This window comes from Aplidium turbinatum, chromosome 11 (genome assembly GCF_918807975.1).
Source record: "Aplidium turbinatum chromosome 11, kaAplTurb1.1, whole genome shotgun sequence".
NCBI classification, from domain to species: Eukaryota; Metazoa; Chordata; class Ascidiacea; order Aplousobranchia; family Polyclinidae; genus Aplidium; species Aplidium turbinatum.
In genome coordinates, this window is record NC_137482.1 from 14073372 (window position 1) to 14145460 (window position 72089).

The 72089-nt window shown below is 38.3% G+C and overlaps 2 protein-coding genes across 2 annotated transcripts; both read right to left on the reverse strand.

Annotated features, from left to right (window-relative positions):
• Positions 1–22591: 22591 nt before the first annotated feature.
• Positions 22592–28058, reverse strand: LOC145779949 (protein DBF4 homolog A-like). The gene is made up of 10 exons (XM_082591640.1): positions 27870–28058; positions 27027–27102; positions 26522–26613; positions 25892–26003; positions 25592–25639; positions 25310–25379; positions 25069–25164; positions 24657–24735; positions 24244–24341; positions 22592–23800 (listed from the first exon to the last, which is right to left on the reverse strand). Exons 1-10 carry the CDS (start codon positions 27984–27986, stop codon positions 23116–23118), a joined length of 1473 nt encoding a protein of 490 aa, XP_082447766.1. The 5' UTR covers positions 27987–28058; the 3' UTR covers positions 22592–23115.
• A 7599-nt stretch (positions 28059–35657) lies between these two features.
• On the reverse strand, positions 35658–52558 carry LOC145779593 (exosome complex component RRP4-like). Its single transcript, XM_082591221.1, has 7 exons — positions 52400–52558; positions 40734–40871; positions 38845–39014; positions 36960–37109; positions 36599–36806; positions 36244–36401; positions 35658–35813 (listed from the first exon to the last, which is right to left on the reverse strand). Exons 2-7 carry the CDS (start codon positions 40864–40866, stop codon positions 35724–35726), a joined length of 909 nt encoding a protein of 302 aa, XP_082447347.1. The 5' UTR covers positions 40867–40871; positions 52400–52558; the 3' UTR covers positions 35658–35723.
• Positions 52559–72089: the final 19531 nt, after the last annotated feature.

Here is a 72089-nt window from a genome sequence, read left to right on the forward strand (position 1 = left end):
TTGTTTTAGTTTGCAAAGATTTAATGATTTTATTGCAAAAATTAAATTGCTCAGAATTGTAACAAGTTGGTGAAGTTTAAGTTATCACAAGATAAAGCTAGTACCTATTTTGTGCTACTGTTGAATTGATTCGTGTAGATGTATGATCGTGCTTTCCAACAATGGCAAAATTGTTAAAATCCGAGCAGAAACGAGAAAACTACAGCAAGTTTAGTGGAAGCACTATTTACCGATCACTGCAAACAGGGGGTGGCGTATACTGAATAAGGATCGATTCGCCTTTACAATGCATTGAAAAAAAGCTTCGCTGGGCGGTTAAGTTTGAACGACGATTGCTCGTTTGGTAGATAAAATATAAACCTGAAACTTTTCAGGTGAATAAAGCAAGACATACTCTTTCCATTTGCAGAATATTAATAATTTTATTGTAAAAATTAAATTGCTGAGAATTGGTGCAAGTTGGTGAAGTTTAAGTTATTACAAGATAAAGATAGTACTTGTTTTGGATTTGTAGCCAATTGATTGGGGTAGATGTATGATTGTGCTTTCCAACGATGGCAAATCTGTTAAAATCCGAGCAGAAACGAGAAAACTACAGCAAGTTTAGTAGAAGCACTATTTACCGATCACTGCAAACAGGGGGTGGCGTGTACTGAATAAGGATCGATTTGCCTTTACAATGCATTGAAAAAAAGTGTCGCCGAGCGTCTACGTTTGAACGACGATTGCCAGTTTTGTGGATAAGATATAAACCTGAAAGTTTTCATGTGCATAAAGCAAGACATATTCTTTTAGTTTGCAAAGATTTAATTATTTTATTGCAAAAATTAAATTGCTCAGAATCGGTACAAGTTGGTGAAGTTTAAGTTATCACAAAATAAAGCTAGTACCTATTTTGTGCTACTGTTTAATTGATTCGTGTAGATGTATGATTGTGCTTTCCAACAATGGCAAAATTGTTAAAATCCGAGCAGAAACGAGAAAACTACAGCAAGTTTAGTGGAAGCACTATTTAACGATCACTGCAAACAGGGGGTGGCTTATACTGAATAAGGATCGATTCGCCTTTACAATGCATTGGGATAAAGTGTCGCCGAGCGGCTACGTTTGAACGACGATTGCCCATTTTGTAGATAAGATATAAACCTGAAACTTTCCAGGTGCATAAAGCAAGACATACTCTTTGCAGTTGCGTTAGATTGGTAGGCTACTTTTATTGTAAAAGTTAAAATGCGAGCTGAAATTAGATAGCTACAACACATTTAGTTGCAAACGTTTCTTATTTTTATTTTTAAAGTTTAATTCGGTAAATTTTTAGCTGAATTGATGCAATTTGGTAAATTTTATGTCATTCTAGGTAGTTATATTTAACACTCGGCGTTGGTTTAATGTTTTTATTGTAAGAAGACAGTAAAATTGTCAAAAAATCCATATCCATTCCGCTTTATCACCTTCATTCCGCCGCTTTTCAGCATCCTTTTTTTCACCCTTTATGTAGTAGTTGCGTCCGTTTTGTGACGTCTTGTTGACAAGGGTGGCGGATTCTATACTTGCAACCAGTTGTCAATAAGGATGGGCAATTCAGAATAATTCACTATTCCAGAATACTAAACCGAATCCAGAACACCGAATCCTATTAACTTCCAGGCTCCAGCAATGCAAAAAGTAAAAATTTCAGACACAAAAGCTACACAATCAAAGTAAATGTTTGTTGCAATGCAACACATTAAGGCATTCTGAATGACTGCCAGCCAAACGGGAGTAGTGTTGCCAGATGATGGAAGCCGCTTGGCACCAAAAAGTAACTAAAATTTCACCACATATTTAAAACACCCTAAATAAAGCAATTTTGCCAAAAATACAAATAGCTTTTAAAACATAGGACACTGCCATCACACATACGCAAACCTCTTGAAAAACGTTTTCTATACGAGCAGGGATTATTTGCTAAAAAGTTTAAAAAAAATTGAAAAAACTTTCTTGAAAAAATTGAGTGGGGAAAATTTCACCAAAAAGTTATCTGGTTCCAAGGTCAAAAAGCTTGGCAATAAAGACCTCTGAATTTCACCAGAAATTTTTAATTTGATACTCTACAGTATTACTCCATCTGTCAACGCTGAACGGAGCGCAGCTTAGTTAACGTCAAGCCCGCGCAGTGGAAAAGCATTGCTCGGAAGATGCTGATGTGGCAGGTATGCTGAGATATTTCAGAGCCAACTCCTTTAGCAGGGGCATCTGCTCAATGTTGTTACGCCCGTCAGTCAAACTATTGCAGAGTCGCATACGCACGTGGATTGAAAAAAAGCATTGCACGATTGTGCATGTGTACAAAGCGTGAAGAAAATTGCGCGTTTAGTTTGTTTGATTGCTCATGCGAGCGAGTGACGGAGGGTTGCTTGCGCCGTGCGCGCACAACGCGTGCGAAATGTTTTTGAAAGTGCGGATGGTGTCAGCGGAAAGAAAAACGTGAGGAAACCACACTTTTTTTCAGTTCACTGTCTCAAGCTGACGGCTTGCACAAGACTTATGTATATCTTTAAAACCGAATCTTATTACCCGGTTTTATTGCCGGTTTGGATTCGGATAGTTTAGGATTCGGTATGCTGAATTGCCCATTCCTAGTTGTCAAACAGCGTTTCGTGCCTATCAATAGTGGTTAATCAGTGGAAGTCTCAGCGAAAATGTCTTAACTGAAGTTGTTAGATATTGCTATAGCCTATACTTGCAAGATATCAGCTAATTTACATTTACTTTACTGAAACAATAACTTTCTCATTTGCATGGGTATGGGAAGGTAAACACAAAAACCATCTCGGCTACCCAAATCATCCCTAAAAACTCTCTAATTAAACAGAAACAGTCACTGGATTGAAGAAATCACCAAATCAATTTAAGGCTATTCCGACATAGCCGAGTGGTGAGAGCACTGGTAAGATGTTCAATGGGATACAGTCACATGTTGTTGGTTTGACAAGGCTCAACCTCAACAACATGTGACTGTATCTTTGGCAAGACACTTAAAGGCATGGTGTCGACAGCAGAGTGGCGGCCCTTCGACTGTAGCCCTTGATTTCTCTCATGATTAACAGTATGCTACTCTAGAAAGAAATGTTACAATCTGCCAAGCTGTTACAATCTACAGACTTTATTAGGAATAGCACCTAAATGACCGGGCGCCACAGTGCTCCGCACCTAAATATCCAGACGCCACAGTGTGCGCGCCTATTAGGCCAGCGCCTAATTGTCAGCGCCTAAAAGACTTGCTCCCCTATTTCTTAGGGCTATGGCCTGCTGAAATGAGCCTAATCTTCATTAACAGTGAGCAGCTGATTAATGTTTTTTTATTCATTTCATACTTTCAATCTGATATGAAATTGGTATCATTGCCTATTGCAATATCACAACCATATTATGTTTAAATAAGTGTTTCAAAAACATGTATACAAATACTAAAAACAAAACAGGTTCTCAATGTAAAATCATCTAGTTCATAATTCTTTACATGATTCCAAAAATGCATTTATTTTTCTTCTAATTGCCTCTAGTTTTTGAGATATTTGACTAATAATTTTTGAAATCGTTACGCGAGAGCTTTTCTATGATTAAAATCACTCATTTTAGTAGCCTACCTTGTTTATCACTGTGATGCCATAATTACATTTGTCTAGTTCATTTGGTCATTATTGTAAAAAGTTTAAAACACAAGCAAGGGACAAGATGAACTGTGAAGAATAAAAGTGAGACATAAATGTTCAATGAAAAAGGCTGAGAATCGTGGTAGGCCTACAACACGTAGATAAACAAATTGAAAATCATGTGGTTATGAATGCAACTTTGATATTAAAAAGGCAGGCCTATTCGAATTGATACTTGTCAGTCAGGCAGTCAGTTTCTTTTTACCCTCTTTTTTCTTTTTAATCTGCTTTTTACCCAATTCAGTACGCACCCTTGATATATATAAAATAGTTATTACTGGATGATTGGCGAGTATTGTGTGAGTGGGATTCCGAAGGTCTGCGGAAGATATCACATTCTGTTTCTGGTAATAAATTTAAATGGACTCTGTGCATGTATTTTGCTATCTCTAGTTTATAAATTTTTTGTATATTTAACAGCTGTAGTTTATGGAAAAGTTGCAATGTGTGAGCTGTATAGTTGCTGAATGTCATGATTCTAACAACTCTTTTATGTAGCTTAAATAAGTGATCCAGTGCACTGTCACACTGTCACAGGCTCCACCCCAGCTGGATATGCAGTATTGAAGATGAGAATATATAAGACTGTAATACACAGTTTTCAGAGTATTAGTATCCACATAATTTCTAAGTTGAAGAATGGCCCAGGAGCGTCTAGTAAGTTTTTTACAAACATCTTGAATGTGACATTTCCAGTTGAGGGAGTCATCAATTAATACACCAAGATATTTAATACACTTTTTTCTTTGCAATTCATTTCCGTTTATCGTAACGTGCATCTTTATTCTTTACATTAAGCTTTTGTTTAGTTAGTATCACGTACTCAGTTTTGTTGTAGTTAATGGAGAGCTTGTTCATTTTCATCCAGTTGTCAATTTTGATCAATTCTGTATTGACATTTTGTTCTAGAGAAGAAAGATTTTTGTTGGACATAGTTAAATTGGTGTCATCAGCAAAAAGGCTCACTTGAAAAGACGAAATGGAAGGAAGATCATTTAAATAAATAATGAATAACAACGGTCCAAGTGTAGAACCCTGTGGAACACCACATGTTACACTTCGCAAACCTGATGCCATACCATTAATTATTGTGTATTGCTTTCTGTGTGTGAGATAACTTTCTAATAGTTGCAAAGGTAGTCCACGACTCCACGTATTCCATATCTTCATAATTTCTTGATCAGGATATCATGATTTACTGTATCAAATGCTTTTGCAAGGTCAAGAAATATTGAACAAGTTATGTTTTTTTATCTATAGTTGAAAATAAATTCGTTGTATATGTGAGAGACAGCAATTGAAGTAGAATGACCACTTGTACCAGTAACATATAATTCCAAGCCATTGCTTATGCCTACCCTTTTCTTAATTTCATTCTGAGCTATATGCGGCTAATGATATATAGGCTAGTAAAATATGCTTATGATATGTAGGATGCTGTCCTAACAATCTAGATACATTTGTGACAAGTATATATATATATATGTCGAAGAAGAAGTGTTACAGTCTGAGTGATTTCATCGAAGAGGTTTCTAAACTTATTACTTTGACATGAAGCTGGAAGATTAAGATAAGTTCTGAGTTCTTCATAAGGCATGCAAACATTGCACTAAAACTTATTTCTGGGCTTGAGGAAAGGGATGCAACCTAGTTCGTACTGTACCCTAAACAGTTTGTACCCTTCGAAAAAATTAAAAAAAGCCGAAGTCGCTGATCGCAGTTTCCTCAAACAAATAAAAACTCTTAGGATCATTACCGGAAATTTTAAAATGTTAGCGGAAACTCCGATCAACCCTAAACCCTTTTAAAATGTTTGCGGTAGCTGCAATCAGCGACTTCGACAAACTCTTAGGATCATTACTGGAAATTTTAAAATGTTTGCGGAAACTGCGGAAAAACGATTCTATTTTTTTCTCTCGATGTTTTCAGTTTGTTTGTTTGCGGAAACTCCAATCAGCGACTTCAGCTTTTTTTAAATTTTTTTCTCTCGATTGTTTCCTAACCCTAACCCTTTTAAAACGTTGGCAGAAACTGCGATCAGCGACTTCGGCAAGCTCTTAGGATCATTACCAGAAATTTTAAAATGTTTGCGGAAACTGCGGAAAAACAGAAACTGCGATCAGCGACTTCGTTTTTGTTTTTTCTCTCGAGCTTTTCAGTTTGTTTGTTTGCCGAAACTCCAATCAGCGACTTCGGCTATTTTTAATTTTTTCTTCTCGATCTTTTCCTAACCCTAAATCCTAACACTTTTAAAATGTTTGCTGAAACTGCGATCAGCGACTTCGGCAAACTCTTAGGATCATTACCAGAAATTTTAAAATCTTTGCAGAAAAACGGAAACTCTGATCAGCGTCTTCGCCGTTCGGCTTTGTTCTATTTTTTCTCTCGATCTTTTCAGGGGGAAAATTTTAAAATGTTTGCGGAAACTGTGATCAGCGACTTCGGCTTTATTCTTTTCTCTTGATCTTTTCAGGGTACGAACTAGGTTGCACCCTGAGGAAAGTTAATGCTATGATGCTTGGAGTGCCATGGCTTAAAGAGAGCTGAGGAACCATCACAATAATTGACTTCTGCACTGTAAACATGTTTGAATAAAATAGGACAATTGAAAATGTAGAAAAAATTCAAGGTCTTTGAGCATACCTGCCTTTGATTAAAAAAAATTGAGGTTTTCATTTTAACCAATTTGGAACTATTTCAGAGGGTGCCCGTTTAAAAATGTAAAAGCAGCAAATAAAGACCACCCTAATTTATATGTTTACATTACTATGGTATCAAGTCTGGCGGAATATATTTCATCATAACTACACATAAGCCACGCCTAATTATCCATAAGTTTGACTAAATCACTCATACATCTGGCCAAACCACTCATAAGTCGCGATGAATGACTCATTTTAAGTCTAGCGGAATTACCAATAAGTACTCATATGTCATGTTGATGAATGCAACCTAGTTCGTACCATGAACAGTTCGGACCGTCAGTTCGTACCGTACCTTGAAAAGATAGAAAAAATTAAAAAAAGCCGAAGTCGCTGATCCCAGTTTCCGCAATCATTTTAAAATTTTTCCCCTGAAAAGATCGAGAGAAAAAATAGCTCAAAGCCGAAGTCCGCTGATCACAGTGTCCGCAAACATTTTTCCGCAGTTTCCGCTAACCCTAGTTCTAACCATAGAGTAATCTATGCTCTAACCCTAACCCTCACTGATCGCAGTTTCCACAAACATTTTCCCGCAGTTTCCGCTAACCTTTACCCTAACTATAGAGTAATCTATGCTCTAACCCTCGCTGATCGCAGTTTCCACAAACATTTTTCCGCAGTTTTCGCTGAAACATCTAAAAACGGGAAAATATTTCGTTTGATTTAAAAATAGATCAATGACATCAAATGACATACTAATGCCATCATATTTTTTTCATTATGTATTATATGAATAACCAAAAATTTGTTAGTATAAAGTTTAATACAAATATAAATATGAGAGAGAAGCAATTCCACAATATCACAGACAAAAGGACTCCACATTGTACAACATTATTCAAAGAATATAACTGACTGATAGCCTAAGGCTTGTTTGAGAGCTTAATCCTGTACTTCAGTACTTGTAGACTGTAGAGGTTTTGAAACACTGACACAAGCCCGGTTACCGAGTTTTTGTCTGTGAATTATTTTATCCATCAGGTGCAGCTGAATAGAGAATAGTCCTTGAAATGCGTTGCTCCAGCCAGGGACCTCAGAATACCACCGTCATTCTGGCAGAATAATTTTTTGGCTTTCCGCCTAAAAAAGTTATCCGTGAATAAGTGCGAGGCATAAAATGCGACCAGACATACATTCGAAAAATGTTAAATAAAACATCTTGGAATAAAACTATAATCCGCAATACGTGCCACTTAAATTTTACATGCATCGGATTTAGTATTAAATTACCTTTCCAGGGATGTGCACCAATAGGTGCGCATTTGGAAGGAACTCCCAGCAGAACGCTTCAAAGATGCTGGAAGATATATTTACGATAAACATTAAAATAATACGATTTTTGCATAATAAACACCACTCAAACATCTTGGAATAAAACTATAATCCGCAATACGTGCCACTTAAATTTTACATGCATCGGATTCAGTATTAAATTACCTTTTCCGGGATGTGCACCAATAGGTGCGCATTTGGAAGGAACTCCCAGCAGAACGCTTCAAAGATGGAGGATATATTTACGATAAACATTAAAATAATACGATTTTTGCATAATAAACACCACTCAAACATCTTGGAATAAAACTATAATCCGCAACACGTGCCACTTAAATTTTACATGCATCGGATTCAGTATTAAATTACCTTTCCAGGGATGTGCACCAATAGGTGCGCATTTGGAAGGAACTCCCAGCAGAACGCTTCAAAGATGCTGGAGGATATATTTACGATAAACATTAAAATAATACGATTTTTGCATAATAAACACCACTCAAACATCTTGGAATAAAACTATAATCCGCAATACGTGCCACTTAAATTTTACATGCATCGGATTCAGTATTAAATTACCTATCCAGGGATGTGCACCAATAGGTGCGCATTTGGAAGGAACTCCCAGCAGAACGCTTTAAAGATGGAGGATATATTTACGATAAACATTAAAATAATACGATTTTTGCATAATAAACACCACTCAAACATCTTGGAACAAAACTATAATCCGCAATACGTGCCACTTAAATTTTACATGCATCGGATTCAGTATTAAATTACCTTTCCAGGGATGTGCACCAATAGGTGCGCATTTGGAAGGAACTCCCAGCAGAACGCTTCAAAGATGGAGGATATATTTACGATAAACATTAAAATAATACGATTTTTGCATAATAAACACCACTCAAACATTTTGAAATAAAACTATAATCCGCAATACGTGCCACTTAAATTTTACATGCATCGGATTCAGTATTAAATTACCTATCCAGGGATGTGCACCAATAGGTGCGCATTTGGAAGAAACTCCCAGCAGAACGCTTCAAAGATGGAGGATATATTTACGATAAACATTAAAATAATACAATTTTTGCATAATAAACACCACTCAAACATCTTGGAATAAAACTATAATCCGCAATACGTGCCACTTAAATTTTACATGCATCGGATTCAGTATTAAATTACCTTTCCAGGGATGTGCACCAATAGGTGCGCATTTGGAAGGAACTCCCAGCAGAATGCTTGCTTCAAAGATGTTGGAGGATATATTTACGATAAACATTAAAATAATACGATTTTTGCATAATAAACACCACTCAAACATCTTGGAATAAAACTATAATCCGCAACACGTGCCACTTAAATTTTACATGCATCGGATTCAGTATTAAATTACCTTTCCAGGGATGTGCACCAATAGGTGCGCATTTGGAAGGAACTCCCAGCAGAACGCTTCAAAGATGGAGGATATATTTACGATAAACATTAAAATAATACGATTTTTGCATAATAAACACCACTCAAACATCTTGGAATAAAACTATAATCCGCAACACGTGCCACTTAAATTTTACATGCATCGGATTTAGTATTAAATTACCTTTCCCGGGGATGTGCACCAATAGGTGCGCATTTGGAAGGAACTCCCAGCAGAACGCTTTAAAGATGGAGGATATATTTACGATAAACATTAAAATAGTACAATTTTTGCATAATAAACACCACTCAAACATCTTGGAATAAAACTATAATCCGCAACACGTGCCACTTAAATTTTACATACATCGGATTCAGTATTAAATTACCTTTCCCGGGATGTGCACCAATAGGTGGGCATTTGGAAGGAACTCCCAGCAGAACGCTTTAAAGATGCTGGAGGATATATTTACGATAAACATTAAAATAATACGATTTTTGCATAATAAACACCACTCAAACATCTTGGAATAAAACTATAATCCGCAACACGTGCCACTTAAATTTTACATGCATCGGATTCAGTATTAAATTACCTTTCCCGGGATGTGCACCAATAAGTGGGCATTTGGAAGGAACTCCCAGCAGAACGCTTTAAAGATGGAGAATATATTTACGATAAACAATAAAATAATACGATTTTTGCATAATAAACACCACTCAAACATCTTGGAATAAAACTATAATCCGCAACACGTGCCACTTAAATTTTACATACATTGGATTCAGTATTAAATTACCTTTCCCGGGATGTGCACCAATAGGTGCGCATTTGGAAGGAACTCCCAGCAGAACGCTTTAAAGATGGAGGATATATTTACGATAAACATTAAAATAATACAATTTTTGCATAATAAACACCACTCAAACATCTTGGAATAAAACTATAATCCGCAACACGTGCCACTTAAATTTTACATGCATCGGATTCAGTATTAAATTACCTTCCAAATGCGCACCTATTGGTGCACATCCCTGGAAAGGTAATTTAATACTGAATCCGATGCATGTAAAATTTAAGTGGCACGTGTTGCGGATTATAGTTTTATTCCAAGATGTTTGAGTGGTGTTTATTATGCAAAAATCGTATTATTTTAATGTTTATCGTAAATAAATCTTCCAGCATCTTTGAAGCGTTCTGCTGGGAGTTCCTTCCAAATGCGCACCTATTGGTGCACATCCTTGGATAGGTAATTTAATACTGAATCCGATGCATGTAAAATTTAAGTGGCACGTGTTGCGGATTATAGTTTTATTCCAAGATGTTTGAGTGGTGTTTATTATGCAAAAATCGTATTATTTTAATGTTTATCGTAAATATATCCTCCATCTTTGAAGCGTTCTGCTGGGAGTTTCTTCCAAATGCGCACCTATTGGTGCACATCCCTGGAAAGGTAATTTAATACTAAATCCGATGCATGTAAAATTTAAGTGGCACGTATTGCGGATTATAGTTTTATTCCAAGATGTTTGAGTGGTGTTTATTATGCAAAAATCGTATTATTTTAATGTTTATCGTAAATATATCCTCCAGCATCTTTGAAGCGTTCTGCTGGAAATTCCTTCCAAATGCGCACCTATTGGTGCACATCCCTGGATAGGTAATTTAATACTGAATCCGATGCATGTAAAATTTAAGTGGCACGTATTGCGGATTATAGTTTTATTCCAAGATGTTTGAGTGGTGTTTATTATGCAAAAATCGTATTATTTTAATGTTTATCGTAAATATATCCTCCAGCATCTTTGAAGCGTTCTGCTGGGAGTTCCTTCCAAATGCGTACTTATTGGTGCACATCCCTGGAAAGGTAATTTAATACTGAATCCGATGCATGTAAAATTTAAGTGGCACGTGTTGCGGATTATAGTTTTATTCCAAGATGTTTGAGTGGTGTTTATTATGCAAAAATCGTATTATTTTAATGTTTATCGTAAATACATCCTCCATCTTTGAAGCGTTCTGCTGGGAGTTCCTTCCAAATGCGCACCTATTGGTGCACATCCCTGGATAGGTAATTTAATACTGAATCCGATGCATGTAAAATTTAAGTAGCACGTACTGCGGATTATAGTTTTATTCCAAGATGTTTAAGTGGTGTTTATTATGCAAAAATCGTATTATTTTAATGTTTATCGTAAATATATCCTCCAGCATCTTTGAAGCGTTCTGCTGGGAGTTCCTTCCAAATGCGCACCTATTGGTGCACATCCCTGGAAAGGTAATTTAATACTGAATCCGATACATGTAAAATTTAAGTGGCACGTGTTGCGGATTATAGTTTTATTCCAAGATGTTTGAGTGGTGTTTATTATGCAAAAATCGTATTATTTTAATGTTTATCGTAAATATATCCTCCATCTTTGAAGCGTTCTGCTGGGAGTTCCTTCCAAATGCGCACCTATTGGTGCACATCCCTGGATAGGTAATTTAATACTAAATCCGATGCATGTAAAATTTAAGTGGCACGTATTGCGGATTATAGTTTTATTCCAAGATGTTTGAGTGGTGTTTATTATGCAAAAATCGTATTATTTTAATGTTTATCGTAAATATATCTTCCAGCATCTTTGAAGCGTTCTGCTGGGAGTTCCTTCCAAATGCGCACCTATTGGTGCACATCCCTGGAAAGGTAATTTAATACTAAATCCGATGCATGTAAAATTTAAGTGGCACGTATTGCGGATTATAGTTTTATTCCAAGATGTTTTATTTAACATTTTTCGAATGTATGTCTGGTCGCATTTTATGCCTCGCACTTATTCACGGATAACTTTTTTAGGCGGAAAGCCAAAAAAATATTCTGCCAGAATGACGGTGGTGTTTTTGAGAATTATGAATGTGATTCTTTGAGGTCGGTAGTGGTCTGTTTTTTGCAAGCAAGTGATGAATCCTCATGATGTGTAATTTTATTATAACAGATGGTATTCCTAACATATGAGTACAAGCAATAACGTGGTGGTTCTCAGTTTAAGAGACTTAGCTGAAGACCAATTGCTACCCTACTGACTGAGAGATGACTTTTAAGCTTATGATTTTCAAGCTAACTTAAATCTGTTTCTAGCTGTTTCAGTGGCAAGTGCTATTATTACTTCACTAGCTGGTACAAACAGGTTATTTTAAGCATAGATTGTAGTCATGGTCATCTCTTTTACATCAGCAATAAACATGTGTTGGGTTGGGTACCGTAGCCTACTGTTTCTCCAGTTCTGGTAAACTTTCTAATAATTTTGTAAACTTTTGATCAGCAATGTTGCCTTTCACCTATCAGGCTACATACGGTACCTTAGAAGTTTTACTCCAGTAGGCTATACTTTTTTTGCAGGTTCTCATAATGGTAAAGTGTTTTTTTTTGTACTGTAGTCAACTTATATTTAATTGCAAGGTTTTAGCTGTTTTTTTGGTTGAACTATCAATGTCGCTGTGCAACAATAGCAATATCAAGTGAATTTAAGCATTACAGTTAGGCTATGCACTACAAGATAAAAACAGTGCACTTTTTTCTTCTCTCGTCCTTTGCTTTTAAAAGAGAAAAAGAATACATCATAATCAGTCAAATAGTGTTTCAGATTAAAAGACCGGAGCCGGTCAAATAGCCACTGCCTTCAATGTACGTTATATCCCTAGCCTATCAGTTACTTTACACGATTTTATTAGGTTAATAATTTTTGCTTAATGTCTAAGTAAATATATACAACTAAGGATAGTGCTGTTATGCCAGTGTTTAGATACCATGGTGTTTACTTGCTGTATTCCAAAATTTAAAACTGGATATAAAACAACTAAACCAACCACCACTGAAAAAATCGCATTGTTCAAATTTCCAGCTGGTAAAATTCTACAACGAAAGTGGATTAGAGCAATTTCTCGTCAAGATTGGAATGCAACAGAAAAACATAGAGTGTGTGCAAAACATTTCAATAATGATGATTTCATTACCACTTCTCATGATACAAAAAAGAGTCGAAAGATTACTCGCAAGTCTGATAAACGAATGCCACCGATATCGTCCCCTGAACACATCGTCCCACCGATATCGTCCCAGGTCGATATCGTCCCCATGTCGATATCGTCCCTTGAGAACAGTGTTGCCAGAACCTCAACTTTTGCCTATTTAACAATGCACTCAATGTAGGTAAAAATCCAAAAAAATATCGTAAAAAAAATCGTAAAAAAAATCCGTCGGTTCCCCCACATGTCAAAATTGCCTAATTTTCGTCATATATCAACTTACGTACCTTTTTATTAGAACATATGATGCAATACCAATACTCCAACTTCGTTGTTTCTTTTACTAAACTGCGGTACATATTCCGTGATATTCCTGTTTTACAGATACGATGCTGCCATTTCTGACATGAGTCGCATTGGAGTGCTTCTTGTCGAGGACGAACAGAGTTAGAACAGACAGGGCAAATATCTGACATTTCGGCGAGTAGTTGTCGAACGATTGAAACCGATTTTAATAAAGTGTAGTAGGTAGATCCACAGCTTTTTATAAGGATGTCTTGCCCGTTTTTTTCAAGCTAAAATAATTAACACAGCTTCGTGTCTTTTTTCACACTAGGTGCCAGACAACCAGATGTAATTAAAATAGATCCACACAAAAGCATTGCGATCTCACCAGGGATTATTCTGCTTAGTTTGCCTGCAATTACACATTTTTCTCTATGATTTGGCACCTAATTCTTTGTTTTAGCTTGGAAAAGAGGTTGCTTTGTTGAACAATTCATAAACAGGACTACTATGTTTCTTTTTCGATAGTAGGACCAGGGGTGCGCAACCTTTTTGCTATTGCCGGCCGCATTCAAATTAATTCTGCAAAACACGGCTGCTAGAGAGTTTTAAACGGGATTTTTTAATTTGCGTTATTTAAGAGAAGAATTTATTCGTTAATATTTACTAAACTTATCATACTTATACGGTTATACCTAATAGTGCTATGAAATATCAAACACTTTTGAAATGAATTTATTCCGTCTGCGACATTGCAACTAGTGACTCCCTTGATTTTGCATATGAGAAGATAAAATTGCTAAGTTGGGAACCTCGCGAGATACAGTCGTACTTGAGACTCCAGGTTTCCGTCCAACAATCGCGTTCGGTAGGCTACGGTACTCCTTTTTCAGGTACTACTTGTGAAAAGGCAGACTCGCACACATAGCCTAAGACTAAGTGCTTCCGAAAAGAACAAAAGTTTCTCTTGCCAATTCTCGCAACATTGGATAATCAAGTGCACTTTTCACATTTTCGACACAGGTTTTCCTTGACTCGTCTAATTTTGCGTAATTGTGTGACATATGACGACGAAAATGCTGCTTTGCATTATCTCCTTAAACAGTTTTAACTACGGTACTTGACTGCATATTAGACACATCATAGCATGCGCTGCCGGCTCGATCATGAAATAATCCAACTTCCATTTGGAATTGAATACCCTTTTCTCCTCTGCTAGTGTTCTTTTTCTTTTTAAAGACTTAATGCAATGTAGGCTAATGTTACAAAGAAATTGTGTTGAGGAAAAGTTTTGTCTCTAAACGATTTTAACAATACAGCCTAGCCTGCAAAAACTTATGATGAAAATGTTTTTCAAGCTCTAAAATTTGAAATTTTATATAGGCCTATAATTACAAGGGTATCCAGTGGTTCTAGATATCCCTGTAGCCTATATTTAAAATACATTTCATTTTTTTAATAAAATAATTTTTTCATTTCAACAACAGGGCACGGCCGCCTATACATGCTTATGAAATTACGTGTTAACGGCGGCATAATTATTCATCGACGGCCGCAGGTTGAACACCGTTGGTATATAGACTACCATAGCTATATTCATAATTAAACCTTTAAAATAGCTGTGGTTTCAAGTGGACGGGGCGGCATTGCTCAACATTTTACTGGAATAGGCCTAAGTCAGACTTGGACAACTAGATAATTCTAGTTGTCTAATTCGATGAATGAAAGAGTAAAATGTTGGTGATGCTAATTCCAATTTAATCTGATAAAAACTTGTTTACTCTAGTTCTAGTTTTAATCTAATCTCCGGTTTTGCTAAAAATTTTACTTTGTCCAGCAGTGTTTTTTAGCAAAAGAAAGGGAACTACGCTCTTATCAACTTCATGCAAGTAAAATGCAATAAAACGATCAAGATTAAAGTGTCACTCTATCGCTTGAGCAGCGAAGTCTTTAAAAACTCGATTAATTCACCTACATCACAATGTGTAGCCTACTATGTCCACATAAAAATAATAATGTTTGTATTTATATAGCGCTGTATCCATCGCAGAATGCGTTGCTCCTCAACGCACAGAAGAATTAAAGCAGTGTTTGTTAAATTTTATTTACAGTTCGAAATTCAATACGTCTAGCTTTCATTGATGTAAATCCATAAATTATATCGTCAAAAGGTAAGGTCTCGACTAAATCACTTTCAATGAACAGTATTGCTAGCGCAGATAGCCTGCTCCTCCCATAGTCGATCTTAAGCAAGATTTCATCAACTTAGGTTTTAAAAAACTTCTTTCACAGCTTGCGATATAAAAGGCAACGGTGAGGTCACACATGAAGATGAAGGAATCCAGTCTATCTACCACAGACAGGTGGTAAAGGTGACAGTTACTCGATGACCTCACGGTCTCTTCTTGTCTCCACGCAAAAGTGAAATAAAATGAAAACTTATCTAAACTTAACTATACCGAAGCTAAATTGACAGAGCATTGTTATAGCGCACAAGTAACAGCAGACATTCTATTATGACTTCAACAGCATGAGTAGCCTATCATTATACAGTCACAAATACCACATAATGAGTCACAATCTAAAAAAGTTGCAAAGTAGTTTAGAGGCATAACTTGTGTAATTTTTTGGCTTCACTTGATCAGTGTTAACTTAGGTCGTTTAAGTCTGAGTCTCTTTGAAAATAAGTTAATGTGACTGTCTTTGTTCGTTTAAAACATTCTCACATTTTGCAGCCCTTCAGCAACATGCCGCCCCTGGATTTATCCACAAGATCCATTGGGTAGCTACGCCGCTGCTTCAAACTGTGGTTTCCGAATTTCACTGCGCTATGGGTGACCTTTTGAATTTGTCTGGGCAACGTAGTGTGACTATCAAAAAGCCAAACCATCAACTGCGTGACAATGTTTTTATTTGGAGAAGCACTTAATACCTGAAGGGCCATTTCACTGGCACCAATTTGCACATTTAAACAACAATAATAATTAATCGTCCATGCCAAAACTAATCTGCGTTTTATCTTACCTAAATGTAGACCAACACCAAGCAGAAGTAATTAGCTTGATTTTTCTGTAGACCTAGGCCTGGAGTTTAGGATTTTATTTTTAATTTTATATAAAACTGGTTTTGTTATAATTTGAAGAGAGAAATTTAGTGTATTTGAATGCTTGATTTGTTAATTTGGTGTAACTTTACAGAAAAGATTGTTTGTACACGGTATCAGGGATGTAGCCCAGCCTTAGGCTTAGTAGCTTAGACTAGGCTGAGCTGTTTTTAAGTCTTGATCATCATTCAAATCATACTTTTTTGTATTTGGCTTACCTATTACACGATAGCGTATTTTCAGACACACAATTAAACGAAAGTGAACAAATTTATATAGTTGGTGGTGCAGTAAATTCAGTAAGCCTATACTGTGCTCTCATCACAAACAAAATGGTTAACCCAGCCTCGCAAGCATCTGAAAAAAATCATAATAGCCTAAGTGATCAACTTTTATTTTGGAAATGTAGTCGAATAAAATCAGAGACTTTGAAAATGGTGCGGTATTGATTGTTTTGTTTTGTGTTTGTAAAACTAATGAATGTAGGCTACTCATGTTTACACATGAGCATTAACGCTCCAGCTGAAATCCAACAGCCCGCCGCTTATAAAGCTTTATCTGGCGGTGTAAATACTTGCAAATCTCGTTGAGACGATATCGGCATTAACGCTCGAGTTGAAATCCAACAGCCCGCCGCATTTAACGCTTTTTTCTGGTCGCGTAAATAATTGCGCATACCGATAAATGAGGGGACGATATCGGTGGGACGATATCGGCAAGGGACGATATCGGCGCCACCCCTGATAAACTGCAACGGATACGTTTTAAACCTATGGTTGTTCCACATGTTTTTCTGTGTCTTCGTAAGTATTTATCTACGCCTGGGATCCCATCTCAACCTGCATCTGCAAGACTTAACTTAGGAAATGCAGCAATAACAAAAATGAGTAAAGATCTGTTACAACAGGAAACATTTAATGATTTTGCAACATTCCAGCAGAAAATAAAGGATGAACCATTGATAAGTGGGTACATTACAATAAAGAAAGACAATTGTATGCAATTTCATTACATGATATGCTCAGGGAACTTCGTTGATGCTCCACAGTTGCTGGCATCAGTAATTATTACTGATAGTATGGAAATTAAAGCATGTAGCTGTATGTGCAGATAATCATGTTTGCAACAGGTAAGCTAAAATATGTTCTTATATTGATACATGTGCAGCATTTAAGAAATTGTTGTTTAGACAATTGACATTTTTGGTGTGCAAGAAATTAGCTTGCTTTGGCAGCTAATGACAGTTAGTTGTCGCTAATCTCACCATACTTTTTGTCTTTAATCTCAATGTAGAGTTTGAAATTTTTTGATGAAAATGATTTAACTTGGTAACATTTTTTCTTTACAAAAACCTTTGAGCAACTCACATTTGTTTCCGGCTTTGTGCAAAAGTGAGCTTGTTAGTGACACTGCATTTGTATATTGTATATATACATAAAAAACAATGAAAACTATTAATACTACAAAAAGTGCTCAATGCCAAGCAAAAAGGCAAAGCAGAGCGAATTAAATCACTATATATATATACATAATGTATATACAGTATGTGAAAAGATTTGGAGTTTTAAATAGCAAATGTGGAGTTAAAAAGTTTAATTGCATCTAGAATTTCTATCCTCTAGAGCAGGGGTCGGCAAACTGCGGCCCGCGGGCCAAATGCGGCCCGCGGACAAACTTTTTGCGGCCCTTGAACGATCTTACTTTTAGTGCATCAACTAAAGTTTCATCATTATCTACGCATGAATTTATTTTATATCATAACAAAAAGCGCTTTAACATGTCTCCCGACATTACTCGGTAACTCCCATGTACGCTACAAAATCTCTCAAAATTGAAAAATGAATTACGCAAAGAATAAACTTCGCACTCGCCTGTCAGATCGTCATTTGAATGACGTATTGCAAATATCATCAACAAAGTTGCCAGTTGATTTAAACACCTTGGCCATGACACAGAAACAACATCATCCTTCACATTGATAAATGATAAGTAAATAAAAACAATGCATTGCGTTTTAATACGTGTTTGATAATAAATATAAAACGGCAACAAACACGTCTCATTGTGCAATAGACACAGGAATAGGAGTTGCAGGTGCGCCATGATTTTAAGGATAATCTGACGATTGTTTATAGGTTGAAATTTATGCGGCCCGCACGTTACCGAAAGTTTGTAGATTTGGCCCAGTAGTACAGAAAGTTTGCCGACCCCTGCTTTAGAGCAAGGGTCTCAAACTCAAATTGCTCTGAGGGCCAAAAGAACACTTGTAAATCGACTTTAGGGCCGCACCACACAATAAATCAATTGTCTCTCCGTGAGCTCAGTGGTTACGCGCTCCAATTAAGATCAAGCGGCGCTAGTTCGGCTCTCGGGGTGTGCAATTGAGCAACACATTTCAGGACTGCTCTCCATTCAGCGACACCTAATGGATGGAATAATTCCCGACAACAACACTTCAACAATCGGAAAACTTCACTCTATCAATCTCGGCAACCGGGCCTGCGTCAAAAGCCTCTACAAGTCTACAAGTATGCGAAACTACCAGGAATAACCTATCAAGGCTTTGTTAGTCCGAGGGTAAAGATTCAAAACCAACCAATAAGCAAAATAACACAGTGAAAACGCAATAAAAAAGATACTGTGCAGTAGTAAGAACACACCAAGAACGTTAGATCGCAAGAAAAATTAGTAAGAACAAAGAGATGGAAAACACTGTACCAACGCAAAAAAAAAACGAAAAAGAAAAAACACGTAAATGAAACGACGGACTTGGAGAGCTAAAATCCTGCAATCAACTTTCAAAAACGCGGAAAAAACTAAACTGTTAAGAATTGACTTCAGCAAATGCCAAAGTTACCATTGCAATTATGACACAATGAGTGAATAAGCAATGTGATTGCGATGTAACAATACGAGTTTCCCGTACGCAAAAATGGCGCGACAGTAGTGTTAAAAAGTCGTCTGAAGTTTGATGGGCATTTTCAGGTTTTTTGAGCATTTTATCTTCCTATATAGAAAAATATGTACTGTGATTATGAATTATTTCAAAGTTTAAAAGGCATCGCGAGCCGCACCAAAAGTCCTCGAGGGCCGCATGCGGGCCGCGTGTTTGAGACCCTTGCTCTAGAGTGTGGTGTTCATATGGTATGATTCCAGTGTGGTTTGGCACTTTGGTTTTGTCAAAGCAGTGTGTTGCACTGCTTTTAATATTTGGTGCATACATAGCATCATCCGATGATAACAGTTATAAGCATAATTTTAATGCTCTTTTTCTCTGTGTGGGTTAGTTTGTTGTGTTATGGTAATTTATAAACTGTACTAACTACTGGTACTGGTGTATGTATATTGTATATTATATGATATCATATATATATTTTTAGGAAGCTTTTTGTAGACCTTTGTGATGGGAAGTTGTCACACTGCATTGATCACCCAACACGGAATGGAGAACGTTTGTTTATTTTATTCGACTTTACACACAACTTCAAAAACATGTAAGTTTATATCCCTATTAGTGTCTACTAAAGTATATTATATTATACACAAAATAATTCTGGTTATGTTTTGGTAGATTTAAGAAAAAGAGACCAAATGTGTATGGAGATGAAGGTAGTAGATGGTGAAAATCATGCAGCATTGGCATACTTGCAAGAAGCAACACAACTCTTAAAAGAATGGCAAGCATCTCATAGATCTGGACTTACAACCGAAACCTTCACAGCGTGCATACAAACTATGGGGGCACTCCCTGAATTAACTCGGCATTTGCAAGATAAACACAGTTTCCAGTATGTTCTGTCTGGCAAACTAATATCGGATCCTTTGCAATCATCAGTTTAAGCAGAGCCACAATAGTAGGTAGATTGCTTGACCCACGTGCTCCGTTGAATTCTGTTGTTTGTACTTTATATGCTTGTGATATTTGATGTATGTTCCTACTTGAAGTCTCTGGCCTGACCCGACTGGGATACGAATCCGGTGAATAGTTACAATAACTGTTTGTACCTTTTCGGAAATGTCAAAGCATTGTTATGTTCAGGCTATCCAGTATCCACACCACCTTACTATTTTTATTAAAGAAATGTAGCCTTTTTCTCCAAAAAGGTTGGATGTGTTAAATGTCATTATCAAATTAAAACGGTCTAGTTTTAGTGTAGTACCGGTATTTGAAGAAACTTTCCCTTTCACGCATTCACTGTTACATCATTATTGCTGCAAATTGTATTATATCCTTTGGAAGCCAACTTTGCTACCGCTTATTGGTAATATACTTATAATAATCTCTACAATGTGGTCTGACGAAGTGAGTTAAGTTGCCCTCAAAACATCAAAAAATAAATGTGGTGGATCAGCGTTATGTATTGACCTCTTAGAACATTAATTTAAGAGAACATTAACAAGTTTGCAGGGTTTCGAAAATCTACCCTACTAGTGTCCGGGGCAAAAACAAGTGAGCCATCCCGTACTTCAGAGATCCCTGTGCTCCAGCACACACCCCAAAAGTCACTTGATAGTGTAGTTTCATCTTTTCGTTTGTAAACAAAACCACGCAACATTGCATTTATTACAATTTAAAAAGCGTGTGAACGTCTTTGCCTGCATGTGTCAAGTTCTTGAACAATTTACAGCAGCCTAAAGGCTTAGATTAGGATACCTTCGGTAGGCCTACACTATTCCTTATTTCACTACTTTCAGAGCACTGATCTTTGAGTTTTTTTAGATGTTTCAGCCAACAGCGGTCAGCGGCCAAAACCGTAAGTTCATTTTTTTATTGGGCTATGAATCATGCGGGCTTCTCCTAATCGCTCTGTTGAACAGTCAAGACAACTTTGTAATTAAATAAATGGCAGTTTAAGTAGCTTTTGAGCAATACATTTTAAAGACAGCTTTTCAATTAGGCTAATGGCATCTGATAAATAATGAAATTAACTACCGTAGATAAGAGGAACTTTTACTTTATCAATTGGGGTGTCCGCAGGCCTACGTTAGTAATTCAAAGAAGATAGCCTAGCATAGGCTTACGTATTTGAAACTACGATGGCTTTTGTAGTGGGAGCATAAAAACCAACCAACGATGAGCGCAGTGTCACTGACTTCATCCGATGTTGGAATGGATTAGAAAATAAAAGTGAGTTGTGGAAACGTTTATTCCCGGATTGAGAGAAATCAATTCAGGCAGTTTCGCATAGGCTATGACCCAGAGAGGGCATGCCCCAAAAAATTGTGGCAATCTTTACCTTGTTTTGGTCGCTTTTTATGTTCCATGATTAAGCCATGCCTTTTTGCTTGAGACTCGCACTTCGTAGTCTATTCGACTAAATTCATCGGATCATCAAAACCGTAAAGCTGTAATTAATGTTGTCCCCCCCCCCCCCCCCAGTCAGCTCAGTGGTTACGCGCCCGGCTCAAGATCACGCGCGCTGGTTCGACTGGGGTGTGCGCTTGAGCAACGCATTTCAGGACTGCTCTCCATTCAGCGACACCTAATGAATGGAATAATTCACCGGCAACAATACTTTAACAATCGGAAAACTTCACTCTATCAATCTCGGTAACAGGCCCTGCGTCAAGAGCCTCTGCAAGAATGCGAAACTACCAGGAATAACCTATCAAGGCTTTGTCAGTCCGAGGATAAAGATTTAAAACCAGCAAAACCAATAATTGCCACATCTGCTTGTCATGTTTTTCACACTCACTGGATAGTAGCCTATTCAAACATCTGTAAGTCAGCAAGCAGTGGCCGAGTGGTTAGCGCGTTGGGCAGTCGAGAGCCTGCATGTTCGACTCCAGCCACCCGCACTTGCTGTTGTTTCTCTGGGCAAAAAACTTTACGATAATTGCCTCTAACCACTACCCAGTGATCGATTTCGAGTAATGGGTAGTACCAAATTTAAGTCATAAATAAAGTAGACAACCGGAAACGTACATTGCAGTCGGCTGCAGCGTGGGTCAGGTGTACGTCGGAAGGCGTACACCGATGCATAGCGCTCGTCCGCTTTCCCGCAATGCAGGATAAGATAACAAAAACAAACAAACAGCAAGCTCCTTTCGGGCTAGGAAAAGAGTTCCTTCTTCAAAAAAATATATGTATTTGAATTCTCTCCCCTACGACAGAAAACAGACGTAGCCTACGGGTAAAGTACGTCACAGCGTGGGTGGCTTTTAAAGTTGTAAATCTTGCTCACACTAACGTTAGAATAGAATTTAAGTGATCAAACTAAAAAGAAACAAAAAAATTATTACCACAGTCTGCTATGAACTGTAAAATTGCAACTAGATATAGAAAATGATACAATGAGTAAGCTAAATGTTTGCAGCATGCCATGCAATACAACAAAGGAGCGTCTCAACTACAATTGCAATACACTTAAAAGTAGCCTAATACCGCAAATAATATTTTCTTTAAATATTTACCCACGACCGCAGTAGGCAATACGCAATACAAGCTTTCTTTGACAAAACTAACCATTCAAATTCCAAACCAATTTATTTATTTTTGACATAGGCTACCAGTATTAAAATCTAGCCTACACCAAGCAAAGAGAGGCGACATTTACTGTCATAAATAAGAAAGAATATAATGTATTTGTATCAATACAGCCACGATATAAAGTAAAAAGTTACAAAAAATTAAAATCCTAAAAATTCCTCATCGAAAAGTTCTCGTCCGCTCGAACTTTCCAGCAAACTCAATATATCATCTGTTGACAAGGTGGCTGAATTGTCATCTTCATTGCTTTTATACGAGGACTCCATTTTTACCTTATGGGACAAACCAGAATACAGAAGCTTTTGCTTAGAACTTCGTAAACGAGAAAGGGGTGAATTCGCTGGGTCCTTTGCCTGAGAGATTTCGCAGCTTTGAACCCGTTTTCTTTTCCTTAAGTTTGTAGAAATGGAAGGCGGTGTAGCATAACTGGCATGGTATGCACTAGGTTTAGATGCTGATGATAAACGAGGACTTTCCAAACTTGTGTGAGCTCTTTCACATGAACGGATGAGAAGTGGGTGAGGGGGTTTTGGTTTTTCATCATAAAAGTCGTTGTTTTGCTCGCGTGCAAAGTTGGATTCTGGAAGCGGTGAGAAATTTTTCCCATGTTTTCTCGGACTCTTTCTCCTTGGTGGAGTAAATTGCTTAGTAACTGGAGAGCTAGAAAAGATCTTCTTTCTGCGTGGAGAATTTTGCTTCGTGATCTCTTCTTTAGTATTTTCTACTAGAGATGATTTCATGTTCGCAATTTTAACATAAGGTTTTCGTGAAAAATCCATAGATGTGCTTTGAATGGTGTTCGGACTTGCATGCCGCCTCAGTACTCTGCAAACGCATGTGATTTAAGGCATGACAGTCGACTTCGTCAAGTATCATTTTACACGTTTACGTTGACGTCACAGTATTTAGCTATAAATCATGACACAATCTTATACGGTAGTACGTTGGTAAGTTACGTTTTCACGTTAGTAATTTATGTAGTATTTTTTGATGTACAAGCTTTGCCTAATGATTAAGATAAAGATTAAAGGTAGGATAAACACGTCAAGCTTCGTGCCCATCTTCAAGCATGTCATCAAGTGTCTTGTCAAGACACAACCGCGCGCTCTCGGTGGGTATCGAACCGTTGTCCTTTCAAATGTCGAACGGAGGCTCTCACCACTCGGCCATGCAAACTGTGTTATGAATTTACTTCCGGATATGCGGGTTTCACGGAACGATGGTTGAAGCAAAAACACGTAAGAAAATGAGCATTACAAAACACTCACGAGTCCAAGGTCAAATGATGCTTGGTAAGGTATCCGTCTAAACTTTCAAAGTTGGAAGATTTTTCTCCGTAGCTGATATGCTCGACAGTTCTGCGGTGCTAAAAAAAAGGTTCTGGGTTACCATAAGTCACAAGCAACCACAAACTACCTTTCCACAAAAAATATACGTGAAGCAACTGTACAATAAAAAGTACAATACAATTATGTCTCGTAAAAAGTAAACACAACCCCTTAATACCTGCATCATTATACAAAGATAGTCGAAGTCTAATCTATAGTGCTACTGTATAAAAGTGAAGTTAAACAGATAGCCACACCTATCAATAATACTGGACAATACTCAATTACTCATTGTTTGAAAATATTAACATAGGCAAACGTAGTGATGAAAATTCGTAACGATGCAAAGTTACCTTTCTTTCATTTAAGTACGAACATTGACAGCATTCACAAAATCCCTTTCGAGTGTTCTTCTTTTTTCCTGTTGTTTTTCTGCAATTTGAGAATACTTGGAATTAAATTTGAAAAATCATTGCACTGCATTGTAGTACACCTTTTTTCACCAATAGGGCAGGACACTGGAGTGCTGAAAACATGAGGAACCAAATTTGATGAGAGACAGGGATGTTTGAAAAAACTTTGTTCATGGTGTCTGCTCTAATCAAATCTACATCTGGCAAAATCCTACGCCAAGTTTGCCTCGAAAAGCTCAACAAAAATATCAGAAAATCCTACATATTTCAACTGCATTTTTTCTCGTCAAATTGTGCACAATGCTAATCAGCAAAAATATGTGTCGAATAATTCCTTTCACTGGGAAATTACCTTGCAAAAGAATCAACGTTGATGATTGGGCATTCCCTGCCTTGACTTGCAATGTCAATGTGTGAAAAAGATGCAAATTCTTCATAAATTGGTTTCCTGAAATGAATATTCTTAGATGTGATAGAATTCTGAGATTACAGTAAATAGTTTTCTGCAACAAGAATCTATACGATACTACGTCATAAAGTGAAATAAAATGAATAAAAAAAAGAACCAAATAAAAACGTTGCATCGATCTTACGTATTACGATCTTCCACTTTAAGGCATGGACTTTTCAGTTTGATTTCAGCTGGTAAGGATACATTGTAACCTGAAAAATGGCACTTGTAAAGAAAACACAACAATTTATGAACCAAATAATTGGAGTAAATTGCCATAACTACGTTCATAAATAAAAACATGAAACGGCGGTTGACATAGAATTTGTTGATGCGTCAATTTTACTCGTGAATAAATTTAAAGAAAAACATTGTGAAAACAAAATTTGGTCTGCAAATAATCACATCTATATCACACACGTACTTGGTCGGTAAGCTGTAGCTGTTTTCTTGTTCAGCCATGGCATTACATCTGCAAAAGAAAGTAACCCGATTCATTTCGATGTAGGCTTCTCAAGAGAAATACAAATGGAGGTTAAACTAACCGAAGTAGGTTATGTAGCAATAAAACGCGAATTTCCATAAATAAAAAAAATCTCTTTATCAGCAATACCGTACCAGGTTCATGTGACCTTTACAGAAAAGTTAAGAACGACAAGACAAGCAGCAAACTGCACATGGTTTTTGCTATCACAGGAAAACATATCCAATAGAAACTACATACCACTAATTAATCGTATTTTGATTCCAAGACTTTTTGCAGTATCAATAATGCTGTTGACATTCTTAGGGGCTCTCAGTCTTGCTTGCTTGGCCAAATCTTTCCAGTTGTTACCCTGATGAAAAAGTTCACATGTGACCACAAAATACTTGCACTCTTGAAAGTACACTTACAACAAAATCACTGGATATTCCAAATATCAAAATTATCAGATAAAGTGAAAAAAGTAATCCAATTTCATATTTCTGTTCATTCAATATGAAAGCAAAATTACAGGTATGGTATATATATGCCAATTTAAAATAAAATAGAATAAAATGTCAATACATTGTTAAAAAATCTGTGATAATGACAACATTATCACTACAGTACTTTACCAAAAATGCAGTTTCCAACTGTCAGCGCAAACTAGCACACCCTGCATAGTGTATATGGCTTTTGCTATTGAAGTTTGTCACATAATAAAGTATAAGTCAAATGGCCATAAATCTCTTCATTATCTTAAGGACATTAGCCAATTAGCCATTTAAGTGAAGAAACTAATCCAGTTTGACTAAAAACAAGGTGTACTGGCTGTTTGACTTATAAATACTGTAGCACAACTAGCACATCACTGCATTAGCTTGTCGTCACCTTCAATGAGTTTTTATCCATCGCTTGGCTTGACTGTGTTGTTGTGTTGAATGGGCTTTCACAGCAAGGGCTTAAACCCTGTTTACTGTCCCCTTAAAAATGAGTTAAAAATAAGTGAAGAACTCATGTTAGCACTGTTTTTATAAATAGTGGCTAACTACCAGTATATCATCACAAAATCACAGAAAAAACATCTGGATGGTATCTTGACAATCGAAACAAATGAAGGACATCACTTTTTTTAACAGTTTTTAGCAACCTTTCTGGCACAGGCTGTTGAAAATATGATAGCATGAGCTGGAACCAATTTCATAACAATGTGAAAAACCATGCCATGCAATTAAGACTGCAGAACAAACATATCTGTCTGTTCCTATTGATCAAACTGCCTTATGCAGACTGATACATCACATACAATAGGCTAGGTGCCTTATGCTAAATTAGAAGCATTTATCTTAAAGAAAAAAATAATAATATTAGAATAGTTGCAGTTATAATCACCAACCTTTACGAGATTTTTCATAGTTGATTTCACTGGTTAATGCAAAATGAATGCCTTTGTCTAAAAAGTCTTCCACTTTCTAAAAAAAAGCGTAGCTCAATTAATTTCAGGATTTCTCAGCACAACATAAAATAAAGTGTTCTCATGTTATAAACACAGCATGTATGGTAAGTTTTATTTTATCTTAGGCCAAGTGAATAAATCAGCAAAGTATTAAAGTGGAGAGGAAAGCAAGGAAATTAACCTTAGTGTTCCCCTTCAATCAATCAAAATGTTCATTGTTCAGTAATTAGAGTGGTAAAAAAATCTGAGCACCAATGAATCCAATAAAATTTCTTAGTTTCTGTCTATTTTCAAGAAGGGTTGATAAAATTGTTGTTTTTATCTTATTATTTTGTATGAATTGTAAGAATACAATTTAGCCACATTGCGGATGCAACATAATAGTTGGAAGTACAACGGAAGCAACAAAGGTGCAGTCACAAAATCAACTACTCCAAGATTGTGCCAATAAATGTGTTAGGTTCCAGGACACAGTTGCATGATCTCGAGCATTGTTAAAGTTACATCCTTTCAAGCATCATGTGAGGCACTCAACTCAACCCTTTAGACATTAGACATAGTCATTACTGAAATGAGATATTATCATAAAACTAACATTTGTTGGCGAATGAAAAGTTACAAAGAAAATGTTAAGGTGGCTAGAATGTTTATAAGGAAAAAAAAAAGTTAATTAGCAAAAGAATAATGCAGTTAGATGAGGAGTGCGATGGAAACTGATGCTTGTAAACCAAAGCTAAAAATATATAGCCTGTGGTACCCAAAATTTGAAAAGTCACAACTTACCCCACCAAGTTCAATCAGCATTTGCTTAACCTTTAATTCCAATGTTTTTTCTACTTTTGGATCAATGAAAAAGTGCTTTCCTGTCAGAGGAAGATGAGCTTGCACAGGTGAGTTCATTTTGAACAGAATATACAATACTGTACACACTATAGCAGCCAGGTGAAGTTTTAATAATGGTGTTTGCTAGATCACCACCTAAATACCTGGTGAATTTTAATATTATTTAAAAATGTTGCAAAACAAGCCAAGCCTATATATAAATTTAAGTTGCCTTGGACTAAGGCAGTCGTTCTCAACCTTTTTTCTTGCATTGTCTATTTTTGTCACACAAAAATCTTGTGACCCACGATTTTTTAACCAATATAATCACTAGCCTACAAAAGCTGTTAAAAATCAAATTATTACACTATGATAACATTTCATTAATCAGAACACCATTACTGAACATTGTTGACTAATATACCGATTCTTTTAGATGTTGCAGAAAGCACACAAGGCATAGTATCTTCTACCGTACATCAAAATAATTTCAAGCTTTTGTTTTTAGCTTCTAATATAATTCACATAAGGGTATGACCCCCTCATATCACTCACAACCTGTTTTGATTGTGATGAAAGTGTTAAAAATATCCTTAAAAATATCCATATCTGAATTTAATGAGATAATTCTGTAATTAGGTCTAATCACGTCACAACTAGCATTGAAATGCCTTTTACCAATTTCAAATTGACATTGCCTATTTTGGGAAAGTAGACATAGGCTACCTCAATCCTATCCTCAAAACGTCTGTTTAAACATCCGTAAGATATTCCCTTTTAGCACTTGATAGATTAACGTCCAAGTCCCTTAAAGTTCCTAATTCTGCTTTGGCACAGCCCATTTAAGGTGTCAATAAATCCAAGTAAGCCTACACAGCTCACAGCACAGCTGTGTGTTTGTTCCTTGAAACTTACCTAAATGACTCAACTGATGAAATAAGATACTTGGGATATAAACATATTTATCATTAAAACAAGACGAAAATTTGTGATTTCTTACCTATTTAAGAACTCTTTTTATACATCGAAAATTCCTGCTAAAACATACCGTAACTCTTGGACAACCAAGGGATGTAAATTCAAGTGCTGGTGTTTAGCACTAACCTTAAAGTGTAACTTTCTTAATATACTTGTGTTTACAGTTTTCACATATGATATTCAAAACATTCTCCCTATACTTTTGCGGTTCAATTGTAAACCCCAGGTTGACAAAAATCAATCGTGCAGTAAGATATGTATCATCAATCAGCCAATGTTTTGTTTCGAGTTCTGTAAATCTGTGCGGTTTATGTTCAATCAAGGTTGCCAGGGCCTATAAATTTTTTTAGCCAAAATTAGGTTTCAAGCCAGCCAAAAAATTTCAAGAACAAGTTTTTTTTACAAGTACCGGTAATCTAAACAAGATTTAAAGCATATGTGTATTTCAAGCTCACTAGCTCACTTGAAAAGACCAAAACGCTTGAAAAAAGATTTCATTAATATTTGTGAGTTTTATCTGTCGTTTGCAGTTCGACTTCAGAGAACCAGTGATCAGTAAACTCACCCAATCGTGGTCTAAGAGAATGACTATTGATTCCTGACAACCAGTGGCGTATCGTGACCATTTTGACAGGGTGTTCAGTGACGGCAAAGCAACAGCGGGGGGTGTGGGGGGCCTCCCCCAGAAAATTTTTAAAATTAACATTGAATTTGGTGCGTTCAGAGAGCATTTTCAGCACAAATTCTGAACATGAACAGAACTGACAAAAATAATGTTGTCGGAATGGAGAAGAATGTGAGAGTGGGTTTCCGTTGAGACTGACAAATGGAGCGTAGATTCCATGTTGCAAAGGGGAAAAGGTGTTACAGTGATCTTTGCCAGGCTCAGTTTCAGCATCCAAAGCTTCAGGTAGTCTGCGTCTGCGATTTGGGCCATGTCATCTGTGAAGTGCTTCCTCTACCACATGCCAGTACTTGTCAGAATGGAGTAGTGTCAGAGCATCAGCATAGCCGTACTGGCGTGACGTAGTCTCTGGCATGTCACTAATGCAGATGTTAATAGTAGGAGTGATAAGTGTGATCCTTGCGGAACACCATTTCTTAAGCGGCTGGGCCGGCTGCACTGCTCATCACTCGTCTTCAGAAAAAAGGTCCGATTTTCCAGAATGTTGGCGAGAAATCGCACTACCGTTTTGTCTGGGATCATGCGGAGGAGTTTTAGGGTTAGCCTTTGATGCCACACAGTATCATAGGCAGCAGTGAGATCTACCAAGATAACTCCAGCTTTTTTGCCCTTCTCGAAACTTTCCTCAATATCCTCGGTCAGGACTGCTTGATGAGTCGTACAGCGTCCGTGCCGAAATCCAGCTTGTTCTTTTGGTAGCTGGGGATCAACAACTGGCTCGAGTCTAGTTAACAGGAGCCATACCAGGATCTTATATGGGACGCAGAGTAGTGATATTGGACGATAGCTCTTGGGATCATCAGCTGGCTTGTTTGGTTTAAGTAGTGCTACTACAGTTGCATTTCACCAGATTTTAGGTATGGCTTGGAGGGTCAGGCAAGCAGATTAGAAGCTTTTCAACCATGCCAAACATTTGGGACCACAGTGCCTTAAGAATTCTGGAGGGATATTATCGGACCCTTGTGCTTTCCAACTTTTAACTTGTTTAATGACAAATGAAAGTTCTCTTGTTGCTGAAGGGGGCTAACAAATGGCCATCTGCACTTGGGGCGTTCCAGAGCCACCTGCATTCCTGCTTCACTGCAAAGGTGTGCTTCTTATTTGCCACTTTAAATTTGCCATTGGTAGTGATAATCCGTGAGCTTGAAAAGCGAATTCAGAAAAGCTCGATCAAGCCATCGCGAATAGAGAACAATGCGACGATTCTGCATTACGCCCTTAAAGTTTGACGCCAACAAACACTACGATATGGTTGACTGGCAGGCTCTCAATCTCACCGAGCCTCCTGTAACAATAAACATGGGGGACAATAAACGGCGAGAAATGATTGCAGCTAAGGACACTCCAGAACTTTTATTTCCTCGATTTCCGTGTCACACACAGGTGGTGGAAAGGTGCGTCAAGTTGGTGACGGAAGCTTTAGCGGCGGTGTGCGGGGTTAATTCACGAGATGGATTTATACGCTCACGCATTGAATCACGACAAGAAATGCCCAAGTTCGAGTCGAAACGTGACTATTTCATCTAAAGCGAGGAAGCTTGATACATATTATCATTTCCATTGCATTGCAATAAATCTCTATGCTAACCTCAAATTCAAATACATTTGCATGTATTTTTGCGTTTTTAGTCGATAAGTAATGGCCTGGTTGCAGATGAAAAATTTGTTCGATTGAAATATACTTTTAGCACAGTCTTCTATATACCCAATGGCAATTTTTGGCTGCCCAAGCTAAGCAAAATAAGGAAAAAAGTTTTACACCCCCCTAAATTGATCCACCCTAATGTAGAAGGAAACAGTAAATTTTCAAGTGGCTGGTGGCAGATCAAGATATCGTCAGATCACTTTCTAATTTTGCACAACTGTTTTTAGTAGTAATAGGCAAGTTTTCCAACCCCAAGTTAATAAATTTTTATAAAAAGTCGTCACCGTAAAAAGTGTTTTCACTCCACCCTATTAAACACTGAGAATATGTCCTTATAATCTTTGTAATATATTGAGTTTAAATTTGGCCGTTGTTATTGCGTTCATAAACGTAGTTGCACTGATGAGAATTTAATATTCGAAAACGCGTTCTGCAATCCCGTTTTTTGCACTTTGCAAGGAAAAACCTTGAACATCACACAATTCAGGCGAAAGAGAAATTGAAAAAAGAAAACTAATCGGGAAAAAATTATGGTTTGCGAAAATGAGAGAACTTGTATACCTGGGACTGGTATATAAGTCCCCCCCACCCCCCTTGGTAACTCATGACAAAGACAGGACTCAATAGACATTAGGGTGGCTCGTTTTTGAACTTTTTTTTTTAATTCTCTCGGGGTAGTGGGGAAATGGTGCCAATGAGTGAGAAAACGCTCATGACAAAATTTGAGATTCGTAAAAAATTGTCTTCAGCCTCCTCATGGGGCTCAAAAATCGAAAAATGGGGTCAAAAACGCATTTTTTTTTCAAAAATATTTTTAGTTTGGGTAGATACAATATTGTTTAGATATATCTAATTAGCTAAGAAAAAAAATTGGAGTCATTTGAACTATTCCTTCAGCTTCCTCACAGCCTCTGAAAATTTCCATTTTGCTGAAAATTTTGCATTTTTGTGGGTGGTTACTGGTTACATGATAGGCCTACATAATTGCGTTAGACATTTTGCCAGCTATAAAACGTCATTGTATTTCTCTTTATAGACCTGCCCTGAGCTGTTGCGTCACTTTTTAACGAAATTGGGTTAATTTGGTAGGAAAAAGTGACGTCTTTTATTTGAATTTACGTCACTGACGAAGTTTGTAGTTATGTAACCACAAACAAAAATGCAAAATTTTCAGCAAAATGAAAATTTTCAGACGCTGTGAGGAAGCTGAAGGAATAGTTCAAATTACTTCAATTTTTTTTTTAGGTTATTTAGATATATCTAAACAATATTGTATCTACCCAAACTAAAAATATTTTTGAAAAAAAATGCGTTTTTGACCCCATTTTTCGATCTTTTAGCCCCATGAGGAGGCTGAAGACAATTTGTTACAAATCTCAAATTTTGTCATGATTGTTTTCTCACTCATTGGCACCATTTCCCTACTACCCCGAGAGAATTTAAAAAAAAGTTCAAAAACGAGCCACCCTAATGGACATGGCTCTTTCGCCTTAGTTGTGTGATGTTCTAGGGCTAGGCGTTACCACTTTGCAATGCCTGATGCAGATTTAGCCTACCTGTAAATTTCCATCACGCAGTGAAGCGGTGATCTGATCATGAAATTTTCAACGATTCGAGAAAAAGTTTTCTCTGCCTATAAAACGTTGAATGGTAGTTTTATCAAATATTTCTGGAAACTTCCTTGGTTTCGCGTTATCTGAATGACTTTTAAGTTAAGAAATAGCGTCAGTTTCAATTTGCTGTGAAGTAACAGCTATTCAATATCTTCGCAATTCACCTCTATGACGAAATCTTACCATGAGTTCACCCTTGTTGTTCTACAATCGTAAACATATTGTTGGAATTTGCCAATCATTAATTGCGTAATTACTTGCCTTTTCTTTTAATTTGAAAGTGCTTTTTTTTAAACAAGTTTTGCCATTTCATAGACTACATAACACATCATTTTATTTCAAAATTCAAAATCCACTCATTCTAAAAAACGCTAATTCAAAACTTGGTGTTCTAAATTCCGCAATTCGAACTCACAAGTAAAGAAATTCCGTGGCACTCATTTCGTCACATCTGTGTCATCGGAGCGTAGTAACAGTTCTACAGTCATCAGGGGTTATTTATTATTCACATAAAACCCGAGAACCCCTGCACAATCATAGACCTGTTGGTGTCCCGCAATTACCATAAATAACCATCAAATTGAATCTTCCTTACATCAAACATCCACTGGCCAGTTGTGCTTTTACACTTCAGCTACTACAGTAGAACTCGGTTAATCCGGATTCGGTTAAACCGGATCTTCGCCTAATCCGGATAAAACTGGAAGTACAAATGATTTGTAATCTTTTTCTTAAGAAACAGCTTTGGATTATCCGGATTATTTAATCCGGATCTTCGCCTATTCCGGACAAAAGTTGTTCTTTCTCTATCGCTTAATCCGGATTTGCCCGACAGTTTTGCCATTTTATGCTAAAACGTAACGTGGCTTATTGCGAGAAATTTCTTATCTATTGTTCCGTTAAATGTGGATGATGAAACCAAAGACTGGCTGCTCTCTAGCAGCCTTCCAGTGTAGTCCGGGAACATCGTGAATCTGGGGTGGTAAAAGGATAGACACTCGGCCCTAGAGGCTCACACGACGACGACGAATGTGACGCAAAAAATTCTTAATTTCGATTGTTACTTCACAGCTGCACATTCGTCTTGAATGCTGCAATCGGTGGAATTTTCGGTCGTAATGTTGGTGACGTTTTTCCAATCGAAGACTTTGTTTGACCGTGATTTTTTGTAAGATTTCCATAGAAACTTGTCTTCGGTAACTGTTTTCAAAAGTTTTGAGTGACTACAGATTATTCCGACACGCATGTCTGAAGATGTAACTTTTGCCAGTGTGTTCTTGCGTTAGACGCAGAGTCTACAAATACATTCATTTTACATGCATACTGCATTTCAAAAGAACTCTATCACTGGGTCGCTAATGTGGTGATCGTGCGTCTCGGAATTGGCAGATGACCACACTAATGCGTTCAATTTCGGGTATTTTTACCGATACCCTTCTATCTAGGCAACGTCAGGCTTGATAGAACCGTCATCGGTTAATTCGGATCTTCGCATAATCCGGATGGAATCGCCGGTCAAATCGAATCCGGATTAACCGAGTTCTACTGTATTTGCAAAAGTTGGATTGAAACTTATTATTCTGCCCAGATTGCAATGCCACATGTAACTTAATAGTTTCCAAAATTGATAATGGCCTACATTTTTAATTTATTGAAAAATATCAATGTATCTCATAAATTATAACAAGTTTGTAAACTGGTGAGATGTTAAAACATCATAGTAAGATTGATTTGCCCTAATAACTGGACATTTTTGCCCAAATTCGTGACGTTTTTTTCAGCGGAAAAGCAAGCGCTGAAAAATTATACAGTAGCTTTGTTTGAAACATAGTTGCCAGTGGTTCCACAGTTTTGTAAGCAATTTAGTTTTTGTATGACTTTGAATGTGACATTGGTCTTCCGAAACAATATTTTGCATCCGCTTTGGTCATTAGCCTACAACTAGCATTTTCATTTGTTAAACCAAGGTCTGCTCAAAATAACTTACCTCGCTTGATGGCAATAGACTACTAATGCAGTATACCAAAGACAGGCAAGACACAACAATAACACAGGGTTGAGCATTACAACAGTATATTACATATTTACAAATAGTTCAACATTCAAACGTTTTCGGCTTAACTTAAGCCCTCATCAGGAATCTGCAAATATTTATAAACTACAATAAATTTCACTTCTTGACAGTAACTACCGTAACTAACTAACTAAACAACTAACTAAAAGCATCGCGAAACACGCAACGATTAAAAGCAATAGAGTGGAAAACGTACAGACAGACGAAAAGCAAATTACATTAAGAAAAGACAACTGCGTGACTAGGTTACAAATGAATTTGCACCACGGGGTACGTGATACACTTGTGCAAATTCATTTGTAACCTAGTCACGCAGTTGCCTTTTCTTAATGTAATTTGTTTTTCGTCTGTCTACGTTTTCCACTCTATTGCTTTTAATCGTTGCGTGTTTCTCGATGCTTTTAGTTGGTTGTTTAGTTAGTTAGTTACGGTAGTTACTGTCAAGAAGTGAAATTTATTGTAGTTTATAAATATTTGCAGATTCCTGATGAGGGCTTAAGTTAAGCCGAAAACGTTTGAATGTTGAACTATTTGTAAATATGTAATATACTGTTGTAATGCTCAACCCTGTGTTATTGTTGTGTCTTGCCTGTCTTTGGTATAAAAAAGCAAACTCTCTCCCGAAACTATATAATGCAGGCCTACCAAGCTAGCCAATTACCCTTTCCAATCCGGTACGGTATTCTATAATATAGGTTACCCTTAAATTATAGTCTGATCTCTTGATAGCTCATTCGTAGTTGTGAACGAAAAGTTGCAGATAATTAAGTTTAATAGGCAGTCGCTTGGCAATGTCAACGAGTATGAAAACACAAAAAACTCAACCGTTTCCAGTTTTTTCTCTTTCCAGTAAAGACAAAGTATTATTAACAATTTCTGATGCTATTTCCTCATTCAAAAGCTCCTTCACCTAAAGAAAAAATCAAGTAATTGCATTTTTTTACTTTAACTATTGTTGCTAAATTAGTATTTTTAATGTTTGCATGAAGAAACAAATACATATACAGGTCGTAGACCCCTACCCCTTGCAAAGCCTTGAAATGACTTATACTGTATAAGTGTATAATGATCATACTTAAAAGAAAGATTTATAAAACCAAGTACCAAAAATACAAACATAAATTAGCCCATGGCTCCCTCCAAAGCTCTGCCGCGGTTCTCAACCTTTATTTGGTCAGATCTCTTGTCAATAAACATTAATCAATTGCGCGGTTACAAACCCCAACTTCCCAACACTGATTCTTAACATGCAAAAGGTTGTACTTTTATTGTTAAGTGATTTGGTCCTAAAAATGAATGCTAAGTGATAAAACACAGCAGGGGTTAAAACAAGAACTTACTTGGTACTGCGACGACGCCTCGTAGGCATATAAAACACTCGTATCATATAACATTACAGAATTCTTAGATAAGCACAAAACGCAGTTTCTAACACGGCAAATGGCTTCTCTATCATCGAGCTGAACAGGTTCTGTGTCAACAACGAAACCTCCGTCACCTAGAAACAAAACAATATTCAATTATTGAAAACACAAAAACTCATCAGAGTGGCTAGGTATTTCTAATGCTGCAACGTAATGCTCATAGAGGAACGTTTAAACACCAAAAACAGTCCACCGACTTTACAACCAATGCAAAACAACTTATTCAACAGTTTTCTACTCCACTGCAACAGAATCATACGTCATACATCACCTGAACAGTCGGCTTCAATAAGTGACGTAGAGTAAATCCATACATAACCGTTATTAGCAAGAATGATGGTAACTCCACAGGGCAAGTTGTGGATATGATTTTTACGTCGTTTTATAAGTGAAGGGGAAACCACTACACAGCAGCCTTGCCCCAATTTTCCATACTTTAAACTTCTTGTGTGAAGGGAAAGCATTCCATCATTGTGTACCTGCATGCGTTAATGGATACTTAATTGTTAACGACAGCCGACACAAGAAACAAAATTGAGCTTAAAAATATGGAACCTGTGAATCCTTCTATTTCTCAACAATGGCTTATAAATGGAAATGGCAAAGTTATAAATAAAAAAGGAAATTCTCACTTGTTGCACTTCAGCACTAATGAGATCTCCCTCCTTTAGATATTCACGCATTGTCAGTTCATCAGCAGCAGACCTTCTCCTGAGTTCTCCTCCGGGAAGATTTACAGATGATAAGTGCAATACGGAGTCAAGCCTGGCATTAGTCTCAACCTGATTGTTAGAAAAGTAATAAATACGCAGTTGGCATGAAGTATATATCTCACAAGCAAAAAAGTTGACTGAGGCAAGAAATTAACAACTGATGAATCAAAAATACAACCACAAGAAATGACAATGTATATAATTTATATTTCATACTCCCCAAGAGTTCTGCAAGAAATGAAGTCCAATAAATAAAGACATAAATGAACAATGAACATGTAAAAACAGCTAATTAGTGTTGGGCGATATTGAAAAAACAAAACGATACGATATTTGAAAAAATACTCGATATTTCGATATTTTTGTTTTAATTAAGAAAAAAGTTTCTCAGTCTTCGAAATTAGTATCGGCAATTGCCGAGGTGATTTCCGACGCAGATGCATGAATGGCGCATTAGCGCCGGCAATAAAAATGCCGAGGCCACACTAGCGCTTGTAAGGTTAGGGTTAAAGTTAGACATTCCTCCCATGCCACAGCCATAGATTTGTTCCTTAGTCAATACCCTGATGGAGCTCGGCGAATGAGGCGTGTGGACTGTGGATGGGTATCAAAGCACGAAAGCGGCAAAACGTGGACGCTTCATTGCGAACGGCGAAGACAGTGTAGATTTACAGCCAAGCGATGAGCCTCTTGATGTGTCCGACTCCAGTGATGACACGACAACCTCATCCTCCGATACAGCATCTGATGATTCCGATTCTGACATCTAGCTCTTCATCAAACAGACTTTGTGATGCTCGCAGTATCCCAATTGTGTCGAAATTATGTTAGTGCATACGTAAATCGAGGCAATCTTCTCGCAGGAAGCTATTAATTTGTTACCGGTATTTGGTTGAGCAATTAACGTTATTTTATGATAATTCAACGTCGCTAGATGTCCAATTAATGTAAACTGTTTTTTTTTTAGTCATTTATCGGTCATTGACCAAATATAGTCAATTCGGTCAAAATGTCCGAAAAAAAACAACGTTTCTCAGCGAAACTTAATGTTGTCAGCCCATGGCATAGCTTGTCAGAAAGTGCAAATTTTGGTTTGTATCAGCTACTTCAAAGGAAATATTTTCATCAGAAAAAATGACCGAAATGAATAAAAAATGACCGAATTTTTTTCAAGTAATTTCGGACAAATGACCGAAAAATCTCAGCGAAAAAAAAAACAGAAAAACAAACGTAAATTTCTTATTGGGCACTGTTGTTACGCAATATAACCCGCCGGGAAAATTAAATCGATTTGCGCTGACTCGAACGTTGAATCGACCCAAAATTAACTTACTTTTCCTCCCCCTGAGTTATTCCACGTGAATTACTATAACAGCGTGCGTATCGCGTTGTTCGCTTTATCGCTACTTTTGGTATTACTACATCACAACAAATCAAACAGTGCGGTCGCGAGAGACTACTCTAGTATATTTTTCGCTTCTCGTTTTACATGTTTTGGTACAATTTTTTTCGTAATAAACGTTCACAGCAATTGCCGAGGCAATTTCAACTTTTACCGTTTTGCCTCGGCAACGTTTTTGTAGGGGTTTGCAGTTACGAGTTAGGGCAATAATAGTTAAAATATCGAACGATATTGAAATAAATTTCGATATTGAAAAGATGTCGTATCGTATCGAAAATTCGATATATCGCCCAACACTACAACTAATACACTGTTATGTAGCACATGTTGTACACAGCAGGCATGGTTCGAATACACCAGCAGGTAGGTTCATTTTTAAAAAATAAAACATTCATCACAAACTTTCCAACGCTTTTGTTGCACTTCCTTAATTCGTCCAACAACAATGTCCCCAACTTCTCCATTATATCTTGTTTTCAATGCTCGCACGCACACCAACTTATTTATCCTTTCAACTACTCCAGCAACAGATGAGTACAACTTCTGTTCGCCATCTTCGTTGGTGTATGTACCTTGAAAGCACAATTATGAATGTACTCTACTGTATTAGCCACACACAATAAAAACATTGAAATAGTACATGATTCCAGAGATTTGTATAGTAAAATTGCAGTTGACGTTTCCAACAGCAACCAGGCTTTCAAACAAAGCATTTGATATGACCAATTGTTTCTTAGTAAAATAATAGAATTTAATAGATTAAGTTTCGCTTTTAGCAGCATGACCGTTGATTTCACAATGTAGATTTTCACGATCTGTTTTAGCCTGATGCTGCGAGTTTGCTGTGGTAATAGCGAATTGCACTAGCTCTCGGAACGCAGTTCCCTAGTCACGTGCTATGACGAATAGTGTTGAAGTCAGTATGTCGTTCTTTAATGCGGATAACAGCGTTTAATCTACAATCTAGCTACAAGTGAAAATGTTAAACTAGCAACTTTGATAGGACGTTACAACCAGTTTAAAGCCTCTGCAAGCATTAAAACTGTCAAGCTTAAATTTTAAATGCAAAAATAACGAGAAAGGCAATATAACGCAAGAGAACAACTGCACGCCCAGTCGCCCAGCAAGCTGGTGCTAGAGAGAAACCCAAATACAGATCCATAGGATGCACTGTTTGAAAATTATATATTCAAGAAAAATATACGACTCCAAATTACATTATCTTGTTGTGTATCGCGATTTCAAATATTAAATTCTCTTTAGCACAACTTTAGCCAACTTTAGCCATCACTGATTACCCCCAGCAAACCCCATCGCACCCGTCCCTACAAATCCAACAGTTAAAGGGTGGAACTTTCAAAAGGCAAATCGGGAAAAGTTTACACAACAGGTTGATAAAGAGATAAAGAAACTTCCTCAACCCGCGTCTGCTGACATCAACGCATCCTACCGAGCCCTTCGCAATATCTTCTCTCGGGTAGCTAAGAAGACAGTCCCTCGTGGCGTTCGTCACAAATTCATTCCCACTTGGGACAAGGAATGTGACTTACACTACAATGCCTTTTTGAGCGCTGACTCAAATGAAGATGCTACAGTCAGTGCCTCAGACCTGATCAACCGTCTTGACAAAAAGCGATTTAAGCGTTGGCAGGATACAGTTCAATCAATCGATTTTACTCACTCCAGCAGGAAGGCATGGAAGACGTTCAACCGTCTCACTGGCCGCAGTTCAAAACCATTTAAACCCTGCCCTGTATCAGCCAACAGCATTGCCCACCAACTTCTAGCTAATGGAAAATTCCCTGGTGCTGACAAGAAACACGAACTTAAAGTAAAACAGGAGTGTAGCAGACTTTGGAGTGCCCCAAGTGTTGATGGCGTTTTGTCAGCTCCTTTTTCTACCCAAGAGCTGCAAACGGCGATCCAACAACTGAAATGTGGCAAAGCTCAAGGACCCGATCACATACCACCAGAGTTTTTAAAACACTGCAGCCCTACATGTCTTTCCTGGCTTAAAGACTTTTATTCAATCTGTCTTAACCACAACACACACACAGCACAACTTTATAACAGGCATAGCAAAATCTTCAGTGGGTCAGATCAAGGATGCATTGCTCAATTAAGTTTAGAAAAAAACCAACAATAGTGTTTTTTGGTTGCTAAGAAACAAACAAATTTAGTCTGCAAGCATTAACTTAAATTTCAAACATGGCTTCTCTGTCCAGTAATAAATTTATGTTTTTAACTAAATATACAATGTGTTAAAATTGCCTAACAGATGACATTCTTACCATGGCCTCTCATATATTCAGAATCTTCAGTTATCACATCACCAGGAGTGACAAGATAATCATTGTGGCCCTGTTCAACTTGCACAGATTGCTTTTTCCTAGTAGGCAACTTTACAACTATTGAATTACTCATTTTCACTAAAACACAAGCAATCATGTGTGTTAAAAAAATATTAAAAATAACAATCTTGAAGTGCGCAGTTTAAAACAGCACTAGTATTGCTGGTAGTTGTAATGCTTTACACAATAAACCTATGACTTAATGCCTTTACATCATCATAATCCATCGTCGGTTTGTTCCCCACTAGTGGGGGTGGCCGATTAACTAATATTTTAAATCACAAAAATGCAACATAAAATATAAAAAGGATAGTTAACTTCTATAATTGTGCATCAAACACTACCATAATATTAAGGGTTTACATCTTTTAGGTGCAGACAGTTACATTCCTGTTCCTGCCAAATAGGTGCGTGCACTGTGGCGTCAGAATATTTAGGTGCAGCGCACTATGGCACCCAAGCATTTAGGTGGGGTGCTATATGTTGTGTCAAATTACACTCATAATCATTATCAGAAATGCTTAATTATGTGACAGTTCTCCCCACTGTATTACAATATCAGTATGCAGTGTCTGACTATGTAAGTACAGCCAAGAACCAACTGAGCAAGCTCTTTAGTTTGAACAGGTACCGTACACGAAATGTAAGGATGAAGATTTTTATTAATAAATGAAATATGGAAAATGCGCAATTAAACACTGCAAATAATAAAGGCGTTGGCTATTTGACCGGCACCGGTCTTTTAATCTAAAACACTATAGTCAGTCTGGGTAATGCGCAGCCATTTTTAACAAACTTTGCTCTCATTGGTCAAATTACACCTTAGACAAGCGAGTTTTAACTTTTTAAGTGCCTTGCTACTTGTAGATCAATTGTACTAAGAAGTAGGTAAAGTGCGCCCTTTGTTTGTTCTCGAGCAAGTTTTCGGCATCGCTTGCACAATAATCGCTTAATTACGAATGCGCAGTGCTCGTTGAGCTAAAGCGCACCGCGCAATCGAATGCGCAGTTAGGCTGCATTATAACCGCTTTGTGCCCTTGCAGTGTACCGCCAGGCAAAATCGGGAAATGGAAATTTATCAATGTTGAGTACACTACAGTTCAAGCTTTACATGACAAGCACAAACGTCATTTATAGTACAAAAAGAGAAGAGAAATAATTCCTCATACACAAAAAGGTACAAGCTGCCTTTGCCGGCGCAAACTTTTAACTACGTTGATTCAACGTCAAGAAACACAAAGTCGACAAAATGTAAGATTTAACGATTTAAGATTTAATTTAACACCCCCAACGACTAAACGAAGTGGCGTTCACAAATTATAACACAATGGGCATTACGTAGCTGCTTTAGCATCAAAACGAATCAGTCAGTTGCCTAAAAAACTCTGTTTATGGCACAAATTATCATATCATTATCAAAATAGCAGATAAAAATTATGGCTGTTTAATGTTTATGGCACAAATTATCAACAGGGGTTATCAATCAGTGGGTACATTCTCTTTAAATGTTCGAAACAAAAGAAGTAATTTGTTTTCCTTGCTAATGCTTGAACAGTGAACGTAACAGAAACAATGTGATATTGTAGGAAGATTTAGATAGTCTGGAAAATATGAAGTTATACTTCCGTAATCCGTAGTTTATCTTAACGTTGAACACCATACTAAACTGTTTTTTGTTTTCTTTCACATTTTTATCCACCGGAGTGGAAAAGTGAATTGTATCGCTATACTTCGCACTAAGCTGCACCCACCCTGGAGCCGCCGGCATCACTGTTTCCAGTTGATTTACGACAAATTTTTGCTGTAATTGTTGTTGTCTAGAACTTTAACATCTTAATAACACCAGTAAACTTTTAATTCTGTGCTGTAACTGTCCAAGCCGAGATTCTTAGTTAAGCGCGCTTTTGCTGCACCGGACAGCAAATCACTCGTTTTTTGCATTGATTTAACGTCAGCAAACGTTGAAGCCACTGGCGCTGACTTACGGGGTTACAGGGTGGCCACGCCACCTCGTCACGGCTGTGGCGGGGTGGCAGCCACCCCGTTTAGGTTACATTACTTACTGCAAATAAATGTAATTTGAATGGACGTTTAAATCTTTTTTGATCATTGGTTTTTGCTTCAAGTCAACGTAAAGCAAGAGCCTAAGAGGTGAACCAATACAGTATTGCGAAGAAAATGATTGTTTTTGTCACAAGCATGATACTTGCGTAACATCAAGCAAGCTACGTGAAGATTATGCAACGCGTGGCTACGAGTTTTTTCCTTGTTGTTGTTGCGATCGTTTTATTTGTTACTTGTCATAAGTCATTGTTACATTTGTTAGGTCTACAATGGGATTTATTAATCAATAAAATATGATTTATTAATCAATGAAATACGATCTTTCCATTGCCTCCCTCAAAAATCTTTTTTGAAAAATTTCAAACTGCTCATAATATTGCTATAAATTATGACAGCTATAAAATACTTGGAAATAAAATTATCTCGATGATTGATAGCTCCACCCCCTAAATGAATATCAATTTTCAAATTTCATTAAAAAAATGCAATTTTCGAAACTTTTTAAGTTTTATTTAAAAAGTGCACTTAGTAAAGTAGCAGTTTTAACGTTCTGCAAATTTACACATTTACATGATTCTATTCAAGAAAAGCTACACCCCCTGCCAATTCCCAATAATAAAAGCAACCTTTTTCAATTACTCAAGATTTTGCATTTTGAATTATTTTCCGATTTCAATTGGAGTGTACTGTCATCTACTTTATGCTTTAATTTCTACTTTGTTATCTAGTTCATGCAGTAATATTGCGTGTCGATGCGTGACAAACTGTGAGACGAAAATTTATTGGTCTGACATAGGAGTTGCTTGTCACATCACAAAAAAAATTACGAAAAGTCGTCCAGTAAAAGTTTTCGCCGACATTCCAGTTTTATTCAGCTTAAAGATGCCGAAAAAAAGCGTTCAAAATTGCAGCCCTCCACAGTGGCGCTGGAACTATTTTTCTCTAGGGGGGGCTGAAGATGCCGTAGTGTTGTCAGCTTCTGGGGGGCTTCGCCCCCCAGACCTGTCTTATGTGGGTCAGCATTTAAAAGTGGTAGTAGTCTATAAGCATTCCTGTGTAATAGACGACGCCAAAACACATGCATTGTATAATGTATATTGTGACAAATGAAGAACGGCAACAACAAAGCAGCTGTTCATGAAATTAAAATGAAAACGAACAAATTATAAAGTGATATGAAAACGACAGTTTGTGGAAGTGAGTTCTCACACGCTTCCGAAGATTGCTTTTCGCTCAGGTGTTTTCTCTATGAACTGTGTCATGAGTTCTTTGACATCGACAGTGTCCAAAATGTTTTGGTGGACATGCATCAACGTAAGATGAGTAGCCTAATTCTTTTTTGTGTGATTGAGCTTCTCAACCACGTTTTCAGGCGTCTTAGAGCAGAAAAAGAACGTTCTGATGATGCAGCTGAACCCGGGAGGCAAAGGCAGAGCTCCACGAATTTTCGCATTTCTTTGAATAGATCTAGTGTTTGAGGATTTAGTTAAGATAATATCTCAGCAACCTTTTGAACGCAGTTTGCGGTTTTTCCACTTACAACTTTGCTGAACAAGGAAAGTTCCGTTTTTAGGCGATCTTTTCTGATGACATGGGATAAGCTGATCATAGTAGCCTATCGGATCTTTCCTCACCATTTGCACAGCTCAGAAGGGCCTTCTATCTGTTGGCTGCTGTAAGCAGATCCGCCTGGTCGAATCTCCGATCAAGCTCAGCTTGAACCAAATCAAGGGCTTCAATGTATTACCGTTTCCACGCTCTTTCTCCCGCAGACGACAAACTATCCGATTCTTCTGTGTTTTGAAACCTTGCTGAAGTTTTGCTCACTCGGGGATCCTTTGGCGCTTTTAGGTTATTGGCAAACGCAAAGACGTTCGCTGCTTCCATAAGCTTGGAAATGGATTCATCTTTTCTGAGATTTTTTATCCGTTTGCGGAGAATGGTGATGGATTCCAAAACTAAAGAAGCAGAAATCTTCTTGTTTTGGAGCTGTCTTGCGACGGCTTCTGCAAGCTGATAAACTTCACCACTGCAGGTAATCGCAAAATAAAGCCGCATCGTGCGTGCTTGTTTTACAAAGCCGAATATTTTTGCACGTGCGTCTCCTCTCATTGCACTATCTTCTGTCATGTCGGTCAGACATTGCGACAGGGTAGGGTAGCACTTAACAACACGAGCGAGGCAGAAACACGAACGCACCAACGAGTAGGACACAAACCCAGCAAATTGCAGGCAACTTCATCGCAACCAAAAAGCGACATGACTAAAGATTTACGCTTAGACGATTCACGAATTACAACTGCAACACTTTGAACGAAGTTTAAGGCATTGGCAATAAGCTTCACCTTCTTTACAACGTCTTGCAAAATCAAATCGAGAGCATGATTACTGCTGTGAATGTATACCGATCCAGGGCATAATGCTTTAACTTTGGCCCACACTCACTTCTAGCAACCAGACATACTGTATTTGCTGCACCGTCAAGAAGGCGTGAAGGCGTGCAATCGGCAAATTCAGCTGGGAAAACAAGTCGGTAATACACGAAAATAACGTTTCCGATTTTGAATTGGGAGCATTATAAAACCCAAGAAAAACGTTTTGCAACACGATTACTGAAAATATGTTATGCAAATTAAATTGTCAGAATTTTCTAGGGGGGGCTGAAGCAATTATCGAAAGTTCCAGGGGGGGGGCTGAATTAGCTCTAGGGGGGGGGGGGCTGAATTAGCTCTAGGGGGGGCTGCAGCCCCTTGAGCACCCCTACTTCCCGCGCCCCTGGCCCTCCATTGAGTCATTTTTCGTTGCGTCTAGTCAGGATTTCAACCAGCATAAAAGTGACCAAACGTCTGAACGAAATGAAAGTGTGCCACTGCCAAAAGGCGTTAGCACGATCAGGGAGGTGGAAGAATCGAGCACAAGCAGAATAATCGCTGTTGAAGGGAGAAGCTATCAAAAATCGTGGGAGAGCGAATTCCCGTGGCTAGAATACGATAGATGCAAAGATAGAGCTAAGTGTCAGAGCAGCAACGTAACAATAAAATTCACGACATACCTCCTGTGCTTTGTTTTAAAGTTGCTTTGTAAATTATCGAGCTACAAATCAGGTGTGAAAAGACAATTGCATCTACGAAACACGCTTAGTAAAAATCAAACAAAAACATGCAGTTTGAAAGTTTTTAGGTTGGCATATTGTGCTATCCGCCACCCCGTGCAAAAATAAAAGCCGGCGCCTATGGTTGAAGCAACATAAAAAATGATTCATTTGCTGTCTGGGAATTAATATACAAACACAACAGACCGAGCCGCCATTTTGTATCACTGTCTGGCTCCTAATTTCAAAGCGTCACGTGGTTACCACGCATTTAACGCGTGACTTGTTGTTGTGGCCAAATGCGTATTTTTCAATTTTCTTAAAGAAACAAAATTACTTCTCTATTATCTTTTAGTTTAAATAAAGGTTTGTGTGTGCATGATTTAACAGCTAATTTCACATTTTGGCACAAAAATCTACTGATACTTAAAGGTAAAAAATATAATCAAAGCAATCCCAGTTGTCAATGATGCATCTGAACGAGCATTGGGTCTTCTGACTGAATTTTATGACAAACTCACCCGAAATTCTACAGCAAAACAAAACATTTTAAAGATTATCAAAGGATTGAGAGAAAAACAAGCCACAGTTGCTACATCATCAGAAAGAGTTACTAAAAAAGGAATGAAACTGAACTTGTAAAAACTACAAACCAAGCAACATTGATTTCCATTGATATGATGTGTAAAACATTGCATATCGCATTACGGCTACAGTACACAGGTACCGTACCAGACCACTGGTACACCTTTTGTCTTGAGCATTGTCAAAGGAAGTAAAATAGTATTGCTTACTGCATGTTAACTGATTATATTTACTGTATGTATACTGGTAATTTAAGGTTTTAGTCAAGTACTTTAATTTTTTGTTTACATTGCCAGACTATTGTGTGATTGTTGCATTGCCACTTTAGCCAGCAATAGCAAAAATACGTATAAAATAATTTTTAGAGTAAATTAACTAGGCTAGATTTTTTACAAAAACGCTATTTTAGGAAATATCTAAAAACTACATTACCTAGACCCATAAAATGTATTAAACACTCATAGGAATATTGGTGTTCTGGAACTTTTGGTGTTTATTAGAGCTTTCTAACTATAGTGGTTTTCAAGTTACGCCATTTTTTTAAAATTTGGGTTGTTTCCCTGGAAACGCAAAGAAAATAGGCGTCAAACAACAATGAAATTTTAAAATTTTTATATTAGCATTAGTTTTGACTCCAAACACAACTTTTTGCCAGCCAACAGCAAGATCAGTGAAAGTAAGGTTTTTTCGGTACACCCTAGTGGATACCGTCCAATCCTTCTTTTGACTTAGTTTCCACTGAACAGCTAGGTAGTTTAGCTGTAAATAACTAACTTTTAAATAGCAAATTTATTTGTTTGTTTCTTATTAAGCGCACCGCTGCGCATTATCGCTGTTTCTCCTGCGCTGCACATTACCCAGATTGACTATATTTGACCGGCGTGACGTGACTTATTATTTCTTTCACTCTCTCTTTTAAAACAAAACTTGAAAGAGCAAATAAAAAAACTTCTATATTCAACAGTTTGTTCCAACTGAATCAGTGGCGCATGCGATATTTGTCTGGCTGGTATGCCCAAGGATGTGAGTTCGATACTACATAGAAACGCTTTCCTTTACACTAAATTACCTGCTAAAAACACTGCCTAAAAGTAAACTGAACATTGATGAAACCATCTTTTCTAAAGAACAGGCCTCGAAATTTCGGCGGTCATGGCGGACATGACCTCCGGAATGACCTCGAATGTCCGCCGAAGCCGACTCATTGGTCGGTCATAAATGACCGCCGCAAAATTCTTGACAAAAATAGAGCTAATGCAGCAAAAATATATTTTAAATTTGAATTGTTACAATTGTTTGTTTAACGCGAACAAATACGGAGCTGAAACAATAATAGTACAGGCAATTGCTTTAAAGATCACATTAGAGTAGCGTGATTAACGAGCTGATGGCAAAAGTAGCCATTTTTACATCATTTCAACGCCTTGCAATGTTGCCTTAAAATAAAGTTGTCTGAACTTTTCGGTAGGATTATGTATTCTAATTTTAACAATGAGGATTATTGCGTTACATTGATCGTTTGTTAAAAAGAAACGTCACAGACAAAGATGCCAGAGCTTGGTTTTTCCACCTAGATCTGGGTTTTTTTGACCACATCTGGGTTTTAAGTTTTTTTATTTCAAATTTAGGCAAATCTAGGTTTTTTTGGTTTTTAACTTTGTACAAAGCTTGCACAGTATTAAGACACTGGGATCTTCAATAAATGGTCCACACTGCAACACAAAAATGATGGTTGTTTGTAGTATTCAGGCTTAGGCTACACCTGGTGGTTGAAGATTTGGCGGTGTCGAACCGGCGCCCTTTCGATTGCCGTTTTAGGGCTTTCACCACTCGGCTATGCAGCCGACACAAAAATGATAAGGTACTGGTAATGTTTTTTGCATCAGCTACTGCAGTTAGTGAGGCACAGGATGGAAGGAAGGAAGAAATGATCCAACTTTATGAAAATGTGGATGACTAATATTGGAGTAGTATTTGTGTTACTGAACATTTATTTATTGTGAATTTGAGTTATTCTTTTCAACATTATGTTCAAATGAAAAGGGCTAAGCAGGGTTTATTGCTAAGAACCAAGTTATCGTATAGTTGTACACCAAACTGTAAGCAGTAAGCAAGCACAATGATTCTCCTCAGCTGCAGTCTACAACTCGCACAGCAAAAAGTTTAGTTCAAAAGTCAAAACTAACCTCAATGGCTAACCTATACACTCATACATCTAGTCAGTTTTAGAAATTTTGGTTAAACACACACTGAACCTTGCTAGCTAGACGCTTTACCATGAAGGCAATTTTGAACAAAAATCTTTGCTGTGAGCCCATATAGGCCTACCAAGCTCTTGTTTTTGTATATATATTAACTACCATACCAGCATAAGCATGTATATTGTATAATTATATATACGATTGTACGTGTCACTATTTGTAGCTTTCTGAGGCTTCTGTGTAATGATTTAAAATGGTGCTGAAAGCACACACAGTTTTTTTTAACCGCTTTACTACATATTTTCTGGACCTGGGTTTTTTTTGCCTCATCTGGGTTTTTTTTAGCACACAATCTAAGTTTATTGGAAATTTGTCGCTGGCATCCCTGGTCACAGAGAAGCAAGTCTCAGCTGGGTTCCGCACGTGCTTAGGCGAATGTGGCGACCTTATCCACGCTGATACTGATAGAAATAGAATTTCTGCACAGAAGGGAGTGTGTTAGACTAATACTATTGTGTTAGTTAGTTAACACTAACACTATTGAGGGCTAACACTATTGAGTCACTGATGCGCATTTGTCTGGACGGTCCTGAGCTGGAGATTTACGATCCCGCACCGGCAGTAATCGCTTGGCACAACGATTCTATAACGCAAAAACCACGGAATAAGTGATCGTAGTTGCTTTTGTAATAAGGAAATTTGGATTGTTGTTTTCAATTGTGTTTATTGCGTCGTTACACGACTGTCATTAACGCACTGATTTATTTGCAAGCAATCTGCTCCAGTATAATATACTTCAAGGCCGGTTAATTAAGCCATAAACTATTGCAGAGTTATTCTGTTGTAGAAAATCTTCTTCTACAAACACGACTACCGTACACAATACTGTAGTGTGATTTTGTGCAAAATCTACATGCAAAAATATGTCCGGTTGAGATATTAAATGTCCGCTGAAAGGGCCAGTCCGGTAGGACATGCTTGACCGCCGGAAAAAAGTACAAATTTCGAGGCCTGAAAGAAGTATTGTATCTTTTTATATTAACCACCAAACTAACTTGTTAAGAGCAAATATGTAATGCGTCGTTCGGTAAACACGGTCACATCCTCTTATGATGAACAGAAAATTACCCAGAGAAATTTTCAAATTCCAGCAAATTAAAGAAACTCTAACATTATTACTCATATTTGAAAAGACATAAAAGATTGGGTTGTAGGCTACTCAAATTAAAAATTCACCACAAAAATGCAGTAGCCTAACGACTGAGTATTCGGGTTAGAATGTAGTTTAAAAAAAAAAACGCTAGCGGGTAGTATCGAACGCACATCCTTGGGAATACCAGGCAGACAAATATCGCACTCGCCACTGATTCAGTTGAAAAAAAGTGTAGAATTTAGAAGTTTTTTTCATTTGCTGTTCTCTCGTGTTTTGCTTTGAAAGAGAGGGTAAAAGAAAAAATAAGTTACGTCAAGCCGGTCAAACAGTGTTTTAGATAAAAGACCGGCGCCAGTCAAATAGCCACTGCCAACACAATTATAATAAAATAATAGAATACGTAAAAAAAAACAATAAACATCCAAAGGTATGTTAAAAAGTTAAGGCCCCAAGTGAAAGTTGTGGCTTACTCCTCGGATGCAACCTAATTCGTACCATGAACAATTCGTACCGTCAGTTCGTACCTTGAAAAGATCAAAAGAAAAAATTAAAAAAAGCCGAAGTTGTTGATCGCAGTTTCAGCAAACATTTTAAAATTTTCCGCAAAGAAACAAAAACTCTTAGGATCAGCACCAGAAATTTTAAAATGTTTGCGGAAACTCCAATCAACCCTAACCCTTTTAAAATATTTGCGGAAACTCCGATCAACCCTAACCATTTTAAAATGTTTGCGGAAACTGCGATCAGCAACTTTGGCAAACTCTTAGGATCATTACCGGAAATTTTAAAATGTTTGCAGAAACTGCGGAAAAACGGAAACTGCAATCAGCAACTTCGGCTTTGTTTTATTTTTTTCTCTTGATCTCTTTAGTTTGTTTGTTTGCGGAAACACCCTAACCCTTTTAAAATGCTTGTGGAAACTCTGATCAACCCTAACCTTTTTTAAATGTTTGCGGAAACTGCGATCAGCGATTTCGGCAAACCCTTAGGATCATTACTGGAAATTTTTAAATGTTTGCGGAAACTGCGGAAAAATGGAAACTGCGATCAGTGATGTTCTATTTTTTTCTCTGGATCTTTTTAGTTTGTTTGCGGATACCGATACCTAACCGATACTCCGATACCCTAAGCCTAACTACCGATACCTAATCGATACTCCGATACCCTAACCTTGCGGAAACTTTGATCAGCGACTTCGGCTTTTTTTAATTTTTTCTCTCGATCTTTTCAAGGTACGAACTGATGGTACGAATTGTTTATGGTACAAATTAGATTGCACCCTTACTCCTTGAAGGGTAGGTTAATCTTATACAATTTTATCTTGCTGGTTATAATTCGCAAATGGGTGCTTTTTAATTCATTTTTGTTTTGATTCAAAAAGCTTTTCAAATTTTTTCCACCTCTGAATATTGAGCATGTACGGTATGCTACAGTGTTAATACCCACCAACAACTCATTCAGTGGTGTTCCCTTATGGGATTGATCTGCTCTGACACACTTGGGTCAAGAACAACAACAAAATCAGGAATTGTCCACTTCCATTCCAGTATGCACAAAATGAAATGCATATGGTATACCAGGGTGCAACCTAGTTCGTACCCTGAACAGTTCGTACCCTCAGTTCGTAACCTGAAAAGATCGAAAAAAAAAATTAAAAAAGCTGAAGTCGCTGATCGCAGTTTAATAGCACAAAGCCGAAGGGCGAAGGCGTTGATCGGAGTTTCTGCAAACAATTCGAGGGTTAGGGTTAGCGGAAACTGCGGTTAGCGGAAACTGCGGAAAATATTTGCGGAAACTGCCATCAGCGAGGGTTAGGGTTAGAGCATAAATTACTACTGCGATCAGCGAGGGTTAGGGTTAGAGAGCATAGATTGCTCGATGGTTAGAGTTAGGATAAGCGGAAACTGCGGTTAGCGAAAACTGCGGAAAAATGTTTACGGAAACTGCCATCAGCAAGGGTTAGGGTTAGAGCATAAATTACTACTGCGATCAGCGAGGGTTAGGGTTAGAGAGCATAGATTGCTCGATGGTTAGAGTTAGGGTAAGCGGAAAGTGCAGAAAATTGTTTGCAGAAACTGAGATCAGCGAGGGTTAGCGTTAGGGTGAGAGTTACGGTTAGCGGAAACTGCGATCAGCGACTTCGGCATTGCGCTATCTTTCTCTCGATCTTTTCAGGGGGAAAATTTTAAAATGTTTGCGGAAACTGCGATCAGCGACTTTCGCTTTTATTAATTTTTTCTCTCGATCTTTTCAGGGTACGAACTGAGGGTACGAACTGTTCAGGGTACAAACTAGGTTGCATCCGGTATACCATACCTACTATAAACACTTGACAAGATGAAGCTACACTCAATCAACGGTTTATTTGTCAGTAAGAAAGTACATGTTTGAAATATGCAAGTAATATACACAATGCAAAAGTTAAACAAGTTCCCATACTGACAGGGAGACAACGTGACGACCATACGGTCTACTAGTCAATTGCCACCCTTGACTTACACTAACTGCTTACCTGGCTTTCCATCATCTACACTGAAAGTTGAATAAGCTTCCCTGTACAAATAAAAAGATTCAACTGTGGAAACTAAAATATATCCTAGTCCAGTACGTTGCAAACTCTGAAGCTTCCACACATCCAGATTTTCCTGGGCATTTCAGCAACCAGCATTTAATTCCATGTCTTCAGAAATTATAAAAGTTTAATCAAGTTCATGATGTGGAAGTTACCAGAGTTGCCAAATAATTCATTTACAGTATTGTTTATACAGTATTTCTATGCTGTTTTAATAATATCTACTGTATCGTTTTTTGTTATTCTTGCAAGACCTGGTGCGTTGCGTTCTGAAATGGCTTTGCCCGTGGTAGGATTTCTTTCAGGGGTTTTCTTTGCCTACCTTGCTTTACGTAATGAGCTAACGCATCAAGAGTGTTCCCCTAAGACCATCAATACTTTGGATAACCCACCAAAGTCGATCAACATAGCAACTGTCTTTTTGTCGTGTTTCTTTTTTGTTTATTTTTTTACTCATATAAATTGTCAAAAAAAATTCACTAGCTTTTTTTTTGCAATACGCTGTCGCCTTATTCAAAAATTAAGAATTCTTTTTAGTAATACTGAGTGAAACTGTTTTCAGACTAAGTAACAAAAGTGAGTCAGAAATCACTACTCTTGATTGGGAAAGCGCTACTGTGAGCATTGCAGACGCTGTACACAGCCATACAATGTAACATAACGGCAAATCTACGTGTCCATGAAGCACTAGTCAGAATGTGATTAGGCATTTTTCCAAAAATTCATTGCTTATAATTCCCTAAATTTCTAAGTGAGACGCAATATTGCGCTAAAACCCAGCGGTATTTGTACAAATCATGTGGATTCCAGCGCGCGTGACGTCAGAGAGAGTGCTCGGGTGCGACATTTCTTTTTCGAAAATCCACTTTCCCAATGTTAAAATTCTCTTAAAATTTTTGCGTTTTTGAAAGTCGATCCGGTGACCCTCCAATTTTTTTTATAGATACTAAGATACGTAACTGCAAACCACCGTGTGATTGTATCATGCTTCCATCTAGAAATTTATGTTGTAATTTATAGACAGAACAACTTTGGTATATTTGCCTGTTTAAACATTTTAATCCATTATTATAACTTGTTAAGCCTATTTGCATCAGATAAAAGCTGTTTCTGTTATTGTGTACTGTGTAGCCAGTGATGGGCATTATCGCCGATAATTTATCGGCGATAATTATCGGCGATAAATTTTTATCGTTTATCGTTATCGCTTAATTATTTTTTCAGTTATCGTTTATCGTTATCGCCAAAGGCAATATTTGATTATCGCCGATAATTAATCGCCGATAAATTTTATTTCGGATCAACACACAAGTGCAAAGACAATGAAAAGTAATATTTTTACTAGCCACCTAGTTCATGAAACTAAAATTAAAACCAGTTCTTCTTCAGTGCCTGAAGTGTGTGTGCACAGGTCGTTGTCATGGGAGGGGCACGCCCCCTGCAGCGACGGCCCTGACAACACAATAATTTTTAGAATTGCAAATTGCAATGCAATGAAATGCATGCAACAAGTCTCTTGTTGTTTTGCTGCAATGGGCAATCGCGAGTAAATTTTACAATTAAAATGTAAGCGCACAGGCGGTACAGATTCCTTTGAAGCGAAGCGAGAAAAATTGGCAAGTGGTTTATGAAAGTGTCGCAATACGAGGCCACTTTTTCATCGGAAACATGGTCTTTCGCGCCACCAACACTGAAACAAGTCATTGCAGAATATGATATTGCTTGAAGCATTTGACATGCAGACCGACATCACACTTTTTGCATCTTGTAGTAGTTTTGCATGACAATAGGCGCATCGAGTTCGAGTTTCGTGGTAAAATTATGCTAAATACAGTATAACCTTTCTTATTTACCCATGCTGCATAGACGAGTGGTGAGAGCGCTGGAACGGCAATCGAAAGGGCGCCGGTTCGACACCGCTCATGAGCATACAGTTGCGTATCGAGTTGCGTGGTAAAATTATAATAACAATATAAAATTATGATATTGCTTGAAGCATTTGACATGCAGACCGACATCACACTTTTTGCATCTTGTAGTAGTTTTGCATGACAATAGGCGCATCGAGTTCGAGTTGCGTGGTAAAATTATGCTAAATACAGTATAACCTTTCTCATTTACCTATGCTGCATAGCCGAGTGGTGAGAGCGCTGGAACGGCAATCGAAAGGGCAGGACACTTAAAGGCATGCCTGAAGGTGGACATGAAGATTGGCTTCCTTGCCTTCCCGTCCACTTAATCTAAATCTTCAACCACCGGGCGTAAGCCTGAATACGACGATGATTTACCTATGCGACATAGCCAACGCTCAATCAAATATTTTTATTCCCACTGATAATACAGTGCCTATATTGTAATTCTTATCTCAACAACTCAGCGTTCTGCCATTGCTTGATGGTGTTCACAAAGAAAACAGAAAAATTTATCTGAAATTATCAGTAAATTACGATAATTATGTTATTGTTCTTGAACAAACACGACTAATTTGACAAGCTTGATGGATTTCACAGTATGCATATTTTTACTAGGCTACCAATAACGCTTAAAATTACTGATAAATTTTCAAGCATTTTGCGTTTTTTGGAATTTTTTCAATTATTGCTGACTTTGCTGTAAACAGCCCGTAGAAAGCAAAATACAAAGTTTGGAATTTTTTATGGTATTTTCATTTGATTTAATTATTTTGCCTACTGCACGTAAGCGGCAGTGTAACTCAATTGAGAAAAGCATCCAACTGGTATCTGAAGGTATAATTATAAGCACGGCGGTTACCTCAGTGGTTTGATTCTGGATCAAGAGGTTGAAGATTGATACCTACTGCCGCTGTTGCGATTCTACTCATGCATAACTTACAAAAAGTTTTGTCTTTTTACAGTATATTATGTTCGATTTTTCGTCATGTTGATGAAAACAGTTTGTGCTGCATGGGATGGGGCAGCGCTAATCGAAAAAAAAATTATCGTTATCGGACATTATCGGCGATAATTTATCGTTTATCGTTATCGCTTAACTTTTTTTTGATTTATCGTTTATCGTTATCGCTTTAGGCATTTTTCGTTTATCGATTATCGTTATCGCTTAACTGAAAAATGAGTTATCGCGCCCAACACTGTGTGTAGCCTACCATGCTATTATAGAATCTGATTGGTAGATAGCCTAAAGTTATTTCTTTCTTTCTCCCATATCAAACCAACAAAACAATAACCTACATATTTTATAATAAAAAATTCCAGAATTTTATAAAAAAAATTATGTATGTTTCTCGGCAGCCGATTTTAGCAATAGCTTTGCAGGTCTAAAGGTTTTATGCTTATTTTATTTAAGGAAGGAAGAATTGAATTGACAGGTGTTTGGTTGTTGATATATGAGGAATAATCCTGAGAACAGCGGAACAACCGCTGGCGTGACAATTGCTTCGATGACAAGAGGTAGCCTAGCTTCAGGGTTGGAAGTAACGACTAGTTGTCACTATTCGATAGCGTTATTCGTTGCTTTCTGAATATCCAATGCTTATACCCATTCCTTTTAAAAGTAAATATCGAATGCGCGTTATTCACTGCTTTTTTATGCAAGCAACGAAATCATTATTCGTTTTTCACTAATCAATATTTAGGAGAACTGCTGAACCATTTTTTGTTGCTCACTTACTTCGTCGTCAAAACGAATTTACGAGATTTAGTTTTCGAATTACTATCCGACCTAACCCCTTCCTGTTTTCGAACTTTAAAGGATTAAGGAAAATTTTGCGGCAACACATTTAACACTAACAGTATTGCCAACCTTGCGGTTTTCTAGCAAATTTGGGCTTGTTTTTTTTCGAATTTTCGTTTTTTTTTTTAGTTTGCGGGTTGCTTGTTTTTGGGCTTGTTTTTTGGCCAGTCAATTTTTAGTAATTGTTATTCATTGCTTTTTTTTAAGTATTGATAGCGGGAAGTCATTGCTTTTTTGGGCGCTATCGAATAGTGAAATAGTCATTGCTTTTTGACTAACGACTTCCAGCCCTGCCTAGCTTATTATTATTATTTATTTGCGTCAGACAGAGCTGTCCATATCTAAAACAAAACAACGAAATAATGCACAAACTGCAAATGCACAAAGGTCACAGAGAGCCACTTTGGATGCCGTCGGTCTATAAAAGCTCACTAAATTGGCTATCTATACTGTTACAAATTTACTTACAATGAGCGTTGGAAGAATTGAAAGTATTCAGAACGATAAAAACAATCAGATGACATCAGGTCTGATATAAAGCGATTTGAGGAGTGAATGCAACGGTTGATAAACAAAAACATGTTTTTCCTCAATAAAGTATGAAACGTTGTTGGTCACAGTAGAAAACCATAATATCTCCGTGGGAAAGTTGTAACATAAAAATTGCGAATCCTTTCGTCTGTAGGCCCATGCGATAACAACCAGCGAAACACACTTCTGAAAGCCTCTTCACGAATTGTATTTCAAGAAAAACTCAGCAACACGGGCTGTTAAAAATTAATGCAACGCGTATGCACTACGCAGTAGAAAACTTGTCACCACAATACAGATTTCTGGAATAAAAGACGGGAATTTCGTCTAGTTGGTAAGCACAAGCAAAACAGTTTAATATTCGACCAACCAGTGCCGGTCTTTGGGATGTGCAAACCGTGCGATCGCACAGGGCCCGCAAATTAGGGGGCCCGCAATTTACTCAGAAAATGTAGTAATTTTGTCATTTTCAAAGGAAAAATTCAACAAGTGAATTCAGCAAAGGAATTCGCAACAAGAAAACATAGAGACTCAACGAATTCAACCTATTTCGTCGCCCGATTATTTCGCACCCTGAAAAAATCGAGAAAAAAAAACGACATAACCGAAATCGCTGATCGGAGTTGCCGCAAACATTTCAAAATTTCTCGATCTTTTCAGGGGACGAAATGAGTCGAACTTTAATTTTGTTACACGATTTCAGGGGACAAAATAGGTTTCATCCAGACTCAACATAGTGTAGAGACATAGCTTTATTTCCGAAAAATGCCAAAGAAAGCATGATCTTATCCTTTTGCTATGCCACCGGACAGCACCATTTCACAGTAATATTCATACCTAAATTTTTGTTGAACATGCTCTCAGAATGTCCCAAATTCAAAGTAATTTTTCAAAATTTTCTGGGGGAGGCCCTCCAGACCCCCCGCCGCTGGTTGTCGTCTTTGGCGATCACGCCACCACCACCGCCCCTCCCCTTTCAAAGTACCTAGCTACGCCACTGAATTGGATTATTGTCATTGGGGCCCGCAAAAGCATATTCCGCACAGGGCCCGAAAAACCCTAAGACCGGCACTGGACCAACCTTTCCAGCGACAATTCTAAAATGACGAAACTGTCTTGGGATATTGCAAACCACATAACCTAACTTGCATCTGTGACGTAATAGTTGCTAGTATTGTTGTGTCAATCCAGCACGAGGTAAATTTGGCTTATGCAACATTTCGTAATTCAAGATTTAAGATGATGAAATAGTTCACAAGTGTTACAAAAGAATGATGAAATCATTGCTCATTTTTTAGCAATATTCCATGCATAGGCGTAGCCAGGGGGGGGCGAACGGGGCCATGGCCCCCCCAAATTTTCCAAGTTTGGATTCCGAAGTTGAACCCTTTGTTGAAAATATAATATAATTTGTATAAATTTATATTGTTTTCCAAGACATCTGGCTATTAACACACCCCAGGACTTGTTTTAGACACACAGAAAGACACCAATAAATTTTGCAAATCGTAAATCGCGCAAAGTTTACGCGATTTACGCTTCTTTTAACTAATCTGTGGAAGCAATTTCAGAATCGCTTACTCTCTAGGGTTTTTGTGTAGCTGAGTTTTTTGTGTTCTCTAATTTTAGCCGCAGTTTTTGCCCGTTTGTGTGTAGATAAGAGCTACCTTTAATAAGTTAATAGCTGTTTATCTGCTAATAAGTTTCATACAAATATTACCCTGTAAGTGTTTCCAGAAAGCGTTATAATCCATTATTTAAGTGCAATTTTGCAAAAATTTTCCGGGGGAGCATGCCCCCGGACCCCCCTAGAATACGCGTGCCTTCGGCACGCTCTAACCCCCACCAGCTTTATTTCTTCCCTTGCTTAACCCACCAGGATGCGCCACTGCACATCAGGTGGCGATGTCTTAAATCAAACATTTTGTCGTTCTCTTCAATTCATCAAATATTTGGCCCCCCCCCAAAAAATGTTCTGGCTACGCCACTGATTCCATGTGGTCACAGCGGTAAACCATAATTTCTTCGTGGGAAAATTGTAACTTAAAGTTCCCGGATCCTTTCGTCTGCATATAATGACCGAAGAAACACACACTTGAACTTCTTTTCAAACAGTGTATTTCTGTAAAAATTAGCCCACGGCTACCGAAAACGAGGGGGTGCAACGCGTACACCACTGAAAACTGTCACTACAGAACAGATTACTTGGATAAAAGACGGAACCTTTGTCTAGCTAGCAAGCACTAAGCCAACAGTTAAATGTGCGGCCAACTTTCAAACAATCATTTTACGAATGACCAGAATAGATATCAATATCTCAAATTCACGTAGAAAGTAACTGTGACGCAATAAATGAAAGACAATTATGAAGTCATTCCAACAGGTGTTTAAAGCTGATGTAATATTTCCTGTTTAAACAGGCCCAAACAAGTCCAAACAAGTTTGACACAAGTCTATGAACGATGGTGCAATTTTGGCACATTTTCTAGCAACTTCCATGACGTAATATTCAGTAGACTTGAACGGTTTTATATGACGTTTGATTTGTACAGAGATTGGCCGTAACATAGCGGCCCCTAGTTATGACAGTCTAACATGGCATAACTAAAAAAGAATTGACGACAATCGTGAGCCAATGAATAAAACACACGATACACAAATTTTTTGAATCACTCACGTTTAAGTTAATACGCAAATACAAAGGGCATGCAAAGAATGAACAGCAATAAGAATAAACACGACGATACATGAAATTGGTACCATAGGTACACGCTAAATGACGCTATATACAATAGTTGCGATAATAACCGACTGTTTCGGGCTCAGACAAGTATCGGCCACCGCAGACAAAACCAGGCTCAAACCCTAACACTTAGGTGTTCTTTACGGGGGCGAGGCACGAAATATCCCTCAACACGTAGTCTACTTTCACTTTCCCCGTACTCTCATCATAGTTGCAGACGGCAACTTTGGCTCTACGAACCACAGGCTTCCCTTTCCTAATTTGTGGAACTACTTCATGCACCCTCCCAAGTTGATACTTCCCACGTTTACCAATGTCTTGGAGAGAACCTACCACTACAAGTTGACCAGGCTCCAAATTCTCGGCCATTTTTAGCCATTTTTTCCGGCCCTGAAGACCTGGCAAGTAAAAATCGATCCATTTATTCCAAAACTGCTGAGAAAGTGACAAATTGAACCGATAATCCCTTCTTAATTGGTCACGATCATGTGGTTGCCCAACAGCACAGTATGGGTCTAAGTATGGGGTCAAAAGTGAGGCAGGGGTGATGACAGTAAAATCCCTAGGGTCGTCACTCAAAGGTACCAAAGGGCGTTCGTTCACGATCCGAACGGCACTGCCTGTGTACGTAAGCAGTTCAATAAAATTGGGCTTACGAATTGAAGAGTCCAAAATGTGAAAAAAGTATTTGGTCACATCAGCCATGAAACCAAATCTTTCAAGCCGAAATCTAGCCAAGACATCTGCCAGAGGGTTTAACAAGTCAGGACAAGAAGACATTACATCATTTACACAAGTTCCTCGAAATTCAGATTGTTTTAAAGCCTTCTTCCTTAAAGCAGCAGCTCTATCTGACGCCAACACAAAATTGTTAGGTAAATCAATATCTTCCTTCAACGGAACAGGTATCTCAAATCGACCATCTTTCAACTCAATATTCGGTTCAACAAGTTCTCTAGCCAAAATGTCATTGCGAGACAATTCACAGGTTTCATTTTGCAAAGTCAAATCCTGAATGACTTTATTCAGGTCTGCTATTTCCATATCGCGAGACTCAATTTTACGCTGAAAGCCAGAGATGACATCCGACTCTGAAGACGTCTGCACTCTGCACACTTTAGCAACGCTTTCAACTAAGGGTGACTTACCACTACAAGCCAACCAACCGAGAGGAGTGAGCAAAGCATGCGGTTCACTACGATTGTCACCAACACGCTCTTCTTTTGCACACATCAAATAAGCGTTGTCGTTGCCAATCAGTACATCTACAGTACTACAATCATTCAAATGAAACATATTCACATCATGAAAATGACGGAAACCACTTAAATCTTGTTTATGGGGTAAAGTTTTAACATCGTCAGCCCAAGCTGGGTTAACCACCGAGGTTATATCACAAAACAGTTCATCAGTCTCTAACGACTGGATGTTGAGTTTAACAAGGTCAGCACAAGTAGGTTTCTGACCAGCCAGAGTATCCATTTTAAACGACGCTTTATCATACGGTTTAAGACCAAGTTCGCACACCAAGTCACTCGAAACAAAGGTCAACTGCGAACCAGGATCATGCTGACAATACACCAACTTCGATTTGCCAGTCATTGGATTCAAAACACGAGCAGCAGTAACGCGGTTAAAGGCTGCTTTAACATTTCCAATCTTAACATTACGCACAGGAACTCTGGCACCAGCCTCATCTTTACCGACCAAATCCAGAGAATCACGTGACGTCACATAAAAATCATGCAGAAGAAAATAGTGTTTCCTATCGTTGGTAGGTCCACACTTACGACAGTTATTTGCATGATTACAGTCTCTAACCATATGCTGGCGCAAACAATTCAAGCATTTGCCAGCTTTCACAATGACATCTCTCCGATCTTTAGGTGTCAAGCGCAAAAATTCTTTACAATTAGACAAAAAGTGATATTCAACTTGACCACGTGACGAACAACAAAAACACGCCGGTATGTCACTATGTCTGGCCACACCGCCGCGCGGTGCGCCAACAGCAGTCGAGTACTGCGAACTCCCTGAAATCACATTATCATGGGGTTTTACCGACGTCTGCCTAACCGGACATGAAGGCAATTTTCCTTTGCCAAACTTTTTAAAATGCTGCGACTCACCAGAATCGCCCATTAGCATAATGCTAAAATCAGTCGACTTGCGCGTTTCCTCCCGTACTACAAAATCAAACAAACTCTGAAAAGTAGGTTCCTCAGTGCTACCATACTGATCACCTAAAAAGTCAAGATAACGCTGCTTAGCGTCAAACGGGAGTCGTTTAGCCAAATCCAAAACAAAACGTCCTTCTAATTTATCACGCTGACCATAAGCTTTCGCGTAAAGCAAACACTGCGACAATTCATCTTTAAACTCTTTCAAATCACTGGAAGAGATAGAAGTCAATTTGCTACCATAGCGATACTTTCTAATTTCTGGTTCTGCGAAAAGACCTCCACGAACTCCAAAACGTTGGGACAAGCGAGCTAACGACATTTCTATCCTGTCTTCCTCTGACAAGCCAGGAGTGTCGGAAACCAAATTAGCAATCGTTTGTGCAGCTGTTCTAACACAAGCTGCTTGCAACAAAGTCAAACGAGTTCCCTTAAAGGGCGAAGCTGCCATCAAGGCCATAACACGATTTTTAAAGAAGACAAATGGCATATTATTACCATCGTAACCAATCAAGGCCGCCTTATCGAAGAACGTCCTACTATTTTGGTATTCAAAAAAGCAATCCTGCTGTTGAGAACTCGATTTAGCGGGAGAAGACAAGCTATATCCCTTAAGGGGGTGAGTGGGCTCAGTCACATGCACAGCCTGATCACGATCCTCAAACACGTTAAAATCAGGAGACACGATACGCCTCTCACAACCACCTAAATTACGTGTAGCTGGGCGATCAGCAACTAGCGGCGCAGAAAACTTTGAAGGGGGCAAAGCATTACTGCTAATGGCGGCCCCGTGACCTGTGCGCTCTGGGGGAGGAGTTCGGTTGTAATTTGCAGACCTTGGCTCTACAGCCTTCGGAAGACCCTTAGCCGCGGCCCCGAGACCTCCTGAAACAGCTGGAAAACATGTGGATTGTACAGGTCCACTTACAGATTGAACAGGCGTCTGGAAAAGGTTAGGTAAATTAAACTGCGATTGATGTTCACTTCTGGAATGCCTAGAAGAGCCCTTCCTAGAGCTACGCCGGGAGCCCAACTCAGAACGATATTCAGCTAAAGCTACCTCCTTACGTTGTTCAGCCCTCAACTGTGCGTCTTTGAGTGCGAACTCAGCAGCTCTCGCTTCGGCTTTCGCGGCAGCCTCAGCTCGTACGGCCTCAGCTCTCGCGGCGGCCTCAGCAGCTCTCGCTTCGGCCTCAACTCGTATGGTCTCAGCTCTCGCTATGGCCTCAGCAGCTCTTGCTTCGGCCTCGGCTTGGATCTGGAGCTCCTCTCGTCTTAGCTGTAGGTTAATTTGTGCAACTATCCGTGACGAGCTCTCAGACATCCTAGTGCTTACATTTGAGGCGCTATCCTCAGGATGTATGTCAGCATCTAACCTATCTGAGAAATCACTTTCTTTTTGTTCGAAGTTATTTTTTAACGAGTTAAATTCGGGATCTACCCTATCACGAAGTTCTGCCAAGATTGCAGAGTTAACAATTTTACTCAAAAGAGCATGGAAATGCCTTAATTCCTCTTCTAAAGTAGATAAGTTAGATCTAAAAATTAACAGTTCCTGCTTATCACTCAAAGAACCTAGGGCCACAGAAAGTTTCCCAATTTGAGTCAAAATATCCCGTCTAAGATGCCGGGCCTCTCGAACTGACTTAGCCTCATCGTTAATGGGTCCCTCCCCAGAATGGCCTGCCCGACCGCAAAGAACATCATTAGGCTTAAACTCAGTCGAGTCGACGGCGGTCGAGTCCCTGTCACCACCGAGTGTAGACATATTAAATGTTAAGGCTAAATTTAACAATTAAAAAATTAAGTTACACAAACACACAAAATTACAGTAGTTATAAAATACTTAACTGCAAAGACCGTAAAAATACAAAAAAGAATTTAAATGCACGATACCGTAGCTGTACGAGTATGTGAAGTCCAAACGTCCACAAAACTTGCTTGGATTCTTCCACTTGAATCTTCAAGCACAGATGGATTGCCTTTAATCTTCTTTCTTGCCAATAAATGTCAAAGTTATTTTTCTTCTGTACCAAACTGAGAAGAAATGTCTTTACTTTTTAGCTTAAAGTTCTTCAGTTGCCTACCGAGAAGAAATGTCTTTAATTTTCTTTGCTTCTTTAGACTACCAACCAATAAGATCTTCTTTTATTATTTCTTTGCTTCTAAGTGCTTCTTAGCCTACCAACTACAAACTTCGTCTTTTATTTTTTTGCTTCTAAGTGCTTCTGTGCCAAACACTAGACAGAGAATCGTCTTTTATTTTTTATGGTCACAGCGGTAAACCATAATTTCTTCGTGGGAAAATTGTAACTTAAAGTTCCCGGATCCTTTCGTCTGCATATAATGACCGAAGAAACACACACTTGAACTTCTTTTCAAACAGTGTATTTCTGTAAAAATTAGCCCACGGCTACCGAAAACGAGGGGGTGCAACGCGTACACCACTGAAAACTGTCACTACAGAACAGATTACTTGGATAAAAGACGGAACCTTTGTCTAGCTAGCAAGCACTAAGCCAACAGTTAAATGTGCGGCCAACTTTCAAACAATCATTTTACGAATGACCAGAATAGATATCAATATCTCAAATTCACGTAGAAAGTAACTGTGACGCAATAAATGAAAGACAATTATGAAGTCATTCCAACAGGTGTTTAAAGCTGATGTAATATTTCCTGTTTAAACAGGCCCAAACAAGTCCAAACAAGTTTGACACAAGTCTATGAACGATGGTGCAATTTTGGCACATTTTCTAGCAACTTCCATGACGTAATATTCAGTAGACTTGAACGGTTTTATATGACGTTTGATTTGTACAGAGATTGGCCGTAACACCATGACGTAAGACGTCAGGTTAAATAGACTTTAACGGTTTTATGTAACGTTTGATTTGGAGAGCGATTGTTGGTAACAGTTGTTATATTATTCATTAGGCTACCGTACTTGATATTCACGGGCACTGACATAACGAGGCAAATTGTGCAATATTCTAAACGAATCATTGTAAGCAACACGTAATCGTTTTATACTGGAAGATCTAAACTTATTGCACAACTGGGATGCGTAAAAGGACATACAATAACAATAAGAGCGAAATACTATGTTTTTTACAGCGGGTGAGCAGCATAGCCGAGTGGTGAGAGCTTTTGGAACGGCAATCGAAAGGTCGCCGGTTCGACACCGCTCAAGAGCATGCGGCTGTGTCTTTGGCAGGACACCTAAAAGACATGCCTGAAGGTGGACACGAAGATTGGCTTCCTTGCCTTCCCGTCCACTTAATCTAAATCTTCTACCACCGGGTGTAAGCCTGGATACGACAAACAAAGCAGCATTTAGAATTTCAATTCTTTTATTTCGGTGAGTTCGGGTTGTTGATAGACGATGAAAGAACAACGCCAGACTGCATTCGCCACCAAACTCTGATGTGAATTGACTATAGTTATCAGAAAGTCTCTGAACTGTTCAACGATTAATTCAGTGCAGGATCAAAATTGATAAAAATAATGTGGAAACTAGAAAATAATCTAGAACGCCAAAACTCAGCTAAGCTGCTCAGCTACCTACTGCTGTAGCTTAAGCTATCCTAGCTTAAGCTAGTATTCATTTCAGTCAAGTCTAGACCTCACATATCCTGTCTTATGCTAAAGTCTATCCAGTCAGGATATCCTGTCTTATGCTAAAGTCTATCCAGTCAGGATAACAATGTAAAGCTAACTTTAGGCTCAAACTTTTCCTTACGAGTTTGATTATAACCCTAACAGCGCCTTAGATTTTTTCATTAGGCTACGTACCGGTAGGCTAGTAGGTGTACTGTCGGCAGCAGTGGCCGAGTGGTTAGCGCGTTGGGCTCGCAGTCGAGAGCCTGCATGTTCGACTCCAGCCACCCGCACTTGCTGTTGTTTCTCTGGGCAAGAAACTTTACGATAATTGCCTCTACCCAGTGATCGATTTCGAGTAATGGGTAGTACCAAATTTAAGTCATAAGCAGAGTAGACAACCGGAAACAGACATTGCAGTCGGCTGCAGCGTGGGTCAGGTGTACGTTGGAAGGCGTGCACCGATGCATAGCGCTCAGGTCCACTTTTCCGCAATGCAGGATAATGATAAACAAACAAACAAACAAAACAAACCCAACAAAGTAGGCTAAGCGATTCAGAAATTGCTTTCACAAATTAGTTGAAAGAAACGTAAATTGCGTAGCCTAAACTTTGCGCTGCTTTTTTTTCTTTGTTTCTTTGTATAGCAAAAACGAGAGCAAGGGGTGCAGTAGCCTAAGAATCTCTGCTTCTGTAAGCTTCCTACTTTTTTTAATTGAAACCGAGCTGAAATTATACGGGGACGTGAGTTAGAAGCTGTTTTAATTCGTATTCAAGTAAATTGCGAAATCGTTTTCTGAAAAATGTCATCTTCTCTTTTTTCAACTTTGACAAGGGAAGCATTGCTTCCCCTGTCAAAGTTGAAGCAAGGCTTCCCTTGAGGATACGCCCCTGACTAATTTACTTGCTAGCTGCTACTCACCAACTCGTCTGTGCACGATTTGAAGTAGAAGCGAAGAGCAATGAAAGGTCAATGATTTCGCAATAACTCCAATAATGACAGATTTTGTTTTGATTCTTGGTTAAAGTGAAATTACTACTCTCCCTTTCAGCGTGTTGTTGTTAGCTCTTATCACAGCAAGTAGAAGGCATCTGCTCGCTGTGATCAGTGGCGTAGCCAAGTCAGAAGTGGGCAGTAGCGCGCTACTTTTTTGGTAAAAGTAGCTGTAGCGGCGCTACTTTTTAGTTGGAGTAGCGACTGCAGTAACGGCGCTATTTTTTTCAAATTAGCCGTAGCGAAAGAGGCGCTACTTTTTTTTAGTTGCACTCCCGCTACCCGCTACTTTTTAATTTAAAGTGAAAAAAGTACTCGCGTTTTTGGCAACACTTCCTCGGATGATGCTGAGGCACTGCGAGAAAAAGTCAAGACAGATTTAATTCGACTATTGCGGGAGACATCAAGCCAGGTTGATATCGAGAAGAGTGACACCAACACCAGTCATGACTCCGAGGATGAACTTTTTGGTGTGTTGGCGCCATCCCGTGAAACGTCGGTGCAGAAGGAAACAGCAATAGTGGACAACTTTTTTTCGGACAAGAGCAAGTCCATGAGCTTTTCGAATACCGAGTTAAAACGTCTGTTCATTAAATACAACACCCCCATTCCTTCCAGTGCTGCGGTGGAGAGACTTTTCTCTGTTGGAAAAGATGTGATTAAGCCAAAGCGGGGAGGACTTTATGACTCTCATTTTGAAATGCTCGTGGTTTTGAAAGATGCGTAACAATAAATTTCCCTTAGAATGTGTTTTTTATAACGACGTTAAAATGACAGTGTAAACGAATGACAACATTAGTTTTCAAGGTCATTTTTGCATCACTAGGGACTTGAAGAGTTTTTCCTAGTGTCATTTTAGACAAAAGTAGCGGAAGAAGTAGCGGTAGCGCGCGCTACTTTGGTCTGAGTAGCGCGCTACTTTTGTAAATTGGTAGCGCGCGCTGTTTTGGTCTAAGTAGCGGTAGTGCGCTACTTTGAAAGTAGCGGGTGCCCACCTCTGGTTACAACCCCCCTTTGGCACGCGTGTGACGTCACGATATTGAGAATGATGCTTTCAGTCTCTTTATGCTTGAGAATGATGCTTTCAGTCCAGAGATATCTAGAGAAGGGGATACGAAGGCTTTTATTACGTCTGACAATCGAAGGGCTTCTATTTATCTTAAATAATCTCTGTTTATGGTATAATGACAATTGGCACATATGGTAACTTAATAAACTTTGTTATGACAACCTGCATTGCACTATTACAACCAGGTACGGATATTCAATGAATGCTCATAATCACTTGTTAATTCAACTACCCGTATACTGGCTTTGCACCTAGCCAACTGCAAAGGTTTTGTCAAAAAAACAGCTAAACTTTCAATTGTCTTTTCAAACAAGTATTCTTTAAATATGTTCTACAATCTACATAACACTTGCTAACTGTCTTGTGTAGCTGAGTGCACCAGCTGCACTACAAAACTTTCTGCAATTTTAAAAAGAACCGCATGTTTAACGCGGTACCAACTACCGCCCTTCTAGTGTCATGAGAATCAGTAATCGCTCTGAGCCTTCGTATCCCCTTCTTTAGATATCCCTGTTTCAGTCTAAAAAAATTGCCTAATTTTAAATAAAACTGCATTAAAAGAGCGAGTTTTGCCAATACCAAACATCTCAGCCAGGAATTAGCAACAAGAAAACATAGAGACTTAGCTTTATTTCGAAAAAATGCCGAAGAAAACATGATCTTATCCTTTTGCTATGCTACCGGACAGCACTATTTTATAGGAATATTCATACCCACATTTTTGTTGAAAATGCTCTCAGAATGCAGCAAATTCAAAATAATTTTTCAAAATTTTCTGGGGGAGGCCCCCCAGCCGCAGGATCGTCAACCCCCCCCCTTTCAAAATTCCTGGCTACGCTACTGGCTGTGATGGATCACAATTGAAAGAGCTTTGTACTGCAAACAGCAGAATTGGCTTGTTGGTGGTGGTCTTTGAAAAATTCGTTAATTTGATGAATATTTTCGCAGTCACAGCACAGCGGTTAAGATCATTCGACGTCGCCCGAACATTTTAGGAGTCCTCTCCGGTCGGAGGGCGCCTGCTACGCAGTGGCGTAGCTAAGGAATGTGCCGCCCGGGCGGATTCAGATTTTGCCGCCCCTTCAAGAAAAAGCATGTAAAAATGAAATTTTTTTAATTGACTTAAAGTGTGAATTATTGTATGTTTTGAACCAGTAGCGTAACCAGTAGCCTAATTTAAAAAGAGGGGGGGGGTTTAAGGGCCGGCGGGCGAAGCCCGACGGCGTCCTCGCCAAAGACGACACCCAGCGGCGGGGGGTCTGGGGGGCCTCCCCCAGAAAATTTTCAAAAATTACTTTGGATTTGGTGCATTCTGAGAGCATTTTTAACAAAAATGTGAGTATAAATCCCCTAGTATAAATATTCCTGCAAAATGGTGCTGTCCGGTGGCATAGCAAAAGGATAAGATCATGTTTTCTTGGGAATTTTTCTTTAACTTAATAAAGCTAAGTCTCTATGTTTTCTTGTTGCTAATTCCTGGCTGAGATATTTGAATGTTTGGTACTGGCAAAACTCGCTCTTTTAATGGAGTTTCGTTTAAAATTAGGCAAACCTTGTTTTAGAGACATAGAGACTGAAAGCATCATTCTCAATATCGTGACGTCACATGCGTGCCAAAGGGGGGGTTGTAACCCCCAAACCCCTCCTCCCCCTTGGCTACGCCACTGTTTTGAACGTTGCCATTTTGTTTGCTTCTATTTTCCGTGCACTTTTGCATTATCAACAAAAAAAACGTCCTGTCTGAAAGTGCCGCCCCCCCCCCTAGCTACGCCACTGCTGCTACGCCTCTGAATGCAGGATAAAGATACAAAATTAAGACATTGGATTCATGGTGCGTTCTTAACCTCGTTTTTTGCAAAACAGCTCAAACAATCATCAGCTAAGTAAGACTCAGAGTGCAAGAAAAGCTATAAAACCTAAGGACAATTTTCAAAAATTTCCTGGGGGGCATGCCCCCAGACCCTCCTACACTGGCTATGACCCTCCCTCCTTTGCATGCCAAGGAAAAGTAACCAGGATACACCACTGACATTGCAATTCCCTTCTTTCTGCGTGAATCCTGATGAGGCTCCGGCTCACCTGCAGCTAATTGAGCTTCACTGCCACGCCGACAGCAACACCTTTCCTTCGCGCTTTTTCATCAGCAGCTGGATAAAAAGCAAATTCCAAAACTGCAAATGTTTTGCAAATAAAACGTTGAGCTTGTTCGGCTCAACTAGGGATATTGGACTTAGTGTCTAGGTATCCCTGGGCTCAACATATTTGTGGGAGCAGACGTTCACGGTTATGAACTTAAACAGAAACCGCTTGAAATCACAATTGAGCGACTCTTGCATACGTGATGTTTTACGCTGGTCTATCTTTAACTCCGAACCAGACTTGACCTGGGCATTGAAAAGAGGCTAATATTGTTCCCGACAATTTTGTTCACCAAATCAAACGTCATATAAAACCGTTGGGTGTTTCTTTCGGTCATTACATACAGACGAACGGATACGGGAATCTTATGTTACAATTTTCCCACGAAGAGATTATGGTTTACCGCTGTGACCAAATATGAGGCTATATAGTTTAAAGTGCCCCTGACAGGTTAGATCCAAGTATAGTAACTTTTTAAAGCATTTCCTAGCTCAGAATTATACTTGGCGAACTTTTTAATCTTAACCTCGTAGCTCGACTGGTTAGAGCGTAATTTATATCAAACGACTGCTCCGCAGCGCCACCACAGGTGAAACTCCATATTTCACTGCTCTGGGACGACTTTGGTGGTATTACGTCATCCTAAGTGGACGTCGTTAGCAACGGATGAAACAAACGTTTCCTAGATGTAATTGGTGGATCACAGTTTGGTCGGAGTTGATACAAGCGGTTGCTTTTTTCAAAGATTTATTGTTTTTTGCAGTGTAATAAAACTGTACTGAATACGTTCCTACAAAACCTAAAATATACTTGAAGTGAAAAATGAAGAAATCGTACGAATCATCATTCATATTTAATTCATCATCACTATTCAAAAATAAATAAAAGTTCTCTCTCTCACAATGTGCCTTCAGTTGGCCATTGAAATCCGGTGTAACGACCATCTGGATCTGAAAAATTGTTTCGAATTCGCCAAACAATGCATGACGGCAGCACAATCCGATTGTTGCTCCCGAAAGCATCACCTTGTAGTATCCACTCCAACACATGCCTGTAGGCATTTTTACTTGAGTGGTATTAACAAAATCAACTTCAGTGAAGTGAAGAGAACATATAGGCCTACGTCTAGTTTTGTATGGCCCATTCCACTTTTCGAACACTTGAAGAAAACTTGGACCATTTTCTTCTCAGCACCTTGTTTTGTGGGAAAGCGTAAAAAGAAAGCACACGGTCTTTGTCACTGACACATAAACAGCAATTTGTAGGCATTGCCTCAACCATAAATTATAGGTACTGTTTGTGAGATGCTGTTGTTACACTGCAAATGGCTATAGTCAGATTAGGACAAATAAAAAATTATTAAAATTGTAGCCATATGAAACTGCAATTTCAATTGAATTGAGATGCAGTTTGATAAAAGTAAACTCAACCTATTTGATCGAAACCTGATAGGCTAGTAATAATAAGTTCACTTTTTCATTTCGGTAATTCTTAATTTGCACATGCTTTAGACCAACAGAGCCCCACACATTCACGTTTTGCAGTAGCCGTACCATACCTTACCAAGTCACCACAGAGAAAGAATGTATCCTTCCCGCTTACTGTGACGTCACAGCGGTGTTGCCGTTTTCATTTTCGCAATTGAATGAGTGCCAGATGTCAACGAAAGTTTGGAAGCGTGTAACTTAGTAGCCTGTTGATGTTTTTTACGATTTGCTGGTCAGAGAAGTTTGTTAGTGTCATCTTTTTGGTATCTTAGGGAGCGTTTAAATATTACGTAACGCTGTTTTTCCGAATTTTTGACACCCCTCCCCCAACGTAACGTTGTTGTCAAACCCCCCTCCCCCACGTGACGCTTTTCCATTACAAAGCCCGTTTTGCCAGTTTATATCAAAATTATGACGTGGAAACACGTGCTGATATCTTGGTTTGTATGCACCTTAAAGCTTACGTTTGAGACATGAAATTTTAGCTATATTCTTTTTTTGGAATTAAAACGTTATGTAGCCCACCCGGTTCAACTCAATAGAACCACCTTGTCCACAGCTAACACATTCTCTACTTGAAGCTTTGCATAAGGTAATTAAATTATTGAACAGGGGTTCCTCGAGCTTTTGGAATGTTTCATTGGGTTCCGTTCCACCAAAAAGGTTGAAAACCACTGCTTTAAGTGATACTTTTATTTGCAATTTATTTAAAATAATACTTTCTAAACCGGTCAAAATTTGAAGCCATAAAAAGGGCCAAATAAGGCCAGATTTTCTGCATCAAATTTTTTTAAGCCAACTGCAATTTAAAAATGCCAAATTTTTGGAATTTGGCCTAAAAAAAGGCCATCTGGCAACCCTAATGTTGTTCACTCACATCAAAGCAAGCTTTGTGATGTAAGAATGCTGCCTTGCAATTTCGCAATGCGAGGTTTTGAGCACTTAGAACCTGTATGGAATTACGGGAATTACAGTACCGTAGCTGATACTTGATCGAGATTTTGTTGGTGCTGAATAGGTGCTGTTGGATATGATTTCTGCTTAATTTAGTATCCAAACGACGATACCAGCCAGCACAAATAAACTACCGTACTCGTAGGCGTTACGTAACGTTTTGCTTGAACCCCCTCCCCCCCCCCCGATGTGACGCTACCGTAACGCTTTTCATAACCCCCC

Excerpts from the sequence above, each read along its gene's own strand:
- LOC145779949 (XM_082591640.1), bottom strand. The coding sequence starts at position 27,986 with ATGAACTCACCTGTGCAAGCTCATCTTCCTCTGACAGGAAAGCACTTT. Across the intron at positions 25,640-25,891 it reads CAAAATACGATTAATTAGTG|ATGTAATGCCATGGCTGAAC; the intron begins GTATGTAGTTTC and ends TTTCTTTTGCAG. Across the intron at positions 25,165-25,309 it reads AAAGTGGAAGATCGTAATAC|GAAACCAATTTATGAAGAAT; the intron begins GTAAGATCGATG and ends TATTCATTTCAG.
- LOC145779593 (XM_082591221.1), bottom strand. The coding sequence starts at position 40,866 with ATGAGTAATTCAATAGTTGTAAAGTTGCCTACTAGGAAAAAGCAATCT. Across the intron at positions 39,015-40,733 it reads TGAATATATGAGAGGCCATG|GTACATACACCAACGAAGAT; the intron begins GTAAGAATGTCA and ends TGTGCTTTCAAG. Across the intron at positions 37,110-38,844 it reads TGCAACAAAAGCGTTGGAAA|GTTGAGACTAATGCCAGGCT; the intron begins GTTTGTGATGAA and ends TCTAACAATCAG.